General features: G+C 31.9%; 3 protein-coding genes across 4 annotated transcripts; 1 reads left to right on the top strand and 2 right to left on the bottom strand.

The window, feature by feature from the left end:
• Window positions 1-690: 690 nt before the first annotated feature.
• LOC117910508 (L-ascorbate oxidase-like) lies at window positions 691-4702 on the top strand (the record flags this gene model as incomplete). Its single annotated transcript, XM_034824580.1, has 3 exons — window positions 691-903; window positions 1121-1315; window positions 3502-4702. Coding segments are annotated over 3 exons (1371 nt in total), but the record flags the coding sequence as incomplete, so codon positions are not given.
• Window positions 4703-22742: 18040 nt separating this feature from the next.
• Window positions 22743-23224, bottom strand: LOC117910509. The gene is made up of 2 exons (XM_034824582.1): window positions 23171-23224; window positions 22743-23051 (listed from the first exon to the last, which is right to left on the bottom strand). Exons 1-2 carry the CDS (start codon window positions 23222-23224, stop codon window positions 22743-22745), a joined length of 363 nt encoding a protein of 120 aa, XP_034680473.1.
• Window positions 23225-48959: 25735 nt separating this feature from the next.
• Window positions 48960-54952, bottom strand: LOC117910511 (disease resistance protein RPM1-like). 2 transcript variants are annotated; one of them, XM_034824584.1, is made up of 2 exons: window positions 52147-54952; window positions 48960-48995 (listed from the first exon to the last, which is right to left on the bottom strand). In XM_034824584.1, the coding sequence occupies exon 1, from the start codon at window positions 54353-54355 to the stop codon at window positions 52175-52177; it is 2181 nt and encodes a 726-aa protein (XP_034680475.1). In that variant the 5' UTR covers window positions 54356-54952; the 3' UTR covers window positions 48960-48995; window positions 52147-52174. The 2 variants fall into 2 exon arrangements, with proteins under 2 accessions (XP_034680475.1, XP_034680474.1); XM_034824583.1 differs by lacking the exon at window positions 48960-48995 and adding an exon at window positions 51507-51566.
• Window positions 54953-57611: the final 2659 nt, after the last annotated feature.

The following is a 57611-nucleotide window of genomic DNA, read 5'->3' on the forward strand; positions in this document are numbered from 1 at the left end:
AAATAAAATCCTTTTTTTTAATGAGTAATATAACAAGATTAGAATTCTAAATAAAGCCTTCTCAATTTATTTATAAGAACTAATTTTTAATAAAAAGATTAATACAAACTAAATATTAGAATTATATTTGATTAAATGATTTTGATAAATGAATAAAAATGATGATGAAATAAATCAAAAGATACGTTTTTTTTATATATATTTATTAAGTATTTACTTGTATAAGATTTTTTTTTTCTTTTAGGTTACTCTATAACTTATATTTATTAATTTTGATTATATATTACTAAAAAATTCTATTAGATGGGTTGAAAAAAATAGAAAAAAATAAAAGGAAAGAAAATAGTAAATAAAACATTTAGGTAGTAGTCCAAAATAAATTTAAATTATTAACAAATACTGTTTTGGAAACTTTCCTTATTTCTTTTTAAGGAAAATATTTTATAATTTTTCATAACAATCTTTATTATTTGCTGTGCATCATTTTCATTATTTTCAAATAGAGCATAATTATTTTCCTTAACATTTTTTTTTTCTTTTTCCTAGAATTTTCTAAAACATAACAGAATAGTTTTTCATTAAAGAAAAAAAAAATTGTGATGAAGGACCCCAGCACTTCTTGATTGGTCAGTTTCTTGTAGTGGCCGCTAAAGCCATGCTCTTACAAAGTTGTGAAATGTTATGGTGCAGGCTGGCACATACTTTTACCATGGACACTACGGAATGCAAAGATCTGCTGGACTGTATGGATCTCTGATAGTAGAGGTTGGTGAAGGTCAAAAGGAACCTTTCCATTACGATGGAGAGTTCAGTCTGTTGTTGAGTGATTGGTGGCATAAGGGTAGTCAAGAGCAAGAAGTGGCCCTCTCGTCCAAACCATTTCGTTGGATTGGCGAACCCCAGGTAACCGCCAATCTCTTCTTGTCCCTATTTTCTACGCCTCTATGGTCAATTTCAAAACGGTCGTTTTCGGTATGGTGTAATTGGTATTTGGTGAAACCCTTGTCTTGTTGACTGCATTTTGAAATTATTAAGCACCAAAAAACTGGGGGAAAAGGTCAAAACAAGAGGAAGTCTTGGTTGTCCATTAATCATTAATTCTGTGGAATATTGCTTTCAGACTCTGCTCATCAACGGAAGAGGCCAGTACAATTGCTCTCTAGCCGCCCACGTTACCAACTCCTCCTCTCCCCAGTGCCAATTCCGTGGAAATGAACAATGTGCACCCCCAATCCTCCATGTGCAGCCCCATAAAACTTACAGGCTCAGGGTCTCCAGCACCACCGCACTCGCTTCACTGAACTTGCAAATTGGGGTACTAACCATATCACCCTATTTTCTCATGAATCTATGCCTCAAGTGATAAGATATTCTGATTGCAATTGGGTGGTCGACACGTAACAAATAAAAAATGAAAGAACCACCATATTGGCCCTTGGGGGGACTGCCTACACATATTATACTGTTTTAGGAAGATAGTGGTCACACTCAACCAAACCGACCAAGTCGTAAAGTATTAGAAAATATCACTCTTATCATGACAATTTGTCAATAAGATACTGACTTGAGGATGTGAAATAAAGTTCGGAAAGAAGAAAAAAGTTAGGATAAGATAATAGAAAATAAGCAAAAAGTATGAAGCTTTTCTCGATGCAATTATTTTTTTATTTTAAAAAATATAAAGTAATATTCCCAAAAAGCAAAAAATAAAATATTTAGTCAAAAAGGCTGGTTGAAAATTTTGCTTCATAGATTGGCGTGACGGCAATAGTTGTGAGTTAATTAAACGTGGGATAAAAATAAGAAAATGACACTTAAATTATTCACTTCACGACATAGCTACATTCTTTTCTATTGGTACTTCTTTTTCTCTCTCATGCATAAAAGGTGGGAATCGAGAATCGATTCCCTATGAAAATTTGATTTTAAAATTTGTGATGTTCATGCCTTATACATATATGTATTATTGATTGAGAAATTCAACCAGAAGTATTTATTAGTTCATGGAAGTGGTCTTTAAAAAATGTCCATGTCAAAGCTAAAGGGAATTGTTCTCTTCAGTATTATTTTGCTGACAGCGGTTCAACATGCCTACTGTCCTTTTCCCCCAACTTGGACGTTTTTGTCCCAAAAAGCATATGGTGCATGTGACTTGCCCGGTCCATTTTGTTTAAAAATATCTTCTTGTGGTCCTCTACAACTGTGAGAATTCTATTCTTCACATTAAACCATCCTACTTGATGGTGGCTTCATCTGACCGCTAAAGACTTTATTGATTGAATTTCACAAACCTCATTGTATATATAGGAATTATTAGAATATATAGGACCCATGATGATTTTGACATTTTCAGATTTTTTTTTTTCTACTTTTTTGACACTTAGAAATTTATCCTACAACTTTTTTCTCAGAAGAATTATTTTTCATTTTGATACTTTTTATTTCTATATGTAGAATTTGTCGCATCAAGAGATTACTGGTATCTATTTGGATAAATGCCTCTTTGTTTTTTTTGTTTTTTTTTCTAGGAATCCTTCATTTTGACACATTCTTCAACAGGAGAAGGGAAAATTTCTCGAATCCAAATAAAGTCATCATTGAAACATAAAGCTTAGAATATTTATACATACACGAAACATACCCCAAATTTCATAAAAGCTTATATTAGATACATCAGGAAAATGGGTTCAAAGTTGGATAGGGAAAGATTCAAAACCATAGGATCAGTCCTATGATTTAGCAGACAAAATATTCTGAATTTCAGAAAATTTACACTAAATATGAACACCTGCGTAAGTAAAACTTTCCATAAGAAGTTCTGTATTGCTCCTTTTATGTCACACACCATGTTTTTTGTCTTCTTTTGAATTGAAATAAACATCATGTCTTGTTGAACCGTCGGTTGAAAAGAGGAGACATAGCTGGTGAGTCTAGTACTACTACTTTTTACTGTTCCCACGTGACTGGGCAGTGCTAGATTTAGCTTTGTCGTTGCTCCATCCATGAGTGCACTGGATCTGGTGGAGCCAACTAGAGCTTACGGGGGCCATGTGCCCCTGAAAATATTAAAACAAAAAACACCTCCCGTACTTCTTGCAGTAGGAGGACTCCAACCCATAAAAAACTACCTCCACTTCTTGGCATTGAAGACTCGAAGTCTCGAACCCAAGACCGTTATTGCACCTAACAATGACAAGCTAGACCGTTGGACTAACAGATGCATGTGTTAAAAACTGCTCCTTTGAACTGAACTACCGGCTCCACCGTGAAAGGTAGATTTTTATTGTTTATTCTTCGCTAGGCATGCGGTGTGATTTGAAATTGAGGTTAATGTGTCATTCTTTATCCTTTTTAAATTTAATTTTCCTTTTTCAATGTCTTTGTTTATATATACTTATTAAGTTGTTTTAAGAAAAAGTAATTTTAAGGGAACGATTTTGTTTCCAACTTGTAAATGTAACTGAGATTGACGCATTCATTTGTTATTATGCTGTTACATAGAATCACAAGATGGTGATGGTGGAAGCAGATGGAAACTATATTCAGCCAGTGGCAGTGGATGACTTAGACATTTACTCTGGAGAGAGCTACTCTGTTTTGATCCACGCTGACCAAGACCCCTCCAAGAACTACTGGATTTCAGTTAGTGTAAGAGGAAGAGAGCCCAAGACTCCTCAAGGCCTCACCATTCTCAACTACCAAACAACTTCAGCTTCAAAGCTCCCAACATCTACACCTCCAGTGTCTCCTCTTTGGAATGACTACAACCACAGCAAATCTTTCTCCAACAAAATCCTGGCCCTCATGGGCTCCCCCAAGCCTCCAACCACCTACAACCGCAGAATCATCCTCCTCAACACTCAAAACACTATCAACGGATTCACCAAGTGGGCTATCAATAATATATCCCTAACATTGCCTCCAACTCCTTATTTAGGTGCCATTAAGCATCGTTTGAGCAACGCTTTCGATCAGAAGAGTCCACCAGAGAACTTTCCCAACGATTATGATGTGATGAAACCTCCAACAAACACTAACTCGACATATGGGAATGGGGTGTACATGCTAGAGCTTAGGACAACGGTCGACGTGATTCTTCAAAATGCCAATGCATTAGCAACAGGTGTCAGTGAAATACACCCTTGGCACCTGCATGGTCATGATTTTTGGGTGTTGGGATATGGAGAAGGAAAGTTTAGGAAAAAAGATGCGAAGAGGTTTAACTTAAAGAATCCACCATTGAGGAATACTGCAGTGATATTCCCTTTCGGATGGACAGCTCTTAGGTTTGTGGCGGATAATCCTGGGGTTTGGGCATTCCACTGCCACATTGAGCCTCATTTGCATATGGGAATGGGAGTGGTCTTTGCTGAAGGTGTTCATCTGGTCAAAGATGTACCAAACCATGCTCTTGCTTGTGGCTTGACCGGGAAAATGTTGATGAGTAACTACAGTCACCACTGAGAATAGCTAGCTGGCAACCTAGCTGAAGCTATCTTCAATTTTTGTGTGGTACATACATGCAATTAGAAGCCTATTTATTTAGTTGGAAGACTGGAAACCAAATTCTATTTGAAGAGAGATTTAGTCTTGTGTTTGGTTTCTTATGTTTTGGCAATGGTTGTGATATTTAATGTATGACAAGTATATTTTCCACAATTGCACTTTGAATTACTATAAAACTAGATTCCCATCTCGTTTATAGGGATTGAAGTAGGACTGATTTATGAGATCAACTTACATGCTCAACCAATTCAAATAGGGTGTTGTGGATCCGTATTTTTCGCGTGCGTCCCCACTCGATCGGCGAGACTCGCTTTTTATATTTGTGAAAAATTAATTTTTGGAAAAAGTTGGAGTCGCCACTTATTTTATTTTTATTTTAAAGGGAAAATAAAACAAGAAAGAAAAACCCTAAAATGTGACTCCATAACTTTTGGAAAAAAGGCATGTCTTTGAAAAACCCGAGTCTTGGTCCGGGGATCAGGTTACTTATTAGGAAGGTACCTCTAGGAGGTAGCACCCCTCTAAGCCCTAAAAAGGTCTCTACTGACTAAGTTGAGGGAAACGTGACAATTAAATGATTAATCATGAATACTTAAGTGAGCTAGGGTGATTTCGAAAAATAGCATGTTTAGCAGGAAAACTAATCACAATCATGAAAAAAAAAAAAAAAAAATTTAGGGTACGTACTTGGACTGCTTCTTAAGCGCTATCATAAGACATCAAAGGTTAATTTAAACAATATATCATCCAACATGTATTTTATTAGAAATAATCAAACAATGAAATATGTATATCAGAACACTCAAGCATTATTAGACATAAGCATTATTTCACAATGACAAACATATTCACATAATTCGGAAAGTAGGTGATAGAGGACATACCTGGATAGCATAGATAATTTGCAATGTGCTTCCTCAAGTTGTAAGGGGTTAGATAACAAATAATAAAATATAGAAATCCTAGCATGCTCGTTATCTAATTAGCATAGCAAAAGTGATCAAAGTATACAGAATCATCAATTATCACATACATCTTGTATATAATTCCTAAAAAAATAGATAGACATGATTTCAACAAGTGTCAAATGTGGCAACAAAAATAAATTTTGAAAGATTTTCTTATGTAGGGGTTTCACCAATTCCCCAATCGATATACACGAATTTAGCTTAGAATTATCCCATTTGTTTGGGACCACAAGCTTTGATTCGTGTTTTATTCAAAACTGTAATTTTATTTGAAAGATGTGAACCGATCAAAACATGGTTGCACATTATTTTAAAAAAAAATGAGATTTTGATTCTAAGAACTCTAAATGAATTTTTGAAATGGATTTTTAAGGAAAATGAGATTTTGAGAATAGTGTTATATTTTAAAAATAAAAGAAATTAATTTGAAAAACAATAAAGTGTATGAATCAAAATACCAAGCAAAACAAAAGAGAACAAAATCACAAAGTAGAATTTTGACAACCAAGAAAATTGAAGGTGAGAATGGAGGCTAATCTTCATGAGTTTCCAAAAGCCTCAGAAAGAAAATCAAATTAAATGAAGGATCACTAAAGCAACGGGCAAGGCATTCTAGATTAGACAAACTAACAAGGTATCGATTCATGAACTAACCGCTAGGATTTTAAAAGCATATAAATTTAGATAAGGGTGATCAGGATCTAACATTAATGATTTTGAAACAAAAACTAAAAATGGATCAATTCAGGTAAGGAACTAAAATTATAGAAGTACCTAAACTAATTAAAACGAGTTTGACTAAATTAAACTAAAAATGTGAACTTTCAAACATAGAATTAATTTTACTAATGAACTACAATTATAAAAGTGCTTAAGCTAATTAAAATGAGCCAAACTAAATCAAAGCAAACTAAAGATATGTACTTTCAAGCATAGAATTAATTTTATTGATGAACCAAAAATTATAAAAGTGTCTAAACTAAATAGATGAATTAAATTAAATCAAAGTACACTAAAAACATGAACTTTTAAATAAAGAATCAATTTTATCAATAAATAAATAAAACTATAAAAACACATAAACTAATTAAAGGGAACCAAATTAAATCAAAGAATACTAAAAATATGAACTTCCAAACATGAAATCAATTTTATCAATAAACTAAAACTATAAAAACACCTAAAATAATGAATATAAATTATTAAATCAAAGCAAACTAAAAAAAAACTGAAACTTTCAAACATGGGATCAATTTTATTAATGAACTAAACTATAACAAATATCTAAACTAAATATAATGAATTAAATTAAATTAAAAACGCAAACTTTCAAACATAAAATCAAATTTTTCAATGAATTAAAACTATAAAAGTACTTGAACTGAATAGATGAATCAAACTAAATCAGAGTAAACTAAAAAAATGAACTTTCTAACATGAAATCAATTTTATTAATGAACTAAACTATAACAAATATCTAAACTAAATATAATGAATTAAATTAAATTAAAGCAACCTAAAAACGCAAACTTTCGAATATAGAATCAATTTTTCAATGAATTAAAATTATAAATGTACTTGAACTAAATAGATGAATCAAACTAAATTAGAGTAAACTAAAAAAAATGAACTTTCTAGCATGAAATCAATTTTATCAACGAATAAATGAATGAATAATAAGTAATTAAAAGAGTAGCAAGTACATGAATAACTGAATGAATAAAATTCAAACGTTTTTAATCCGAAGCAATCAATCAAAATTAGATAGGAATCAAATCAAAATAATCGAAATCGGAAAAAAACAATATGCAATCTTTCTAAAGGTTTAATCAAACAATTGAATTAAGATTATGAATAGAATAAATTAATAAACCAAATTGAAACCTAAATTGTACCTAAAAAGATTAATTAATTAAACTAAGAAATCAAAATCAATAGCAAAACTAAACTAAGGAGTAAATTAAGACAAAACTAATTAAATTAAACTCACAAACACATTTTAACTATCATATGGATTAAAACAAAATTAGCATGGACCCATGAATTACGAACAAAAATAATCAAAACTATTTCAAAAAAAACTCACCTGTATTAAAAAAAAATCTGTCTTTGATGCGTTAAGGTGGCTCCCCTCTCCGCGTGGATCTCTATGCTCCCAGAAAAAAGAGCTTTGACCCAAAATAATGCTTTTTAAAAAAAAAAATCCAAAAAATAAAGTGGTTTTGAAAATAATGCCCGTTCTAATGTGTCTGTGCCACATAAGCAGCCAAGTCATAAAACCGTAGTTGGTGACTACGGTTTTATTTTTCTAAAGTGGTTAGAAACCGTAGTTACCAACTACGGCTTTAACTTTCCTTTTATCCCCCTCTCCCGATTAGGTTTATTCATTTTCCCAATTTCGTTTTCCCAATTAGCTTTCTTCCTTCCCAGTTAGCTTTCTTCCTTTTAGGGTTTCATCTCTTTAGGGTTTCATCCTTCCTTTGCATCCTTGGCTCGAATTCAAAGTTTGGAAGTCACTGATCAGGTAAGATTTTTGAGTTTTTCTGATTATCGTAAATTTTAATTTTTTTTGTAAATCCGTTTGGTTTTCAAGTTGTTGTTGTTGTTGTTGTTGTTATAGCTGTGTTTGGATTCTATTTGGTGAAGATATGTTTGATATTTTTTGTTTTTATTTTGACTGTGAGCTTATATGAAAGAAAAAAAGGGTTTTTTGGTAAGAAAACGGATATGGAATGGGGGCCGCATGGATTTTTTTTTGTTAAAGATCCAAAAATGGAGGGGACCACTGTAAAAAATTCAAAAAATGAACAAGAGGATCGGTGGTTTTTGTTATAGGAATAGAAAAAATAGGAATACTCCACTTTTCAAGGATTTCAGAGATTTATCTTAAGAGATTTCTTATTCCTATAGGGCATCTTCGTGAACAAAGGATTTCAGGCTTGAATTTTGGAAGAGTCCTCAGAACTTGACACCCCATAGGAGATTTAATCTTACCGTAAATTTAGCCTTTTCAAACCCTTCACGCCTAAACCCCGTTGAATGAGTTATGATTCCATCAACAACAAAAAATGCTACTTGCAAATTAATTCAACATGCTTGTCCTTCAACTTTTCTGGGTTTTAGAAGGTGGGTCCCATGTAACGTCTTTAAGATTGGAATTGACTCAGAAACGACTTTACATTTTTAGCTTGGCCATTGTAATTCAGGGGTTTTAAAAAGGGTCTCAAAATTTTGATTTTATTTATTTATTGGGGATTTGATTTAGTTTATCTAATGTAAGATTATCCACTTAAACTACTCCTACTGGGTTATTGGAATTAGTTCTTCTTGCACAAAGGTTCGAGAATTAGTTCAATGTTCTTTTAAATAAATTTCCGAAAAATAAAATTTCCATAGAAAATTTCATTCCTTTGTCTTTGACGACCTTTCTTTTCTCTGCAACCAAGCAGAGCAGAAAAGGTCTCATGAAAGGTCTTTTGGAAATATTAGAAAACTGAATGAAGTATTCAGGTCTTTTGGAAATATTAGAAAACTGAATGAAGTATTCTAATTGCGATTGCTCTTTTCCTTTTCTTCTTTCTTTCATTTATTTTTTAATTTTTTATATATATATTCTGTAAGATGATGTTGAACGGTTGGTTTTCTTTGTATTCAATTTTGACCCACAACAACTGTAATAGAGAGCTAGACCTTTCCATAATATTAAATACTCAAATTATATACAATATATTTTCCAATTAAAACACTTCCTAAACAAAGCTTCTATTTTTTTTCTTTTTTAATGAAAACCAATTCCTATTTCCACAATTTTATTCACTAATTTATAATAATTTTGTTCTTAAACTTGTCCTAACAATGCTTATGTCAATTAACAATAGCAGTGGATATTCCCAAAATTAAGACTTATTTATTTTATTTATTATACATTTGATTTTGTGCATAGATATATTGTAATGTTACTTAAACATAGTACATGCAAGTATAAATAATAGGGGTAAATAACCTTTTTCCCATTTACTTATGAGCTCTTATTAGACTGGGAGAATTTTTTGGGTTTACATTCAACAGGATTTTATGGAACTTTAACATTTAAAATATGGTACTTAAATAACCCTTCTTACCATTAAATAGTTTAGACAATGAGCGGCCTACAAATCTACAACTAGCCTATGCTTTTCTCTCAAGTCCTTTCTTAAGAATTTTATGAACTGTCAATTGCTTCTGTCTTACTCTTGTTCCTTTGATTAAGCTTAGGGGTCACAATCTCTCCAACCTCTCCTTCCATTAAGTTAATTAATTGTTACTTCTTTTTTATTCATTAAAGAAAGAGTCTTACCTGTTTTCCAACTATGAAATGATTAAATAAGAACCCAGCAATGTCTTTTTGTTTGTGCTCTTAAGTCCAAAAATTCATAATATATTGCCTGTTTGTGTTGGATTGGGTTTGGGTGCCAAGTGACTTGACCGACCAATAAATGTGAGAAATAAGAAAATATATATATATATATATATATATAATTTTTTTGAAAAAACTCTTATGATATGATAAAAAAATGGTTCTCGTGTTTATAATATCATTAATGATTTAAGATAAAAAAAAAATTGATTTATAAAACAATTAATTGAGATTTCTTTGATATTTAAGAAAGTAATCCAAAAATCTTATTTTATATATATATATATATATATATATATATATATATATATATATATATATATATATATTTTGTAGAGAGATATAGATTTATCTTATATTTTTTAAAAATTATTTTAATTTTTTTTTTTAAGAAAAAATATATATATAATTTTTTTGAAAAAAACTCTTATGATATGATAAAAAAATGGTTCTCGTGTTTATAATATCATTAATGATTTAAGATAAAAAAAAATTGATTTATAAAACAATTAATTGAGATTTCTTTGATATTTAAGAAAGTAATCCAAAAATCTTATTTTATATATATATATATATATATATATATAGATATATATATTTTTGTAGAGAGATATAGATTTATCTTATATTTTTTAAAAATTATTTTAATTTTTTTTTTTAAGAAAAAATATATATATAATTTTTTTTGAAAAAAACTCTTATGATATGATAAAAAAATGGTTCTCGTGTTTATAATATCATTAATGATTTAAGATAAAAAAAATTGATTTATAAAACAATTAATTGAGATTTCTTTGATATTTAAGAAAGTAATCCAAAATCTTATTTTATATATATATATATATATATATATATATATATATATATATATATATATATATTTTGTAGAGAGATATAGATTTATCTTATATTTTTAAAAATTATTTTAATTTTTTTTTTAAGAAAAATATATATATAATTTTTTTGAAAAAAACTCTTATGATATGATAAAAAATGGTTCTCGTGTTTATAATATCATTAATGATTTAAGATAAAAAAAATTGATTTATAAAACAATTAATTGAGATTTCTTTGATATTTAAGAAAGTAATCCAAAAATCTTATTTTATATATATATATATATATAGATATATATATATATTTTGTAGAGAGATATAGATTTATCTTATATTTTTTAAAAATTATTTAAATTTTTTTTTTTAAGAAAAAATATATATATAATTTTTTTGAAAAAAACTCTTATGATATGATAAAAAAATGGTTCTCGTGTTTATAATATCATTAATGATTTAAGATAAAAAAAAATTGATTTATAAAACAATTAATTGAGATTTCTTTGATATTTAAGAAAGTAATCCAAAAATCTTATTTTATATATATATATATATATATATATATATATTTGTAGAGAGATATAGATTTATCTTATATTTTTTAAAAATTATTTTAATTTTTTTTTAAGAAAAATATATATATAATTTTTTTGAAAAAAACTCTTATGATATGATAAAAAATGGTTCTCGTGTTTATAATATCATTAATGATTTAAGATAAAAAAAAAATTGATTTATAAAACAATTAATTGAGATTTCTTTGATATTTAAGAAAGTAATCCAAAATCTTATTATATATATATATATATATATATATATATATATATATATATATATTTTGTAGAGAGATATAGATTTATCTTATATTTTTAAAAATTATTTTAATTTTTTTTTAAGAAAAAAAATATATATAATTTTTTTGAAAAAAACTCTTATGATATGATAAAAAAATGGTTCTCGTGTTTATAATATCATTAATGATTTAAGATAAAAAAAATTGATTTATAAAACAATTAATTGAGATTTCTTTGATATTTAAGAAAGTAATCCAAAAATCTTATTTTATATATATATATATATATATATATATTGTAGAGAGATATAGATTTATCTTATATTTTTTAAAATTATTTTAATTTTTTTTTTAAGAAAAAAATATATATATGATTTTTTGAAAAAAACTCTTATGATATGATAAAAAAATGGTTCTCGTGTTTATAATATCATTAATGATTTAAGATAAAAAAATTGATTTATAAAACAATTAATTGAGATTTCTTTGATATTTAAGAAAGTAATCCAAAAATCTTATATATATATATATATATATATATATATATATATATATATATATATATATTTTGTAGAGAGATATAGATTTATCTTATATTTTTTAAAAATTATTTTAATTTTTTTTTAATTTAAGAGAGTATTTTTTTATATCTTAATTTTTTTCTTAAAATAATATTTATTATGATTTTCTATTTTAAAAACAAAAGAAGGAAAATGTCCAATGTGTACCTAAGTAATGCCTTTTCAACGACTAAGCTTTGATAAGTTTGACTACACGTGTTGAATTATTTCCATGATGGGGACTTTTGAGAAATTTCCAAAAACCCATCTGTAACAGGTCCCATGCAGTTTTAACCTTGTGAAAACTCCAAAAAGGATGCCCATATAAACAAAGGTATTTATATGGCAATGTTGCCAAGTGCTATGCATTTAGTAATTTGGACATTTCCCTATTAAGCTATGACATTATGCCTTTTGACGAATTGGGCCTACTTTGAGCATATTATTCTTTATTCATATAATTATTTTTATTCTGCTAATGGATATGTTTTGTATATCAGACCATTGAAAGCAGTCCTCATGGGTAACTCGAATATTGACTTTTATGTTGGCATCAATTTTATTAAAATTAAAATCAATTTTATTAAAATTAAAATTAATATTCAATAGATATAAATTAAAATTAAATTTAATATTAATTTATAAATGATTTTTTTCCTTATATTTAAAATTATATTAAATGGATTTATAAATGTTTATTTGTTTGCATTTTAATATTCAAATAATGTTTATATATATATATATATATATATATATATAAATGATTTTTTTTATAATTGTATATTTGATATTTTATTAATATATTTTTCTGTGGTGGGTTACTTTTATTTGATTTTGAGTTTTATTTTTTTTTAATTTTTTTTAATCAAATATCAAGTGATTCATGGATAATAACATAATTATTTAAATTATATATTATTTAATACTTGATAATATTCACTTTTATTTTAATATATGATATTTTATTAAAAAAAAATTGGTGGATTATTTTTTATTTATTTTAAGATTATTGTAATTGTTTAACTCAAAATTTATTGATTTATAACCCACTATCTAAGTTTTAAATTAAACTTCTATAAAACATTTATCTATGATTATATTTGTATCATAGATAGCTATTTAAATGAAAAATTTATTATTATTAAGTGATTTATATTTTTCCCCCTAATGCGTAAGAAGGTGTTTTATTATATACTTTTTGTATTCACATGTTAAAAGATTATATGCAATTTCTCTTGCTATTATTTTCATTAATTATTAAACCATTTGATATTGTATTTTTTGTAGGTAAATCATGTCTGAATGTATTGTTCCTGTGATTTGCTTTTATAAAGGAAAAATGTTGAGGACAGAAACAGATGTAAAGTATATTGGGGATGAAGCTGTAATTGTGCCTTTGGATGTGCCTGTTAGTGCAACCTACGAACACTTGTTATCTATGATATACTCGAGAACTGGCATTGACAAAAAACAATTTCAAGTAGTCCTCAACTGTCGGTATCCTTTAAAAAGGGAAAATAGGTTCCAACCTTGTCCAATATGGGATGATAATAGTTTATCTCAAATGTTGAAATTGGTTAACACATTTGGAATGGACGAAATTGAATTGTATATTGAACAAGTGCCAGTACAACCACGGGTGAGAGGGCAATTATTGGGTAACTTCACACAATTATTACTCGGACAAAATGATAATATTGAGGAATTTGAGTATGGTTGTGGACCTAGTAGTGCCCCTGTTGCAATGACTTATGAGTGTAGAGCAGATGAAGATGAAGATGAAGAAGAATGTGAATCCCAAGAAGGTGATGATCAAAGTGAGAGAGCAGAAGATATTCAACATGATGACGATAGGGTGTTTGATGTTATTGATGAGGAAAACAATAATGTTAATGTTGTTTCATCTTTCTTAGCTCTTCACGAAGCAATGGAAGGTGAACAAGGGAGATATGTCTCTGTGGATGGGGAAGGTTGTGATATGTCAAATAACCCAGATCCTGAGGACCCAATAGAGTTTTCCCCTGTTCAGTATCACTCCGGCACCATCAGTGCAGTTTGAAAATGTAGAAAACATTGGTAATGCCGTTTCAAGTGACTGGACGCCATGGGGGAACACTAATATTGGAAACTCGGGTGGAGAGTTCATGGTTGGCCAAGTTTTTAATTCAAAAGCAGATTTACAACATGCTGCGAAGTTGTACTCTATTAGTGCACATCAAGAGTACGTTGTTGTTGAGTCAACTACAAAGTTGTTAGTCTTAAGATGCAAGAAGGCTAAGCAATCTCAATGTCCATGGAAACTCCGTGCTATGGTTGTAAAAGGTACAACTTCATTTGCAATCAATAAATACAATGGTCCGCACAAATGTGTAAATCCTTGCTTGAATCGGGACCATCAACAATTAGATTCCAACTTGATTGCTGCTCATATCCAAGGAATGATTAAGGCACAATTCACATTGTCAGTGGCTGCTATTCAAGCAAGTATTGTGGAGAAATTTGGATACCAAATATCATACAAAAGGCATCTAAAGCGAAGCTTAAAGCTCTTACAAACTTATTTGGTGATTTTTATAAGTCATATGCAGAGCTGCCACATTTTTCATTGCCTTAGAGCAGGCAAATCCAGGATGTGTTGTTATTTCAAAAACATTTCCTGGTATTATGGAGAATACAGAGATATTTCAGCGAGTTTTTTGGACATTTCATCCATCTATTGAAGGTTTCAAGCATTGTCGGCCTGTACTCAGTATTGATGGTACACATTTGTATGGCAAGTATAAAGGCACTTTAATGATTGCTATGGGCTGTGATGGAAATAATCAGTTATTCCCATTGGCTTTTGCCCTAACAGAGGGTGAGAATTTGATAGTTGGGGCTGGTTTTTGACATGTATTAGAACCAGAGTAACTCATAGGAGGGACTTTGTGTTATATCAGATCGACATCCAGGCATTATGGCTGCAATGAGCGATGTTCATCTTGGTTGGTCTGAGCCATACGCATATCATAGGGTTTGTATGCGTCATCTTGCCAGTAATTTTATGACTCGATTCAAGGATAAAATATTGAAAAATCTGATGTGCAGAGCAGCCTTAGCAACCAAGATTGAAAAATTCAATAAACATATGAACACAATTGGGAGGATTAATGCAGCCGCACAACAATGGTTGGAAGCAATCCCTTTTGAGAAATGGGCGCTCTCTCATGACGGAGGTCGAAGGTATGGCATCATGACTACAAACATGTCGGAGGTGTTCAATAGTGTGCTTAAAGGGGCTCGTAGCTTACCCATAACTGTTTTGGTTCAATTGACATTTTTTCGGCTAAATAGTTACTTTGTTGTGAGAAGGGAACAAGGTGCTAATCGACTTGCTTCAAATGAGGAATACACTCCATATGTTGATGCTAAGCTTAAGGCAAATGTGGTTAAGGCGGGATCTCATGAGATTGTTTTATATGATCACATCCGAGGACAATTTCATGTGAAGACTAATAAGGGTACTAAGAGTAGTTCAACTCATGGTCGAACATATCGCATCAACTTACAGGAGTATGCATGCACATGTGGTAAAACACTCATATATGGATTCCCATGTAGCCATATTCTAGCAGCATGTCATTTTCGTTCAGTTGATTTTAGACCACTTGTTCAACACTACTACAGTACACAATCGTACTATAATTCTTGGGCACCCTTGTTCCATCCTATTTTCAATGTATATGAGTGGCCTCCTTATGATGGTCCAATTATCGTGCCTTCTGAGTCGATGAAACGTGCATCAAGTGGACGACCTAAATCGAGCCGTTTGCATAATGAAATGGATGTTAGAGAGGGCAAGACTTCTATTACATGTGGGTTATGCAAACAAAGTGGCCATAATCGTCGTTCTTGTCAAAACAGTAATAGAATTGATTAGACTATGTGATTTATGTATGTAAGTTTCTTGGATATTGTGATGTAAGCTACTTTGATACTACCTTTATGCAATTATTGGCTTTGGTTTGATTATAAATATTGATGTTATTTGCATAATCAGGTTATTTGTATTTGGAATAATGTCCATATTATAGGGGATACTTTGTCAAAATTTTGAAATTTTCTATTAAAAATGTTAACAAATGCTCAATTGTATTTGTATCTCTATTTTTAATTTAGGCTAGTATGACTTGTTTATTGGTCATAAATAAATTGATGTACTTAAATTTATAAAATTGATATATACTTAATATAGGGAAAACTCCATAAATTTTAAAAAATTTTCCATTAGAAATATATATAATATATATATATATATATATATATATTATATATATATATATATATATATATATATATTTTAAAGAATAAGTATTGTTTATTTATCTTCACAATTTTGTTACAGATATGGAGTATAGAGGACATAGTTCTGATCCAGATCCATTAGATACGTCTGTTTTGGTTCTACAGGATAGACACAGGTCTCATTTAGTTGATTCTGGCCAGGTATGTATATGCAAACACATAATATCTCATTAAATAATGGAAAAATTTGCAGTTTATTATCTAACTGATATATTTGTATTTTTACAGCTTGCTTCAGTCTTGACTTGTCGGAGCATATATCTAGGTTTATGCGGGAGTGGGAGATGGATTCTCGTCTTCGACCTTATATTATTCGATCTGGATTTTATGGTGTATACCGTATTGGACACATTACACTAGATTGGGGATTGATCACTAGTCTAGTTGAGAGATGGCGTCCTGAGACACACACATTTCACTTACCTGTTGGGGAGATGACCATTACTTTACAGGATGTTGCTGTCATATTAGGACTTCGTATTCATGGGCTTCCCATCACTGGCACATGTGACATAGATTGGTCACTGCTATGTTATGAACTTTTAGGAGTGACTCCCCCTATATCTGAGATTAGAGGATCAGCTATATCGACACGATGGCTATGTCAGCAGTTCTCTCAGCCACCAGTTGATTTAGATGATGCCACATTAGAGCGGTATGCACGAGCTTTCATATTAGGACTCATAGGTTCAGCGCTATTTACAGACAAGAAGGGTACCCACATCCAGTTGTGTTACCTCCCACTACTTAGAGACTTGACTCAGACATCTATGTATAGTTGGGGTAGTGCAGTATTAGCACACCTATATAGGGAGTTGTGTCGAGCGAGTTTGGACGGTGCCACCGATATTGCTGGATGTGTCACACTATTACAGGTATAATTAATTATTCACATTAGATTAAAATTTCTAGTTGCTTCAAGTTTATAATTTAAGTAAAATTTTAATGTTACATTTTTTTTCCAGTTGTGGTCTTGGGAGAGACTCCACGTGGGTCGCCCTGATTTTGGTCGACCACCAGCCCCTCCAGCAGCCCAGCATTTAGAGCATGATGCAGCCGATGATTTACCAGCTGAGTAGTTGGACCACGGATTACAGGATGAGGCATTGTTACACGAGGGTTTACCAGCTGATCCGTTAGGATGTAGGTGGAGAGTACCTTTATCATGGGCTCAAAACCCATCACGTGTGTTGACATTTTATCGAGACCAGTTAGATGCACAGACCCATGACCAGGTACATATAAGATGTAATGTGCTATTGTTAACCATTTAAACCTGTACTCAGTATTAATGTCAAATGTTGATTTTAACAGGTTTTATGGGAGCCTTACATGGGAGACTTAGTTGCCCATCTTCCGACGATATCTCTAGCAGACCAGGAGATTTGGCGGACGATGTCACCTCTTATTTGCTTTGACATTGTCGAGTGGCATCGACCAGAGCGAGTGCTGCGACAGTTTGGCCTTCAACAAGGGATACCTCCATCTTGTTCCATAGAGCTAGACCTCCATTCTGTGGATAGGCGAGGACGACATAAGTATGATTGGGGAGCATTCCATGCACAGTATATTACCTTATGGGGTAGTCGTGAGGAGCGTATTGCGACGGCACCACCTATGGTGGGTGTTATGCAGTTTCATGATCCATATATGGAGTGGTACCGACGTATTACACGACGTTTGATCACACCCCCTCTCCATAGAGATCAGATGAGGTATCATAGTACAGCAGCAGCTACTCAGTTATTGGTAAGATTTTTTAATTTATAAATGGTTTATTAAATTATAATTAATTAAAAATCATTTTTGTTTGTTTAACGTTTTTATTTTTTTATTTTAGATCACTGGTATGGTTGAGATTGCTAGTCGATCTGCTGGGCCTACTTCAGGTGCATTAGGCGACATTCATCGGATTGCTATTGATATTTTGCATGTTATTGGAGAGGAGCATCGCATACATTCACTCCGTCAGTCGCCTACATCATCATACCCATCCATGAGCCCACCTGTGTCAGCCACTACAGTTAGGATGCAGCCTATTCGAGGCCGAGGGAAAGGTAGTAGACGAGATGATGGGCGAGCTGGTCGACAGCCTCGACGATCTATGCATCCACCTGAGACCATGTTAGCACCATCCACATCATCTACACCATTTGCACCTGAGACTTCCACACTTCCCTCTTCACCCCTACCATCACCTTCACCTAGACCCTCTCCCTTAGGGCATGTCGTATCAGATACCACTCTACCATCACCTATATTTCCTACCACAGAGGCCACTATACCTGATGTCACTATACCAGAGACTACCCCAGTATCTACTAGTCTACCATCACCTCTACCTTCCCTCGAGGAGACCACTACACCACATGTCACCTCACCATCATCACTTATATCTCCTCTGCTCGAGTCCACTATACCAGATGTTATTGCACCAGCTACTATTACAGCAGATGTCATTATTCCATCTCCTATATCACCTCTTCTAGATGCTACCATATCAGATATCACTATACCTGAGATCACCCCACCATCTACCACTTTACCATCACCTACACGTCTTCCCATAGAGACTACCATGCATCATACTCTTACACATGTTACACAGCTAGATGTATGTCCACCTAGGAGACGTCGTGGTCCACGTAGACGTCGAGTCTTGCCTCCATCAGCTCCATCTCAACCTATACATACTGAGACATGGCAGATTGCACAGATAGATTCCACAGAGATGTCTCTTTATCATAGGCGTCCGCAGAGAAAGAGGAAGACCCCATCATGTGGCACTCATTGAGGATTGTTTTTTAGTTTTTGTGTTTATTTTCATTTGCATTATATTGTTAACTTTTTTATTATTATTATTATTATGAACAAATTATTATATATTTAAATGAAAATATGATAAATTTTACACTTAAATTGAACTTATATATATATATATATATATATACCACTTACATATAGCAATCTGACAATCTAAAATATTGGTTTTAGGTTTAAATTTAAACTAATTATATTTATAACTAATTAGTTACAACAACACTATATTGATATAGAAAAAATAATGTATTTAAAAAAATTTACAATCTAAACCTCCAATCAAAATAATTTTTAAAAATTGAACATTCACATGATTTAAAATTTGAACTTAAAAAATTGGTTTTAGGTTTAAATTTAAAGTTATGATCACCAACTATTATTTTGACTATTTTAAAAAAAAAAAAATCAAAAATCATGATTACCAATTACAGTTTTGTGATGTGAATACCTACATGAATACGACACACATCACATTGAAAATTATTTTGAGAATAAAATTATTTTATGAATTTTCTGTTTTAAAGAAATCATTTTTGCCCAAAACTCCCATTAGTACCCAATAAGAAACATTTTTCCTATTATCAATGAATTTACAAAAATATTCCAAAAGCATTTTAATCTATTTACCAAAACAATTAAACTAAATAGTGAATTGATTGGAAAAACAAAAGTATTTTCTTTCTACAATTCTATATTTTAAGAAGTGGAAAAACAAATTCTTTTAGGTTAGCATTTTAAGTTTAACATTTTAAGCCTTTCCATTCCATTTTGATCCCATTTTGAAAGGAGAAAAAATGGAAAAAAAAATTATTTTTGTTGTATTTAAGTAATTTTCCAATTATTTACCCACTTGAAGTCATATTATATTTTGTTCAAGTGCATAATTGCCTTTAATTTTTACACAAAGTTACAAAATAATATAATGTTCTTCATTATAAGGGTATAAAATAGTATATTTATAACTAATTATATTTATATTGCGTGTAGTGCCAAATATTTTAATAAATTATCAAAATATATTTTTATATCAAATTAAAGACCTCAATTATTTAATTTCATATATTACTATTCTTTAAATAATGAGATCAATTAAAGTTAAATATTTTTATTACACCACTTACATATTTTTAATCAATATAATATAATATTTTATTTAAAAAAATTAAAGTTAAATATATATATATAAATATATATTTATATATAAAAAAAGTTAAAGCCGTAGTTGGTGACTACAGCTTTGACTATTTACAAAAAGTCAAAGTCGTAGTCACCAACTGCGGTTTTAACTTTATATATATTTATATATAACTTTAATTTTTTTAATAAAAATATTATATTATTTTAATTTTAAATATAGTTATTTCATTATTTTAAAAATAATAATATACGAAATTAAATAATTGATATTTTTAATTTGATATAAAAATATATTTTTAAATTTTATTAAAACAATAGGCACTATATTTAATATAAATATAATTAATTAATTAAAATAAAATATAATAAATTATATTTATTTAAAATAAATAAATTATAAATGCCTATTTAGAAAAATAAAAAAGTAATATAAATTATTTTATTAATTAATAATTTTTTATATATTATATATAAGTAGTATATAATACCTCTCTCTCTCTCACACACACACACACACACACACACACACACACACACACACACACACACACACACACACACACACACACACACACACACACACACACACACACACACACACACACACACACACACACACACACACACACACACACACACACACACACACACACACACACACACATATATATATATATATATATATATATAGTTTAATTTAAGTTTAAAATTTATCACATTTTTATTTAAATATATAAATAAATTTTATTAAAACAATTGACACTATATTTAATATAAATATAATTATTTAATTAAAATTAAATATAAATATAATATAATAAATTATGTTTATTTAAAATAAATAAATTATAAATGCCTATTTGGAGAAAAAAATAATATAAATTATTATATTAATTAATAATTTTTTTATATATTATATGTAAGTAGTAGATAATATCACACACACACACACACACACATATATATATATATATAAAAGTTTAATTTAAGTTTAAAATTTAGCATATTTATTTAAATATATAAATAAATTATTATTATATCGATATAATATTATGAACTTAAATTAAAATATGATAAATTTTAAACTTAATTGAACTTATATACACGTGACATTATATACCACTTATATATAGTATATAAAAAATTATTAATTAATATAATAATTTATATTATTTGTTTTTTAATAGGCTTTCATAATTTATTATATTTTATTTATATTTAAATATAATTAACTAAATATATTTATATTAAATATAGAGTATATTATTTTAATAAAATTTAAAAATATATTTATATCAAATTAAAAATATCAATTATTTAATTTCATATATTATTATTTTTAAAATAATGAAATAAGTATATTTAAAATCAAAATAATATAATATTTTTATTAAAAAAATTAAAATTATATATAAATATATATATAAAGTTAAAACCGCAGTTGGTGACTACGGCTTTGACCATTTTAAAGAAAAGTCAAAGCCGTAGTCACCAACTACGGCTTTAAACTTAAAGTTAAAACCGTGGTTGGTAACTACGGTTTCTAACCACTTTAGAAAAATAAAACCGTAGTCACCAACTACGGTTTTATGACATGGCATCTTATGTGGCACAAACGCATTAGATCGGGCATTATTTTCAAAACCACTTTATTTTTTGGATTTTTTTTTTAAAAAGCATTATTTTGGGTGAAAGCTCCAGAAAAAAAGTCTATTCTCTCTGTCCTCTCCAGAATATCCTCCTTCCTCTCGCGTGGATCTCTCTTCTCTTATTTATGTGGCAGCCTCACCCTTATGGGAAATTTTTATTTCCTCTTTTAATGCGCGTGGATGGCCTCTTCAGTGTGGAAAGTATGACTGCTGATATGGAATGCACCACCATCCGTGTAAGAGGTTTCTGATTTTGTCCTCCCAAAGGATCTCTCATTCAGCCACGATATTTCCTTATACGCTGCATCTTTCCGGATTTGTAAATTATTTAATATGAGGTGGAAGATTCTTACTTTCTCAATTCTATAGTGCTGAAAGATGACTAGTTTATTGGCTGCCCCTTCTCTTCGATGTGATAGCTGCTCATTTTTTAAAGAAAGAAAAGGAAAGAAGCTACAGGCCGTGTTGTGGAGCCCTCCATTCCCCGGAACTGATCATGCGTGTTGTACGCTTTTCAGAAACCTCCTTTAGTATGCCGGTGGAGACCTCTTGTGTTGGCGGCTGTGGAGATCCCACTCTGGATGACAGCCCGTGTGTGGAAGATATCATGAAAGTCGAGTAAAATAAAAAAAACTGAATGGCGGTTGCTTTCCTCCTCCAAAGTGGACTGCTCCCCCTCCAAAATCTGTGCGCTAGAATCATTTCCTCATTGCTTGGAGAATCGTCTTTGCCTTGCTCATAATCTTCCCGAAGAAATCCCATGCAATTTTTCTCGGCGAAGCAAATATTCAATGTAAAGAAAATTCTTCCGATCAACAAGCTTAGAATTGCGGCGGAATTCAGCTGAAACAAATGATTCAATTCGTCGTCGATCTTCAGGAGATTTAGAACGTGCTGCCCGTAAGAATCCTCTGTATAGCCCCAGAACTTGCTTCTGCATTCCAGAAAACCTTGGCCCACTTTTCGACATGGTGCGTTGCCTTGGTGAATGACTGTGGCGGCGGTGAGCGGCGGTGATGATTGGCGGTGGATTTGGAATGGCCTCCTTTGTTGATTCTGTTCTCCAAAAAATATCTCATGCAACCTCCATGTTTCCTCATTAAAAATTCAGTTTTCCATAAATTCTCCAATACATACTTAGAAAGTATATTGTTCCAGAAATACCGATTTCTCCATCTGCTCGCCGACGACCTGGCTTTCACCATCGGATTTCACCATGACCAAGCTCAAAACGACACCGCCTCATGTATTTGAAAGCGACACAGTTTTAATAATAAAAAAAACGACGCTGTTAAGAGTGGATCAATCAGAAGGGGTATCCTTTGAGCAAGACAAGGCCGACGGCGATGACGGGATCCTTGGGCAAGATAGAGCCGATGGCGATGACGGGATCTTTAACCTCGAAAATTGTGAAGCCTATAATCATCATCACCACGACGGCAGCTAGCAGCACTATTCCCGTCGTTATAGTGCTGTCATTCGTCCTCAGGCATGGTGCGCATGTTCTCCTGTTCACGTGTCCTTCATGCCAAATCATCCTCTCCAGAGACTCCCAGAGAAACTCCAAAAATGCCTGACCTCCCCTGCCCTCCTCACGTGACAGCTGCATCAGCTTCATCCTCCTTTGAAATTCCTCTCCCCATGCAAAATAGAATAGAATAAGAGTATCAAAAAAATAAAAAAAAATAAATAAAAGAAACTTAAAGAAACTAATGAAATTAGTAATAAAATAGAAAATGATTTCAAAGAAAAAAACCAGGGAATAAGGAGAGATTAGATAATATCCTTTCTCGTTCAATAATAGGGTCACATGCATATTTAAAGTATAAACAATTCAAGCAATTTTTTTATTAAGTAAATAAATAAATAAAACAAAAATAAATAAAAATAAAAAATAAAGACAATTAAATACATGAATAAATAAATAATAAAAAGTAAAAAATAAAAATGAATAGATAAAATAAATGTAATTATCAAATACATGCCATAATAATAATAATATTATATAAAAATAATAATAATAATAAATAATAAATAAAAATAAAATAATAATAATAATAATAAAATGTTGAGCCTCAACAAAATGTTTAAATGGACCTATTATGAAAAAAGGTGTCTAAGTGACCCAAGTGACATGTGTGTAGGCTAAAAGGTGCCTAGGTGGGTTTAAGCGGGTCAAGGTGAATCTAAGCGTCCTAAAGTGATCGGGATATTGTCTAAGTGGCCTAAACATGCCTAAGAACTATCCTAAAAGAATAAAAAAAGCTTAAGTCTAAATCAAAACTGCCAAGGGTCACAATAAAGGGCTAGGCAATCCCTCAACCAGAGTCTCCAAGGTGACAGAAAAGGTAAGTAGTATGAGTAGCAATGGGCCACCAAGGAACTACTGTGGAGCACTGAAAACGAATTTAAAGACATGTGCTAAAGGGGCAAAATTGAGGGTCTACAGGTGTGTTAGCATGAATAGCCATGTGTTGAGCGGAAATTGAGATGGTCTGGATTTAAGAGTCCTTCGAGAGTGATATTCATAAAAGTGCTTTCAGTTTGTAGCATTTTTTGTAATGATATATATAGCAAAAAAAAAAAAAAAAAAGTGCTTTAGTATTTTAGAGGTACATAACAAGTGCTAATCCAAAAATTACTTAAAATTTTAAAAGTGATTTTAATAACATTGATAAATGTCTAATATTTAAAAGAAAAACCTTTTTGGCCGCGTTTAGTAGGTAGGATTTGTTGGTCTGAGATAAAATCATATATTTTTATTCTATATCAATTCATTAGCGTATAGGTGTATATATAGACAAAAGAAAAGGCTATACATGGACTACATGGATTACGGCTACAATTGCTGAGGGATTGCAGTGACTGATTGCAGTGATTGATTTTTCTCCTTTAATGGTTCAGAGAACAGCTCACGCCAACACTCCCCCTCAAGTTGGTACTTAAATATCAATAAGTCCCAACTTGTCTAGTGAGTGATGGAATATTTTACTGCTCACAGTTTTTGTAAGAATATCGGCCAGTTGGTCTTCGGATTTCACAAAAGGGAATTGGATAATCTTTGCATCAAGATTTTGTTTAATAAAGTGTCGATCTACTTCTACGTGCTTAGTTCGATCATGCTGAATGGGATTATGGAAGATGTCAATTGCTGCTTTATTATCACAAAACAACTTCATCTCGGAGTCAGGGGCAAAACCAATCTCTGTTAGAAGTCTTCTAAGCCACAATAACTCACATAGCCCTTTAGCCATTCCACGAAACTCAGCTTCCGCACTGGATAGAGCAACCACCTTCTGTTTTTTGCTTCTCCAAGTAACCAAGTTTCCTCCAACAAAAGTGAAGTAGCCTGAGGTGGATTTCCTATCCATGATGTTCCCTGCCCAATCTACGTCTGTATATCCTTATACTCTTAGGTGATCATTTTTGAGAACATAAGTCCCTTTCCAGGGGACGACTTCAAATATCTCAAAATCTGCATAACGTCACTCATATGATCTTCACTTGGACAATGCATAAACTGGCTTACCACACTTACTGCATAAGCAATATCCGGCCGTGTGTGAGAAAGATAAATAAGCTTGCCTACCAGTCTTTGATACCTTCCTTTGTTTGTTGGTACTTGATTGGGATATTCTCCAAGTTTGTGATTCATAATTATTGGAGTTTCTGTAGGCTTACAATCAAGTAATCCAACCTCTGTTAATAGGTCTAAAATATATTTTCTCTGAGACATGAATATACCTCGCTTTGATCTAGCAACTTCAATTCCCATAAAGTATTTTAGTCCTCCTAAGTTCTTTATTTCAAATTCAGATGCCAACTGCTCTTGAAGTCTTGCTATCTCCTCTGAATCATCTCCTGTGATGATCATATCGTCTACATAGACTATCAGAGCAGTCAGTTTGCCCTGTCTATGCTTTAGGAACAAAGTGTGATCAGAGTTACTTTGCTGGAATCCATACTTTTTCATTGCCGTACTGAATCTCCCAAACCAAGCTCGAGGTGATTGTTTCAACCCGTATAGAGTTCTTTGTAATTTGCAAACAATGTTGCCTTCTGTGTTGGCTACATATCCTGAGGGAATGTCCATATATATATATATATATATCTTTTTCTAGATCACCATGTAAAAACGCATTTTTTACATCGAACTGATGCAGGGGCCAATCCAGATTTGCTGCAAGTGACAACAATACTCTTACCGTATTTAGTTTGGCAACGGGTGAGAATGTTTCCTGATAGTCAACTCCGTATGTCTGCGTGAATCCCTTTGCTACAACTCTCGCCTTGTAACGCTCAATTGTTCCATTTACCTTGTATTTGATAGAAAACACCCACTTACACCCCATTGTTTTCTGTCCTTTAGGTAGATTGACAAGAATCCAAGTCTTATTTTTCAATAGTGCCTCCATCTCCTCCTTCATAGCCTGGACCCACCTCGGGTCTTTCATTGCTTCTTCAACGCTTGTAGGAACCTAACACGAGGAGAGTGCATCTGCGAAAGTCTTTAGAGGTTCAAGAAGCGTCTTTGTGGATACATAGTTGGCAATCGGGTATTTCAACCTCCGGTCTTCTATGTTATGAGAGTATCTATCTGGTGGCTTGCCTCAATTATGCCTGTATGGTAACTCATAGCCCACATGAGCATCATTAGTTAACACAGGTGTACTCAGAGTGTTCAGGGAACTTACCTCAGGAATATTCTCAGGAGATGGGTCTTTGGATACTGTGGGATGGGGGGTACTATCGACTGCTGTGGTTGTTGCTCTTCAATTACTAATGGTAGAGCACTAGGTTCTGTGTCAACATCAGGTTCTGTATTGGATACAAAAACAACAGGCTCAACATCAAGTTCTGTATTAGATACATAAACAACAGGCTCCCAATCAAACCTCAGCCAATTCAACTTTTTATTTTGAGGCGCCCCCTGAAGAGTAGAAGTGGATGTGGTCGGAGAGTAGAAAGTCTCTGATTCCAAGAAGGTGACATCCATTGTCACATAGGTGCGATGATTAGATGGATCATAATAGCGATATCCCTTTTGATGTAGGCCATACCTCAAAAAAAGACACCAGACTGCGCAGGGATCAAGTTTAGTGCGTTGATTCTTGTGTAAATGAACAAAGTCAACATAGCCAAATACTCGAGGCGGAAGCATTAAGGCAGTAGGTAGAAAGATGACAGTGGATAGAGTCTGGAGAGGAGTCTTGAACTTAAGAACCTTAGAAGGCATCCGATTAATAAGGTGAACTACTGTAGTGACAACATCGGTCCAAAAATGATTAGGTACATGAGCACCAAGAAGAATAGCCTGAGTAGTCTCTAAAATATGCCGATTTTTCCTTTCGGCAATTCCGTTTTGTTGTGGTGTTTGAGGACAGGTAGTTTCATGAATCAAGCCATGGTGACTGAAATAATTTTTGAAGTCACGATGCATATACTCTCCACCATTATCGGATCGAAGTATGCGAATTGTAGCAGAATACTGAGTTTTAACCATCTCATGAAATGAGAAAAAAAACAAAGAAAACTTCATCCTTATTCTTCATTAGATACAACCATGTCATACGAGTGCAATCATCCACAAAAATCACAAACCATCGAACCCCAGATATAGTGGATTTGGGAGATGGACCCCACACATAAGAGTGAATCAATTCAAAAGGCATCTAACTCTTATTAAAACTCAAAGGATAACTAACACGATGACTTTTAGCTAAGATGCATGTCTCGCATTTAAAATCCAAATTTGACAAACCCGAAAATGAAGCAGGAAATACAAGTTTCAAATATCCAAATGAAGGATGTCCTAACCGACGATGCCACAACAAAATGTTCGCCTTATTTGATCACTAGAGCTTCTCGTATGGTTAGCTTGACCGATGCTAAAATCTTCCATATAGTAGAGCCCCCCCTTTTTAGTACCACGCCCAATTATCTCCTTGGTGAGAATATCCTGAAGAAGACAAAAGGTTGGATAAATTAGAACAATACAATTTAACTCCTTCATGACTTGGCTCACTGACAATAATTTATGAGACAATGAGGGTACAAAAAGGGTATTGGTTAAGGAGAGAGCTGGTGATATCATCACTGTACCAACCCCTTTTACCAAAGAGATGTCCCCATTAGCATTAGCAATGCTAGTACGCCGAGGAGAGGATCGTTCAGAAAAATCACTTGCATCATACGTCATGTAGTCTATTGCCCCTGAATCAAGAATCCAACCATCATATGATTCAGTGGTATTGGTCCCGAGAAAACTCATACCTATATCCAAATCAACTGTTGTTGTCGAAATAAGTGACAATTGGGACTCAGCCGAGGCTATCGCGGCCTTGCCCGTGCCATTAGCTGCATTTTTGCTGGCTCCACCATCATTCCCATTCCCATCTCGTCGCCTCTTGGCTTGTAATTCATGCCACCAATCTGGGTAGCCATGTAGTTTGAAGCATGTGTCTCGAGTATGCTTCGAATTTCCACAATGAGAGCATTTCATGTCATTGGATGGGTCATTTGACTTAGAAACTGAGTTGAATTTTCCATTCAATGACAGAGAGTTGGCTGCAGTGGAGGGCCCTTGTTTGAGGCTTCGTGAAGCCATCACTGCTCTAGCCGCCTCTTCTCCATTATTGGCTGTCATCACCGCCTGACGCACAGCTTCTCTACGAACATGGGCATATGCCTGTTCCACTGTGGGAAATGGCTTAAGCTGCAACACATCACTTCTAATATTATCAAGTTTATCATCCAAACCATCAAGAAAAGTATATACCCGATCCTCCTGAAGCATATTGTTAAAATATTGGATATCTGCTGGACATTGCATTGGATTGGGACGACGGAAATCAATCTCCCGCCATAGACCTTGGAGATCATTGTAGTATTTTTCCAGAGAGCCACTACCCTGCCTGAGTCGCGCCACTCGCCGCTGGAGTTCATAAACTTGGGTTGCATCACTTCCATCGAAGTAAGTGGTTGCAATTGCATTCCAAACTTGCTTTGCCGTTGGAAACCGAATGAAGTTGCCAATAAGAGATAGATCCATCGAACCAATCAGCCATCCTTTCAAAGTTGCATTCTCAGTCCGCCTCCTACGGAAGGAAGGGTCGGTTGTTAATGGTTGAGGAAGGTCGCCGTTGATGTAGCCGAGTTTATCCTTGCCCGCGACATACATCTCTACGACTTGTGACCAGAGGGCGTAATGCAGTGACTGATTGCGGTGATTGATTTTTCTCCTTTAATGGTTCAGAGAACAGCTCACGCCAACAGGATTAAATGGTGGGCTAGGATTTTGAAAAATTATCAATTACTTTGGTATTGATGCAAGCAGGAAATAAAGGTAATGTGTGCAACAACAAAGAAATGAAGAATTTTCTTATTTTCTATGTCCAAAAATGTATAGGCGGGTGAGTATTTATATACAAAAAACTTAGCAAAATGATAGCTGAAAAATAACAAACTACAAACTAAAAAACTCATTGCTAACTAACTAAAATTAAGTTGCGACTTAACTACTAACTTTCTATACATCCTCCCCGCAAGTTGGAGCTTGGTGAAAATCAAACAAGCCTTACTTGGACAACAAAAATGAAATGTAGGAGCAGATAAAGCTTTTGTGAATATGTTTGCAATATGAAGCTTTGAAGAAATGTGATGAGGTAAAATAAATCCTTGCTTGAATTTATCTTGAACCAAGTGACAATCAATCTCCAAATGTTTGGTACGATTTGAAATACAAGATTAGTTGTAATGTGGAGAGTTGCATGGTTGTCACACTAAGGAGGAATAGAGAGAAGGAAGAGAACCAAAATCTTGTAAGAGATAAGATATCCATTGCAATTCACAAACAGTGGAAACCATGCTTCTATATTCTATTTTAGCATAAGAACGGGACACAATAGTTTGTTTCTTGGTTTTCCAAGAAATCAAAGTTGATCCAAAGAAAATACAATAACTAGTAAGAGACCTTCTAGTATCAATGCAAGAGGCCCAATCAACATCACAATAAGCTTGAAGCTTAAGAGAATTACTAGAAAGGAAAAATATTCCTTCAAAGGAACAACCCTTGAGATGGTGTAGAGCATGTAAGGCAGCATCCCAAGAGCTTGGCAAGGAGCCTGAACAAATTGACTTAGTTGTTGAACAACATAAGTAATATCAGGTCAAGTAAATCCCAAATAGAGAAGACCTTCAATTATTCTTCTATATTTGTCTAGATTGGAGAGTAAAGAGCCCATAGTTGTAGAAAAATTGTGGCCTAAAGGAAGTGGAGTAGTAGCAGGTTTGACGCCTAGTAAACTTGTGTCCTTAAGAATGTCCATAACACACTTTCTTTGATGGATATAAGTACTAGTAGTAGAACGAGCTATCTCAAGACTAAGAAAATACTTGGCATAACCAAGATCTTTAGCTGTAAATTGAGAATATAGAAATTGCTTAACAACAACAATATCATCCTCATTAGTTACTGTGACTAAAACATCATCCACATAGATAATCAAGGCTAGAAAAACATGGTTTGATTGTTTGACAAACAAACAATTATCATGAACTAACTTATGAAAACCAAATTGTTGCAATTTTACAGTAAATTCATAATTCCACTACCTAGATGCCAGTTTAAGATCATATAGAGATTGTTTAAGTTTACATACTTGACTTGGTATAGCATTAGTATAACCTTCTAGAGGCTGCATATAGACTTTTTTTCATCCAAATAATCATGCAAGAAAACATTGTTGATATATAATCGATGAATTGGGCAAGACTTTGTAGTAGCAATAGCTAGTAACAACTTGATGATAACAAGCTTAGCAACAGGTGAAAAACTGTCAAAATAATCGATTCTTTCTATTTGATTATAATCTTTTGCCTCTAGTCTTGCTTTAAACATATTAACACTACCATCAGGTTTAAGTTTAACCTTATAGATCCATTTGGAACCAATGGCTTTCTTACCTACAGGTAAATTTGTTAAATCCCAAGTATGATTATCCTCTAGAGCAGCAAGCTCTTTGTTCATTCCTACAACCCATTTTGCATGAATGCTAGCCTGTTTATAAGAAATTGGTTTGGGAAAAGCTATATGATTACTACCCAAAAAGTGTTATTTTACACCTTTAAGTCATTATGTTTTAAGCACTTTTGTGTAGTAATTCTCCATCTTTATTCCAATTGGCATGTTAAGGACCTAGTAATGACTTCTAATCATATTTGTGGCTAGTTTTAGTGTTTTGACAGCTTTTTGGATCATTAAGACAAGCCAACCAAAAGATAGAAGCAAAGAGAAGCAAAGAGGAAAACAGAGGACAGTAGTTGCAGTCTTCTTTAGCACTTTTGGAGCACTTTCCGAAGTCCATTTTCTACATGCTATATACCATTTCAAAGCTCAGGAAGTCAAGAATCCAACTCTTCAAACCGTGTACAATTTGGAGTTGAAATGAGGAAGATATGGCCTTCGGAAGACAACTACTCTAGGCTTGTGCGAAATTCGCACAACACCTTCAGCTTGTGCGAACGGTGTGCGAAATTCGCACACCACCTTCCAAATTCGCACAGCCCATGCGTGGTGCAAATTTTCCTCTGTTTCTGCCGACTCCACTTTAGATCTTTTCTTTTAGATATTTTTATATAAATTTCCATTCTTCTCCTTGTAATCCACCAATCATAAGATTTCTTAGCTAGGAAGGTTGGAAAAACTTCTCTATATATATTCCCTTGCATCCGTTGTAACATATATAGAAATATAGAATAATAATTATTGAATTATATAGAATCGACGCACAGAGCCTTGCTCTGTTTTTCCTTCTCTTTTCTTTCTCATTTTCTTAGTAGCCAAACATCCTTGGTGGATGAAATCCCCAAGGATGAGAGGCTAAAACCTTTTAAGTTTCTCAAAGTATGGATGTTATGTGATGGCTTGGATGCAATCCCATGGAAATTTCTCGCACCTGGAAGGTAAGGTAGTCATTTTTCATTAATGGTTCATTAATGCAAAGTTTGGTTTTCATTTCCTTTGGACAACTTCCAACGGCCAATACTTGATAAGCTTTTGGATTTCTATCCATTAGTTATCTCCTACGAGCTATTGGAAGGTGAGGTTTTCAATTCCAAGTTTTGCATTAATCCGTTAGAACCAATTTCAATGGCCATTGAAAGGTGAGTTTATTACCTGGAATGACTTTGAGTTGCCAATATTTGGTAAGCTTTTAGCTTTAGACTATTAGTTATCTCTTACGAGCCATTCAAAGGAAGTCTAAGGTGAATAACCATTGATGAAATTCACTACCATCTGTTTTGCCATTTTAAAGGATTAAAACTTGATTTGCTAAATCCATACCGGTTCGGGAAGCAAGCATCACCATAGTTGCAACCCCAACGTGAGGAGCCTATCCTGAGATTTCCAATTTGCATAAGAGCCAGAGCATAGCTATCCTATATTTGAGAAACTTGTTTTTACACCCTTTCATTTTAGTCTTTAATGTTAGCTTAAATTAGTTTAAATCTTTCTAAAACATTTACATCTTCTTTTAAAGCTAACATCCATAAGAAAATCACCTATTTTCCTAATTTGAATATCACTTGTGAAGTGAAAACCCATCTCTGTGGACGATCCTAGAACCACTATGCTATAGTAGCTTGGCTACTTTAGTAATAGTATTTAAGGTATAAATTTTGTTGATACGCCTTTAAAGCTAAGCTACCATGAGTCGAATCACCATAAGAAGTAATGAATGGAAAAATGTTGGGTTTTTAGGAGGAAGTAGGATCAAGAGTTGTGATTGAAGAAGCATTGTTAGTAGATGAAGTAATAGAATCTATAATATTTGAAACAAAGTCATTCAACCAAGTTGGTTTCCTTTTAACTTGAGTATTGTGCCTTGGAGATAAAACAAGAGGAGTAGATATAGAAGTAGAGAGCAAGACAGGTAGAGTAGATATAGATGAATCATAATGTGTAGAGGAAGGAGAAATAGAAAGAACATCAATGGTATCAACATCAATAGGAATAGATGACAATGATGGATTAGAAACAAAAGGAAAAATGTTATGATAAGGAAAAATATTCTCATAAAACACAATATCTCTAGAAATATAGATGTGATGGGAATGTAAATCATAAGCTTGTAAGCCTTTAGACTAGGGACATAGCCAATGAAAACACATTTAAAAGCTCGATAAGTAAATTTATCCTTAAAAGGTTGTGTATCAATAACATAAAAAAGACAACCAAAGCATTTTAAAATATTGTAATAAGGTAATTTGTCATACAAAAGCTCATAAGGAGTTTTCGAGGAAAAAATAACGTTAGGAAGTTTATTAATGATATAGGTAGTAGTTAAAATAGAATCTCCCCAAAATTTCTTTGGTAAATGTGACTGAAACATAAGAGAGCATGCAATTTGTAGCAAATTTTTATGTTTTCTTTCCATAATACCATTCTATTGTGGTGTGCACACAAAAGATTTTTTTATGTATGATGCCCAAAGTGGGAAATAATTTCCAACGTTCTACATTGACAAACTTTATTCCATCATCAATTTTAACTTGAATATGAAACTAAGTTTGAACCATTTTAAGAAAATTTTCCAAAGTGTGAACTACTTGATGTTTGTGGTATACTAGAAAAGTTCAGGTAGCATGATTATAGTCATCTACAATAGTTAGAACATAATGTGCTCTTGAAATGGAAGGCTATTTATAAGGTCCCCAAATATCTAGATGAATCAAATGAAAAAATATGACCTACATGACTTTGACTCTTAGGAAATGGTAGTTTGTGTTGCTTTGACAAAGGACAAATATCACAAGACACAAAAGGTTCCACAAAAGAGTTTCCAAGAAAATGTAAATACTATAAAACCATAGAAGAAGCATGTCCAAGCCTCTTGTGCTAAATAAACTCAAAAGATATTGAAGTTTTATTTATGTAGTATGTATTACTATATGAAGGAATAGAAAATTATTTAACAAAAGAAAAATATGACTGATCCAATATATATATATATATATATATATATATATATATATATATATATATATATATAAACTCCTTATCACTTTACCAATTGATAAAACTTCTTCAGTCTTCAAGTCCTGTAGAACATAATAGGTACGAGAAAAAATGAATATAATATGAGTTGTCTTTGCAAGCTTCTACACATACAATAAGTTGAATTTAAAACTGGACACATGTAAGGTTTCTGAAGGCACTATTTTAGGATGTAAAGTCACATTTCCAACATGATGTATAGTTCTGATTGATCTATCTAGTAAGTACATAGGTGCCAGTTTAATCAAAATGGTTGGATGATTGATTAAGTTCAAATCAATGCACATATGGTTTGATGCTCGTGTGTCAATAATCCAAGTTCTAGTTTCTAATAAATCAAGAGTATTTAGTGCATTCTTAAGAATGGTACCTGCATATTCTCCCAAATGTACAAGATTTGTGTAATTGACATTCACAATTGATTTGCCCTTCCTGTATTTAGCTATCTCTTGTTGTATAATCTTTGCTATAAAACTTGTTAATTCTACATCTTTATCAATCCTTTGATCACAGACAACATCCAAAGGCGTGTCAATCACATTGATGGTCAATTTACTTGGTACCTTTTCTTTTTGCTCTTGTGGTTGTTTAAACCAATCTGGATAACCATGTAGCTTAAAACAAGTCTCTTAGATGTCCATTGTATTGCAGCAATCATAATGTCTATCACTCTTCTTCCCAACATCTTTCTTCTTAAAATTGCCTCTACCAACTCTATTTTTCTTAAAATTTAGTGATATCACAAACATGGCACTATTTCCAGTATTATCTATAAAGGACATTTGCACCTATCTTTGTTTATCAACTCTTAAAACCATAGAATAGGCTTTGTTAACACTAGGCAAGGGATCCATCAACATAATTTGATTTTGAATATGATTAAAACCATCATTTAGTCCCATCAAGAATTATATTAGATGATTAAAAGTAGTAATTTCTCCTATTGATTTAGTTACTCCATAGGTGCATTGAGGAATAGGCATTAGACATGTAAGTTCATTCCACAATTTCTTTAGTTTTGTATAATATTATACCTCAAACATTAAACCTTGTGAAATAGAACTAATTTCTCTTTGTAATTGATACAATAAAGGCCCATTAGATTCACCAAATCTCTCTTTTAGTTCCTTCCTTAGTTCTCTTGCAGGAGTAGTATACAAAAAAGCCTCAACAAAATCCTCTGCAATAGAGTTCAAAATCCAAGAGGTTACCATATAATCTACTCTATTCTGTTGCTCAAAATCAAGAGAATCTTCATTTGGCATCTTATATTTTCCATTTATGAACCCTAGTTACACCTTGGCACCTAAAGCAATTTTCATAGAACGATTCCAAGAGATGTGGTTATTACCTGTTAATGGAGTTGATACCAGCACCATTCCTGGATGATCCGAGCTTTGTAGATAGAGAGGATTTCCATTGTTGTGATCTTATTTCAAAAACTTCATTTTTAGTTGAATCATTTCTAGATCTAGAAATTGAATTCCTTGAATCATCAACTGCTATATATAAATGATTTTTAGATCTAGAACTTCATTTTATATTTATATGTATATACATATATTATTTCTTTTATGTAAATATTTGTACTTTGTTGTCAATAATATAATTTTTCAATTAGATTCTAAACCGATAAATTGATTTGCCAAAAGACCTTTAACATCCCTTGTTGAGATGTTTTCAAAAGAGAAAATATATGCAATAAAAGTGCAAATACGATATATTAGAGTTTCTTTATACATTCAATATATATCCCACGAATATGCTTTTTCAATTTCAAGTAATGATAGTGGACTGTGGACCTCAATTTCAGACATGAGTGCATGATGCCCCATTACAACATATATCCCACAAATATGCTTTTTCTAAAAGTGGACATCCATTAGGAATGATGGTGCGTGTCTACTTCCATTGGAGTAAAGCTAAAGCTATCACCATTACGGTCATATCCCATTTGACCATAAAGGTGTTCGTAAAGTCGAGTGTGAAACCACAACTAATCACTAACTCATGTGACTATGACATTCTTTCATGTAAGGGGGGAAAGAAAAATAATAAAAAATCACAACGCAAAAATGTTTGGAAATAAATAATCTTTATATTCTTGATTTTCAAAATCTATCTTTTCAGATTTTTTTTTTTTTTTTTTGGTTTTAATTTTTCTACACATATATTATGCACGTGTGCCAAATAAATCGCGAGGAGGATAGTTTGATATTTTAAATTTAGAAATTTTGTAGAATGGGTAACACAAAATCCACCATTTCCATGTACAACTACAATAGAATCAAGGGCGGATACAATGCATGCTTAGGGGGATATGACCCCTGAATTTTATTTATTTTTTAATTATTAACTTAGAGGGATTAAACTCCCACTAAGTTATATATATATATTATTCACTTTTTTCCTCCTTAAAATTAATAACTAGATTTACCCCCTCAAACCATTTTCATTATGTTAATGACTAAAAATCATATTGTATTATGAATGTATGCATTGTATATAATTTCCTTCCTACTTTTTATGCCTGCTAGAACAAGTTGACAAATTGATGTCCTCAACACCTTAAATTCTTGTGATGCTCATGTGGTCTGAAACACCTTGGAATCTATTTGATAGTGATTCATGAAATCACTTTTAATGTTTTCAATACTTAAAAATTTGTATCAAAAAATTGTTTTCAGGTGTTATATAAACTAAAAACGCTCCTTAAAATCAGTATCAAACAAGTTGTTAATGTCTAATGATGCTTGATTAATAATTAATATAACATAACTTAAAGAAAATACTAAATCAAAATATAATTTTGTATACTAATATATCCAAATTTATTAATTGTTTGTTGTTGTTTTTTTATTCCCAACCTATTACACATTTTAACTAATTCATTATTATTTCTATTATTTCAATTTGTGAACTTTGGGTTCCAATTCATAATTTCAAAATGCAATTAGATCAAGCTTAATTATCCTTTTTGTAGAAGGTTTTATGGAATTTTTTTTTATCATGCTTTATATGTAAGATTTGTTTGCATTTGTAGTTCAAAAACTAAAAACATTCTCAATTATTTGTTAAATAAATTTTATAAATACGAGGATATATCTATAGGTTGTAAAATAAGAATCTATTTTATAGTGATTTTAGAAAGTATTTCTAACATTTTTACCATTTAAAAAAATTTATTTTTCAAGCATTAGAAATATTATAAACGTTTTCTAGAATCATTATAAGACATAATCTAAAAATATTTATATGATAAACACTTTCAAAAAACATCCCATGTAAAAAATTCATACTTTCTTATAGAAAGTACACATAGAAACAATTAATTCATACTTATCAATCAATGGAGCTTAGGTAACATCAAATCATCCGAACTCCTTTGATTTTACTTTCATTTTCTTGCAAGTTTTCTCACTTCTTTTCTTTTCCTTCATATCTTAATTTCTACTGGGATCGACAAGTCTATTTTTTTGGGATACATTTTCATTATAACATTATGTATCCTTCTCACACCTTACACCTTGCTGAAGTGGGAACGCGAAATATCTATAAATGTACATATGTTTCTCCTTATTTGGGATTCAGAATTGGATCAAGTTGCTCTTGGGGCTACTTTCGGTGTTGAATGGTGAAACCGCTTCCACTATCAGTAAAACAAACCATTAGAAACATGAATGTGACATTATACACTTTTTAGTTGATTGGACCTCACTTTGCAGCTGAGTAAGCTTAGAAATGGGTGGGAAATTGAGTTGATTGGTTGGTTCAAATATGAAAGCAAAATTAGTCAATTATCTTTCGAAAAATTAAATAATAAAATACTAATAAAGGATTTACTTTAATCAAATTAATGAGACACCAGTGAGATGGAATATGGAGCTAAGGTGGCATTAGTTGGGTAGATCATCGTGCTAGAAAAAAATGATTAAATAAATTGGAATAGATGAGTTAAAATTATTTAAGGGGAAGAGGAGTGAGCCATGTAGATAGTATTTATCAACTACCAATTATTCTAAAAGTTTAAATAGCAAGATTTGGATTCAAATAGTCAAATAAGATTCAAATTGTCAAGAGATGGTTCAAACCCACAACTTTCCATTAAATCAAGCTCTAATACTATCTTAAACTATTAATTTTCTTAAGGTTATGTGACAAATGATAAGGAAAAAAAAATAGGAAGAAAAATGGAAAAAAAAAAAAAAAGAAAAATATAAGGAAAGGAATATAAAATTTTTCTCTTGTTTGGTTATTCATGGAAAATTTAAAGGAAAAAAACAAAGAATTCATTTTCCTTTATTTGGTTAACTATGGAAAAGTCAAGGAAAAATGGAAGGAAAAAAAATCAATAAAAAATTTCAAAATTATAATTTGCATCATTCTAACACCTTGTTTGGTCTCAAAAATATATATATATATATGTAAGACCTGCAACAGCTATACCCAGAAAGAACTCCTTAATCACATACAAAGTTGTGATAGAGACAAAATGCAACTCCCATGAGACTATGTCATCTGGTAGTGTAGGCAATTGTGTAAGCCCAAGAATTGAGATGTTATTTCATGGTCATACCATCACTAAGAGGAGACTTCTTAACATGATACGAATTGCCAAAAAAATGATACCTAGACGCTTCCTTAACTACCCCGTTCTCACAAACCACGTTCACAAAAAAAAACCTATATCACCAAGCCCCTTCGCTTGTAAATTAAACTTTCTAAGAACCCCTCCTTTGATTCAAACAAGACTTGAAGCTTTTCTTGCTCATTCCCCTCCTTTTTTCTTTCACTGGTAACAGCACTTCCAAGACCTCTGTTTTCGCTATATGGGTTTTGGTTTTAGCAGCAAACTCCCCATAATTACAACACCTTTGGAGTTAGTTTAGAACCTCAGCATTCTAAGTTTGATTCTTCTTATTCTCAGCAATAAGGCTCAGGGGTTTGGTTGGCTCTACTTTAGAACTATGATTGACAAAGAATTGAGTGGCTTTATCATCAGTATTATAAACCATAGCTTGACTTCTCGAAAAAAGAACATTGGAGAAGAACTAGAGATAGTCCAACTTCTCTGTGAACCTTGAATCCTCCATGAAAAATAAAGCCAAATGGAGGCCACAAATTTGAACAAAGCAAAGTGTCAACAATTCATACATGATCTAAAGACATGGATGCAAACATATTCACTAGATTTGAAGAATACATTTCATCCATGAGAACTCAATTTGGAGAACGCATGTCATCCATGGGAACTCATGTGCTCGAAAGGGCTAACAATGGTGAGAAGCCATAGTGACCGATAAAGAGGTTATACAAACAAGAGACTCAGTAAAGAAGATATAGTGAGCCCGATAAAAAACTTTCCAACTTTTCCCTTCCATTTCTATCATATTTTCCTCATTATTTTTTTAAGGAAAGTAGTAGGAAAAATATTATAATATTTTCGTTAGCATTTTCCATGGTATTTTTCACGTCATCCAAACTAAGGAAAATGATTTTTCACAACATTTTTTTTCCTTTCCTTAGCATTTTTCGGGAACCAAACATAGCCTAAAAGTTTAAATTTGTAAAATTTGGGTTCAATATGCATGTCATGCTCCTTAATAGTATTAAGTGGATAATGAGGGTTATGAACTTACAAGTTCAAGATATGCTCCTAAAAAATACCACCATGGAAAAATTCATGGATAATTATATTAATTAAAGTTATTTGAATTTATAATTAATTTCATAACCAGTTATTATGTGGTGGATTGTTACAAATAAAAATTAAAAATTTGATCATGAAGTTAGTGAGACACATGGCTATAAGAGCAACCCCTATGTTGTTAGATGAGTGGCATAATATGATTGTTTCAGTCAGCAAAACCAAGGAAAGAGGGGTGAAATATAAAATAATAAAGAAAATTTTTATAGAATGATGGGAGATTTTTAAAGAAGGATCTTTTACTTTGAGAGCAAAAATATATATATATATATATATATATATATATATATATATATAATGAGAAAGTGGGATGAACAAATAGAGATTTTGAAGAGGGGCTTTTAAGAGAACTTCTAAAGAGACCTTGGTAGAGAGAAATTTTTCAAAGAGGAAGCTGGAACAACCTCGAACACAAAAAATATAAAGATTTGCATTAGCCTTAGCACCAATAACAATTCCACATCCAAAACCATGCACAACTTGTTGACATATGAGATCATACCAAGCGAAAATGAAATCAAATCAAGTTTGAAGCTCTAGGGTTTTAAAATCTTACCTTTATGTTTGGATGGTTCTAAATTTTTTATTTTCTAAGATTAGTGGAAATGAAAAGACCTTATGTGTCTTCCATTCGACTCTTTCAAAAAATCTAGGCACTAATAGAAGATAGATCTTTTCTATTAAGGAAAATGGAGGCTAGGGTTCATAAAAAAGATCCAAGTATGTCTAACCCTAAACCTTGATAACTTTATATATACAAGTGAGAGGTCTTAGTGCCTAGGACCCAAGACATGAACTTAAATAACTTATATCTAGCCCATTGGGTTCAATTTAATTAAATAACTCATAAGATAATTTTCAATTAATTAATAGTCCAAATGAAACCTAAGATCCAATTAATTATATTATTTAGTGTAACCTTGTGCAAATTAATGTACCCGAATCTACACAATAAATCACTAATGTCTAGCCCATTAGGTTATATTTAATTAAATAACTCATAAGGTGAGTTTCAATTAATTAATAGCCCAAATGAAACCTAAGATCCAGCTAATTATATTATTCAATGCAACCTTTTGCAAATTAATGTACCTATACATTATAATTAATTTAATTAAAATTTGCTCAACTTTAAGTGCCCTCAAGAAAATGAGTTTAAGTATGAAGCATTGGGACCCATAAGAAAATATTAGCTCCATTCAATTCATAAATTCTAAAATTGACTCACATTCCACTAAAAAGAGTCAATTGTGCTATAGTATCCTATAAAATTAAATACTTATGTCAATTATATTCAATCAAGAGTCTTCGTAGGTCATGTTCAATGTGTAACGAAATACATTAGTACACATACCCATAAAAAACCTATCCTAATGACCAAGACCTCTCATTCCACGACTTTGGAAGTAGTGTAGCACGACTTTTAATGGATCACCTAAGTCCATAAGCCAATTTTGAACAACTTATATTCTAAAAGGAACCCATGACATGAATATTCCATGTAACTCATAATGCACTTGAGTATATTCTTAGGATAAAGGTCCTAAGGGACCATAAGAATAAGAAGTTTGGGCTATCTCAAGCCACTTATATTGACAAGATTTTGGCTTAAGTATGCATTTCCTTTTTCTTAGGATTAGTGTCCTATGACGCCTAAGGAGAATGCATTGAGGCATTACCCTCAATTTTAGTAGTGGCTAGTCTCATGTATGTGATGCTATGTACTAAACCGGATATTTGCTTTGTTGTGGGATGGTGAGTAGATATCAGTATAATTCATGCCTAAAACATTGAATAATTGTCAAGCATATATTCAAGTGTCCTAGGAAATCGAGGGATTATATGTTTATGTTCCATAGTGACCAATTAGCACCCATTAGGTACACAAATTTAGACTTTCAATCTTATATGGATTCTCGTCGGTCTACCTCCAACTTTGTGTTCACTTTAAGTGGTGCAACTATTATTTAGAAGAGTGTGAAGCAATCTTGTATTGTCAACTCTACTATTGAAGCTAAATATATTGCAACCTTTGAAGTTGAAAAAGAAGTCATTTGGCTTAGAAAGTTCCTTATGGAACTTGGGGTAGTTCCTTAGAAAGTTCCTTAGAAAGTCCCTTGCCTATTCTGCCCATGACACTATTTTATGACAACAATGGGGCAATGACATAGTCTAAAGAATTAAGAAACCATCGAAAAGGTAAAAGCATTTAGGGGAACTATTATTTGATTTGTGAAATAGTATTGAGAGGTGATGTAGCAGTAGAAAAGATACCTTCTACGAAGAACCTGGTGGATACCTTTACCAAGACTTTGTCGAGTAAAGTCTTTGATGTATTCTTGATATGGTTTAAGGACTAGTAGGAGATTGTTATGATAAAGCTTTCAAAGTATGAGATGATATAATAATAATGGATTTATTATTTATTATTTATTAATAAGATTCATGTTTCCTAATTTATCTATCTTATCCAAACATTATATCTTTTGAGCATTTTGACCAAGCATCTTTTGCAAGTCATAGGTGCATTAAGAATTACACGGAAGATCCAAGTCATAGATTCATTGCAAGCAAATGATTAGTTCATAGCTGGTTCATGGATTTAAGCGATTTGAAGTTGTAGTACATTACCTTATAATTGGAGTGATGATTAGTCCTCGTTATCAAGATAGGGTTTTTATAGTGAGTGCACTAGTGTGTATGGTTACACATTCGACAAGACTTACACTGAGTCATGACATGAGCTATCAAGTAGTCATAATCTCACCAAGCTACTTGCTTTATGGTCTCTCAACTATGAGAGGATACCAAGCTTATGCTAAAGTCTGCAGTGACTTTAACTTATGAGTAAGACCTTAAGATGGTCTTATATTCCCTATGGATTAGGTTAACACTTTTGATATAGTTTGGTGGTAATAGGTATTATCAATAGAAGAACCGTAATATCTCATAGATTTTATATATTGTGTCCCCTTAGGTGATCATAAGGACGCATGATCAGAAAACCTATGGTTGTAGTAATTCCTTGATTAGAATTTGACATATGCTTTTTATGAGTTAAAGTATGTTAGATGATCATATAAAGGGAGGATTTGAGAATCAAGGATTATAAAGCTGATCTTAAGTAGTTAATAGTATTTACCTCATTAGATTATAGACACTAGTCGATGAGGAGCCTGCATATAGTGGTCACAGACCCGAGTTCTTGTATCTCGTTGTAATATCATAGGATTTTGGATTGCACTTAATATCTCATCATTAAATCTCTATAATGAGATATTAAGTCAACTTCAAAATTGGATTATGAAGAACCACTATTTTTTTATGGGTCTTAATGGTTCCTACTCAAGCTTGTGTTCCATAGTGACACGATTTATGAGGGTTAGTTGTGTTCTTTATTCACATGTGTGCATAAGGGCATTTTGGTAAATACATAATGTTGCACAAGAACTTATGAATGGACTCTCTAGACTAAGCTAATTGATTAATAAAAAATTAATACAAGCTTATTAATTAATTAATTAATTAATTAGGAGCGAAGTATGTTAGTTTAAGTGACTCAAGCCCACAATGGGCTTAAGTCACTTAACTCCCTTAAGAGGTTTCACTCTTGCCATTCGGTCTTCTATTCTCTAGAAAGTAGAGAACCCTAGCCACCAACCCCTCAAAGGACTCCTCCCCTCGCATGTAAGGATCCGAAAAAGCCATCAAGCGAAAGGCTCTTAGATTTGTGAGATCTATCATGCCTTCAACGCATCTTAATTAATAGAACCTGATTTAGAAACACCCAAATATATAAGGTAAAACCACTATTCTCTAAATCTAAAATTTTTTAATGTGTTCTTTGCTTCCATTGCTTAGATCTAGAGAGCATCGGTGATATTTTACATGCATCCAAATAGATCTAGGGTTGGGAATGGAGACATCCATATGTTCCTAACAACCTTAAGGTGGTTTTATATTCCTCATAGATTGTGTCACTATTGATCAAGGTTGAGGGGACCAAGCATTCTCAAGAGAGGCACCATGATATCTTAGTTTTGAGATAGTGTGTCCCCTTATGTAATCCTAGGAAAGTGTGATAAGGAAAGTTATGGTTGTAGCAATTCCTTAATTGGAATTTAACATACACTCTTTATGAGTTAAATTATGTTAGTGGATCACATAATAAGAAGATTTGAGACTCAAGGATTATAGAGGTGATCTTGAGAGGTTGATAACATTAACCCTATTATATTACTAACACTAGTTCATAGGGAGCCTACATACAGTAGATAGTAAGTCACAAACTCAAGTTCTTCTATCTCTTTGTAATGTGATAAGATACTAGAGTTCAGTTGTCTCTCTGTAGTGAGATGCTAAATCAACTTCAGAATTGGATTATGACGGAGCCAATATTTTTCTATAAGTCTTAATGGTCTCTACTTGAGCTTATGTTCCATGGTGACATGGTTTATGAAGGTTAGTTGTGTTTTTTATTCACATGTGCATAAGGGCCTTTTGGAAAATACATAAGGTTACACAAGAGCTTGTGAATAGTCTCTTTAGACTAAGCTAAATGATTAATTGGAGTCCCATAGGGCTAAGTAATCAATTAAGGACTTAAGTGGGCTAGTTTAAGTGACCCAAACCCAGAATGGGCTCAAGTCACTTAAGCTCACAAAAAGCATATATGGACCCCTTTTAAGAGTTTAAGGGCTTATTCTTGTTATTCAGCTTTCTATTCTCTAGAGAGAAGAAAACCTTAGCCCTTAACATTTTTAGAGGATTTTCCACCCCTCGCTTATCAAGATCTGAGAAAAGCCATCAGGTGGAAGGCTCTTAGGTTTGTGAGATCTACCACACATATGACGCATCTTCACCAATCAAATTTGATCTGAGAACATCCAAATCTAAGTTGAAACAAATATTCTCTAAATCTAAATATTTCAATATGTTATTTCCTTTCATTGCTTAGATTTAGAGAATCCTAAGATAGTTTGCATGCACCTTAATAGATCCAAGGTTGGGAATGGAGATATCCAGATATGCCTTACACAAGGAAGTTATAGGTGCTTCCTAAGTCAATCAATATGGTCATGGACTTTTTCTTAATGTTGCCCAAGATTCTCCTGGTCTGATGAAAAGTTGAACAAAATATTGCATTGATTGAAACCATAGGATATCCTCTTTGATATCATTTTCAGCTTCACCAATTGATTTCCCTTCACTTTCATCACCATCTAACATAAAAATTTGCTTCCTTTTACATTTACGGCCAAGCTTATACTTCTAATCGGAATAATAACAAAGCCTTTTTTTCATGCATCTCTTACATCATTGTATTTCAAATCCTCTTATTAGGAAGTAAAAAAATCCTTTTATTCTAATTCTTATAAAGTTCAATGTACTGCCCCCACTTCTATTAGAGCCTTTAAGTTCCTTGAGAATTGTCTCCATTGTTCTTTCTTGTAATAGGGCTAACCCGATGGCTTGGACTAGTTTGTTCTGTCAAAACATGTTGACTTAATTTTTGATAGCCTCTTTCAAGCCACTAATGAAACATTGAACAAAAAAATTCCTCTAGCAATCCATTAATTCTGGCCATCAATACTTCAAACTACTGTTGGTACACTCTAACTATAGGTTTATTCCAATTTGATTATTTTTCCAATAGGACTATCATAAGTACTAGGATCATACCTAGAAACAACATCTATAGAAAATTGTCCCCAATTGATTTCCTTGTTATTAGCCACGTACCCTTGAAACCATTCCAAAGTCTTTCCTTTTAAATATAAGGAAGCCAATTCTATTTTCTCATGATCCCCAATTCCATTAATTTTTAAAAATCTATCACATTTGCAAATCCACCCACTATGATTCCCACCTTTAAAATTTGAAAAATGAGTTTGGAAAGTTGTATTTGAAAGGAGTTTGTACTGTGTAAGTTATAGTCCGTCTCTCTTTCATTGATTGAAGTATTGTCCTTATTACTTAGCTCCTCCACTCTAGAAGTTATGTGTTCAAATTTCAGGTTCATAGTTGTGATCATCTTTAATAGTTTCGATAAGGTGGCTACTTGTTTATCCAATGAGTCCTTCAATTGGTTAAGAATCCCTTCAAGTCTACATTGTTCTTGCACTCTAGTCCCTTTTGCTATGATTGGTGCCAAGACCTTTCTCTAATACCAATTCTTATGACCCAAAGAAAAGAGGCAATTTGAGAGAACAAATCCTGTGTTTTCTTATTGAGAAATTTTCTAAGATTTTTTCCATTACAATCTCCCTATTTTATGTAAGGTACTTGCCTTACAAAGGATAGACTAGATGAGAACACTAAATCAAATATAGAAGAAAATTAAATTAAAGAAAACAAAGACACTAAATTAAATTAAAGAAAGTAAAAATATGAAGGGATTTTAGGGATCCTTCACTACGACTGTCATAAAATTTTGGTTTTCCATTCCCTCATTGCAAACAAAAAAATTCTGGTTTTTGATCCCTCATTGCTACAAGAAAATTTTGGTTTTTGATTCCCTTACTACAACCACAAAATTCTAGTTTTTGATCCCCTTGTCCAGAAAATTCAAGTTCTTTACCCCTTGTTACTACTAAAATTTTTTTAACTTTCCTTTTCCTCAAAAGTTAGAGAATCTGACCTCAAATATTACCCTTTTGGTTAGCCCCTAAATCATGGAAATCTCCTCTCCATTCACCTCCCAAAAATTCTCCATCATGATCACTCCATCTTTTCCCAAGACTCTACCCATTCCTTTTCCAACCTCCTTAAATCTCTTTGATTCACTGCAACTTTTTGTTTCTTTTTTCTTTTTTCCCTCTTCAAACTCTCCTCACAATCTTCCTAAAACTGTACCTTTCTTTTCTTTTTATTCTCCAAAAAAAATTGAGGGGTTTTAGAAAACAAACGCTTTTGAACCTTTCAAAATTATTTTTAAACCTATCATAAGGTATTAATTTACAATTGTTTTTTTTAAGTAACACTTTTAAAATTTAATTGAAGTTATCTTTTTAAAAGATAGCATTCAATTCGATTCCTCCTAACTGTCATAGATTGAAAAATATTTTTTGAATTATCATATTTTTTTAAATTATTATAATTTTTTTTGTAAATCCAAAAAAAAAAGTCTTGGCACTTTCAATTTTTTAATTCCAATTGATCCATTTCCAATTAGGCCCAATTACATGATACAATGACTTTTATATTGGACAATTGATGTTATAAACCCACCCTACATTTCCAACTAGGTTCAATTATCTAACGTATTTAGCTTAGATATCCATTGACATTATAAAACCAACCCACAATTCCAATTAGGCCCAATTACCTTATAAAATGACTTTGGACAACCCATTGACATTAAAGAACCAACCCACATTTCCAATTAGGCCCAACTATCTATTATATTAAGCTTGGGCAGCCCATTGACATACTAAAACCAGCTCATACCCTTAGTTGACTTTACTTTAACATGTTTTTTGATTTTCAAAAAATTGAGAAGCAACTTCTTCTTTTGTGTAATTGATGAATTGAGGTATTCAATAATCAAGTTGGTATTTCAAATGCAAATAGGCCTTGATTCTATGACAAATCATACAACAAATCTTTGATTTCAAAGGAGACATGTAAAGGAAAGAAAATAACAAGAAAATTAAAGATGAAAAAAAAAACTCCAAATTCATTTAACTTACGTTAATTTTCAATATAAAGATCAAATAATTTTGAAATGTATAAATTTCTAAGTAATTTTAATTACGTTGATTTTCTTTTATACACTACTAAACCATTCCAAAGCAAAACTCTTCCTTTCAGTATTCTAAACAAGAAAAAATGGCTCTAGGTGGCCCACAAAAGTTATACCACAGGCCAGTGGATCTATAAATGTGAAAAAGAGAAATTGTTTATAAAATCAAATCATTTTTCATTCAAGAATTGGTTAATTGTAAATGAAAGAACATTGCATGCTCAAAAAATGGGTATGTCAAATGTCTGTTTTTAATTTCTCACATCTCAATAATAGTTAATGCATCTGCAAATGACATAACTAACCCATATATGTTTTGGGTATCAACTATCTCTATGATTTCATGATTCATAATGCTTCAATGACTTTTCCATTTATTGGGAGATATAGTGAAAACATTGCACTTCTCAAAAGAGCAACAAAGAAATAGTCCGGACCCATCAACATGGAGACATGGTTTAGGTTAAAAACCTAACAACCATACAAATATAGTGAACACCAACACCAACAATTCCTATTGATTGATTCAAACCTTAAACAGTATTGCATATTCTAGAAGTTGGGATTTCCTCCATCCCTGAAGGGAAAGTAATAATAATACATGGAAAAGGAGAAAAACATCACATCAGCCTTATATGGGATTCTCAAAGAAGTGTCCTTACACGACTTGCACTACAAGAAAAAAGAGATATGGTGACATTTATAATGAGTCACTATAAACATAGGGTGTCACTACAACATAGCGTCACTTTATCCACTGACACCATAGAGGGTACCAATTGGTGACATATTTGGAAGCGACACCAAAGCAGATAAATGGTGATACATTCAAAAGCGACACCATATATTTTTAGTTATACTTAATTTGATATAGAGTTGCATGAGATATATAAGGTGTCATATTAAATGCATCACCTTTTAGTTATGGTGTCACGTTAAATGCATCACCTTTGAGTTATGGTGTCACATCATTGCAAATAATTATGGAAGATATGGTTGTTTTTTTATTAATTATCCTGTTGATTTTTGTAATGCTTATTAACAAATAAGATCAACTTGTGTATATTTTGTCCATAAATATAATAATCATATCACATTTAACTTATATTTTCATAATGCTTATGGATTAACCTGTAATACATTGCATCATCCAGTGATATTTGTATATCAAATGTTTACAAAATGATAGTACATCAAACCCACCGAAACTAAAAAAGAAAAGTGAATACATATTAAAATATGATTTAGAAATGTTAAGCATTCCAACATTCATGTATACCTGCATTTCATATGCATAAAATCGGCTAATCATAAAATGACACAAGAGTTGCATCCAAAAACCCAAAATTCTCAATACCAAATAAAGTAACATTGATGTCCTATAATGTATGACATAAGAGTCACATCTAAAAACCCAAAATGTTGTTGTTTCTTTCTCCTTTCTTTTTATTCTTCATAATGTCTTCCCAAGAGTGTATACCTGCATTTCATAGTTTAATGAGATTTAGAGTTTTATTGAAAATAAAAATTAATTGATGTTATAAAAAATAAACAAATCTAAGTACTAATGTTTTTTTTTTCTTTTTCCCATTTTGATATAAAAATAGTTTGTAAAGAATAAGTAATGTTATACAATACCAATGGAAAATTCATATAACAACTAAGGGACTCATCATGCATGATCATGATTTATCAATATGATTCATGATTAGTTATAACACAAAAGAAGTTAATTCTCCTCTAATTTCATCAAATTCTACCTGAGAATATGTTTTTTTTTTAATCATAAAACTGAAATCAAATGAGAATAACGTTAATATCATAATAATTGGAAGTATGAAACTAAGTACAATTCATTAAATGAGTAAAACCTTTAATACAATAATTGTAGAATCAACAATTATCTCTTTAATGAATTTCATAACAAAGCAGTCACATTTGAACTCAAATAAAAACAATTCAAGAAAATAAAAAATAAAGCAAAACTACAAAATCAAAAAATAAATCTAAAATTTTAGAAAATAGTAATCTTCCACTTAAAATCTACTCTTTTTAAATTTATTTTTTTATAATTCATTGTGCTTTTAAAAATCATTTTTAACATTTAATTCTTTTTATATATTTTTTTAAAATTAGTATGAGAAAGAATTAAAGAACCTTTCATAAAAATTATTATTTTTTTAGTCATAACTCCAATTAATATTTATTTTTTCTAATTAAAATAATTAATAAAAAATCTAGATATGAAAAATATGTTCAAATAAAAATAATAAAAGATTAAAACATCAAAGGAAAATATATTCAATATTTTAAATTTTACTTTTGATATTCTTTAGATTAATAAATTATCAAATATCTTTTTTAGAAAAAAGAAAAATGAAGAAAATTAAGAGTTTTATGGAAGGGATTGGAAAATTTTTTTGTAATAAAAGGATTTTATAGAAATTTCATAACCTTGAAAGGAAAATTTCATCATCAATCTCAAATTACTCCAAAATTTGGTCAATGATATAAAAACAATAAGAAAAGAATACAAAAATAAAACAAATTTTTAGAATCCTTTTGAGGGAGATGACAATATTGAGGGAGATGACAATATTGAGAATAATTTTCTCAAAAATTATTTTCCAAATATTACCAAACAATATCTTCATCACAACATATTATAATATTCTTAGAAAATAAACAAATTAAAGGAAATTTCATAGAAAATCAAAAGAAAATTATAAAATATCTTTTTCAAAAAAAAAAAAAGTTTTATGGAAGGAAAATTTATGTAATAAAAGGATTTTATAGAAATTTTTTAACCTTGAAAGGGAAATTTCATCACAATTTCAAATTACTCTAAATTTTGGTGAACGCATATAAAAACAATAAGAAAAGAAGGTAAAAAAAAAAAAAAAAAAAAAAACATATTTTAAGAATTAAAAAAAAATATGAATAGAACAAGATGAGATATTAACCATAATACCATGTAAAAGAATTAAAAAAAAAAAATCAAAATATGAGATTTGATCATTTTTATAATTATAAAAATTTTCATTCCTATTTAAATTTTAAAAAACAATTCATTTACATTAATAAATAGAAAATAAAATTAATTTCTCATTGTTAATTCCAACATTCTAAACCAACTCCAACATGGTATGGAAACTATTTCATTTTTCCTTTTGTGGGAGATGACAATATTGAGAATAATTTTCTAAAAAATTATTTTTCAAATATCACTGATACATATCCTCATCATAATATGCTATAATATTCCTAGAAAACAAACAAAAAATCTCATCAAAAGAAATTTCTTGTAAAATCAAAAGAAAATTTCATACTGTAAAATGTTTATCCCTCATTTTGAGTATGAAAGATATTAAAAAATCATTCATTTATCTTATTTTCATTCGTTTTGGGGTTTATGGATTTAACAATGAAACAAAAGATATGGTGGAATGTTAAACCTAATTTTTACTTTCCTGCAACTCAATAAATAAAAAAAAACACTATTTACACAATCTACATTACAAATATACCAAATCAATGAATTTAAATCAGTTGTGCTAATAAAGATTTTGACATTAATAAAAAAAAAAAATGATAGATCTAAAAGATTTTGGGTTACCTGAGAGTCTACGAAGTAGAGAAGAACAGTTGTGTGTGAACTATGGGTGTGAGAAGAGAGGTAGAAGAAAGTTATGGTTATGGGTTATGGAATGAGATTTTTTTGGATTGTGGGAATGTGGAAATAATGAGTTTTTTTTTATATACTATCATTATTCTCAAAGTGGGCCCATTTAGTTATAATATTTTAAAATGTTTATTTTATATGGTGTCACTTTTTTAAAACTGACACTAAACTTAAAATTAATATCATCTATCCTAATTAAAATTTTTTATATGATGTGTCACCTTTATGAATTTTAAGTCATATGGTGTCATTATTTTAAAAGTGACACCATAAATAGTGACACCATAAATTATTTTTGTTGTAGTGTTGATTTTCAGTAACAAGAACTTCAGACTTGATCAGAGCCCAACAGTTATCACCAATCACAACCTACAATCGTCACTGAAATTTCATTAGGTCACAACCAACAACCACAGCTATAACTCAAGTAGAACTGGACCAGGAGTAACTCAAGGCCATCCATCTGATCAGTCTTAAACTTGGGACTTTTTCAATCTGAATGAATTATTTTAAATGGACTAATTAAATTCTAAATTTAGATGTTTCAAATTTATTAATGGGTCAATTCCATTATAGACTATGTTTTTTTATTTATGCAACAACTGTATTGGAAGTGATGCAAATATAATACTTCTAATTTTCCAAAAATTTCAAATGGTAGAAGACCATTTTGCACAGTTCAAAACTTTTTGTATTATTTAAAGAAGATTATCCTCCACGTGTAAAGCTAAGTAATATTACTATACATGAAACTGATAATTAAGTGGATTTAATCAGGTGAATTGACCTTCAGTTTCCTGCTATCTCGAAAAAGAAAAAAAAAAGTGCAACCAGACATGGGACAATTCCCACACTGTGCCCAGGTCAAATTAGTTAAATTTTGATTCAACCTACTCAAGAGGTAATTTCATACCAACTAAAAGAGCATGAAAGTTCGCAATAAACTCACCCGGGATTTGGAATGACATTTTTGGTGGTCATCTTATTGCCATGGTGCTGTAGGCTCCATCATGGGAAAAGTGGGAAATGACATTGGGGACATGTCCAACTATCTGATAATTTTGGCCACCTAGTCGCATACTATTTGTGAATTCTCTTGACATATCCCAAAAATGAATACTTGTAAGGGTTTTGAGGAAGCGAATGCCAGAGGGCACCTCCTCCAGTTGTGGGCTAGGCCCAATTTCAAAACGTTCGAGTAGAGGCAATGCTCCATCGTGTATTTTCAGGGTTTTCAGTCCATTCATGTCACTGAGTTGTAACCGTTCTAGTTTCTGAAATCCTAATTCCGAAAAACACAAACATTCACCGTCGTATGCATTGCAGAGGTCAACCTCCAATAGATTAGGCAGAGCTTGGAGGACTTCCACTGGATCATAGCTTAACCTGGACCTTCTTAAACATACACGAACTAGACTTCGAAGTGTGGGAAGCCATTCTGGCAACTTGCTTAAGCATCCTTGGAGATAGAGCATTCTAAGGTATCTGGGTGGAACTGACATGGTTTCTAACTTGAGAATATCATCACCCTTTGAACATATGCATAAAGATTCAAGGTGCTTCATATTTGAAATGGAGGCACAAAGTCTTAGCCCGTCGTCTTCCACAAGGTTTGTAATGCCCAGCCTTCTCAACTGCCTCAACTTTCCCAGCTCTTCAATTAGGCCCATCCCGTGATTTGCCTCCACATGACAGAGCTTCTGCAAGTCTAGCATACTGCCAATCCCCTCCCCTATATGTATTCCTCTAGTACAATGAAAGTACCATTCAGGACAGAATTTATAAGCATAGGCTAGAATATGGCGCAGCTTTCGAAGCTTCTTGATCTCAACTGGAAGCGCATCCACAAGGGAATGTTTGAGATCCAAAGTTTGTAGGTTCTGTAACTTACCTATGGACTTTGGAAGCATCTTGACTTTTGTCCTCCTCAGACTTAAGTACCTCAAGTGGAACAGATTTCCCAAATCTTCTGGAACACTAGATAGAGGAGAATCTTCAAAATCCAATACTTTCAAAAGCTTAAAGTTGGTAAGGGATGTACCTGTAAAGAGCGTGGGCACTGCATCAATGTCAAAAAGCAAAATTGAGCGAATCTGTGGGTTCCAATTAATAGTCTCCACAACATTATCTGTGCTTTTTTGAACTGATCCACGCCGAAATTTTCCATCAAAGCTTGAGTCTTCTTCCCCAAAAGAACGACAAAAACTCAACTCCTCGGCCTTTCTGAGGATAATCTCACGCATCAAATCATGGACTCTGCAACTTCTAATTTTCCCTTTATAATCCACGCGGGACAGTTGAACCAAGCTTCTATGAATCAGTTCGGTCAAGTATTCTTCGGCAACCTGTTCCAATGTTATTCCTTTCTTTCCTTCGACAAATCCTTCAGCTATCCACAGTCGGATGAGTCTTCCACAATTAATGGAGTAGTCCTCTGGAAAAATGGCAAAGTACAAGAAACAAGACTTGAGGTAGTGAGGCAAGTCATCATAACTGAGGGAGAGAATTTGAGTGATACTTTCAAGATGGGGATTACTTTCTAATTGGGAACCAAGGCCATCATTAAATTTCTGCCATTCTAACTCATTCTTCTCTTTGGTTGATAAAGCACCGCCCATTGCCACAATTGCAAGCGGCAATCCTTCACATCTTTTAACAATATCAAGGGAAATTTTCTCTAATTCAGGAGGACAGCAACAACCCTGAAATGCCTTCTTACAGAAGAGTTCCCAGGAACTTTCGGGAGGTAGAGCTTGAAGATCGTGGATATAATGAAATGAAGATTCTTTAACAGCAGAACCTACTTTAACATTTCGTGTTGTAATTACTATCCTGCTGCCTCTTTTGTTTTCTGGTAAAACATATTTAATAAATCTCCAAAAGTCTAATTTCCAAACATCATCAAAAACAACGACATACCTTTTATCCTCCAAGTACTTCCTAAGTCGAGTAATAAGAGAAATCTCGTCCATTGCATCGGTACCATCAGGAATTGACCCTTTCCTTGCTTGACAGAATTGCTTTATTACGTTCCGAAGTACCTCCTCCATCTTGAATGACTGAGACACAGTGATCCAAGCATGGCAATCGAAGTGTTCCACCATCCTCTTGTTGTCATAAACCTTCTTGGCAAGAGTTGTCTTGCCAAGCCCGCCCATGCCCACCACCGAAATCACTGTTCGTTCTGGAGCTCCCTCTACCAGCCATTTTATCAATTCACCCTTGTGAGATTCAATACCCACAATTTCGGCGTCTTCGATGAAAAGAGATGTCACTCCCGGGTCATGCCATGGAACACTTGTACCACTGCAGCTGCCTGATCCTAGCTCAAATGAACTAACAAACCCATAAGTTGAACTTGCTTCCTTCAGTTTACCCACCTTTAGCTTGAGATCATGGACCTTGGAGGCTATCTCATGGCGTGGCTTCAGTTTCGGGAGTAGGTGAGAAATCTTACAGAGGAAACCAAGGACCCCACGCCGATGAGGGCGATTTGCAATGTGAAGTATGTATTCATCGACGAGATCTTCTATGCAATAAGCCGTCTCCCTTAGTTCTTGGACCCAAGTTTTAACGCCTTGGCTGGTGTCTCGTTTCTCGGCCTTTGCATCTGCATCCTTGAGGAAGGTTGGATGTAGAGCAGCTCTGTTTTGATACCTTCAACTTCGGTGTGGACACCTCTCAATAATCTGGCTTCATCAGCGAGCAAGGAGAGCAACCTATCGGTGACTAAAGTGACGGCGATCTCTGCCATCTCTTCCTCCTAACCGACTTCTGGAAGGCAGACTAATAATGAATGCTATGAGTTCTTGACCCAAATCCTCTTGGTCTTTTTTTAACTCACCCACTGGGAATCTAGTCCATCGCATAATGTTGTTTTATCAAATTATATATATATATATATATATTTGTATTTTATATAATTAAATCAAATATAAAAAGTACCGCATTTTCCTATAATTAAAAAAAAAAAATAGTAATAATCAACAACTACATGACTTTTCCTTTCACAGCCCCTTTTGGCTTTTTCTCTCCTTAACCATACATATCTGTTGGGGTTGTTCTCCTTCATCTTGGACACCACAAACAAACAATGAACTAGCCGCACTACTTGCAGCTCATGAAAGTGATGAAGCAACTCAGAATGGTGATTACATCGAGAGGATCTCTATGTTTTTATTTATTTATTTTTGTATATTTTCAAACTTTTAATTTTTAGTTTTGAATTTTAATTGAACCTAATTATTAACTTTGAAATTTAGTTTGATTAATTAAAACATATTTGGTTGTAATTAAAACTAAAAGAATTAAATTGTTGCACCAATAATTCTGTAATGTTGGTAGAGATTTAATTTTTATACATTTAATATTTTTAATTATATTTAATTAAATCAATTTATCTCAAGTTTAACTTTTGATCTGTATCTTGTTATCTTAATTATAAAAATATGTTTATTATAAATATAATTTCTCAGAGCAATCTTAAATGAAAAATATTTAAAGCTAATTATAATCTATAGATAATATTAATAAAATGAAATATTATTTGTTAACATTTTCAATTAATACAATTAAATGGTTCCTTTTTATGTAGTTGTATTATTTTATTAAAAATAAAAAAAAATGCTATATAAAACTTTATTAATTCTTTTTATTTAATTCTCTAAAATGAAAAATGACTCTAAATTAGATTTTTAACTTATTCAAAGGGATTTAAAAAAAAAAAAAAGAAAAAAGGAAAAAACTACTAGATCGAAATGATAAAATGTTAAATACATTTTAAAAAAAAAAAGGTCAATTAGCAATAGGTCTACAAATTGGGTGTATTTAGATCAAGCCAATTCGATTTTATGAGGTCCTAAACCATTTTACCACAACTTTTATAAAGCAAGGCATGCTTTTAATAGAGACCAAAAAAGACGCGGGTATTGATTTAGGTAGGCAAAAGATGATGCTTTAACATGGATTTTCCTCTTCTACAATTATAGAGACATGTGAAAATTTAAAATAATTAGATTCAATTGAAAACAAATTATTGCAATGCAATGAAAAATAATTAAATAAGAGAACACTTGTAAAATAACACCAATATGTATGGTTAGTGGAAGCTTTAGATTGTCGATATTGTTAGGCATTTTAAAACTTGGACCTAAAAAGGAAATTGCAAGTGACCAGTGAATCAGCCAATTTTATTAATAAACATATAACATTTGATTTGTTTATTTCCATAAATCCATGAAGAATACACATGAAGAAAATGTCGAAGTAATTTTAAAATTAGAAATTGAAATTTATTATGCACATATTCACATATGCATAACTATTGGATATGGAGGTATCCTAATAGCTTTTTAACTAAAAGTTAAGAATTAATATATTTTATATCTCTATTATTAATGTTTTTTTTATTGGTTTGCATTTTTCTTTTTTGTTTGTGTCAACTTTTTCAATAGTTTGTTGTCTTATTTGGTCATTTTCAATTTTGTTTCAAATGATGTTAATGTCTCTCCTACCCCTCCTGAGGTAAAAGAAAATAAAATTGAGAAAGTTTTATTTCATTTTATTAGAATTTATTTTCTCATTTAAAGTTTGAATTTTGTTGATTAAAATTTTATTATTTGGATTATTTGATGAATTTTTATTTCTTATTTGTGTTAAGGTTATGATTCTTACAAGAGGTTCCCAAATTTAAAAAATCAGTGGAAAAACGGAATTATTGTTTTGATTTGTTGTATAAAGTTTCTATATTGTTTACGTAAAATATTTATAACTTAAAGTTTAAGAGTTATGAAATAATTTCTTTTTGTATCATTGTAAGGGGAGAAAAAAATTGCATTTAATCCATAGAGTATCATGAACAAAATGAGGACATTATCTATAAATATAATGTTTTTTAATAGTATTTATGGAGAAAGTTTGATTATCAGAATGAGTAGAAGATATTGACAAAGACTCTTGTTTAAAATAAGAACTTTTGGAGTAAAGTTTGAAATATTTGACAAATTATATAATTGGTTTCAATTTGAATCATTCGAAGTGGAATTTTAGATTATAATATTTGTTTGATTAGATATGATCTAATTTTTTATAAACAAATTATGTTGATTAAATGACACAACTAATGAATCTATAGTATATGAAAAATTGTCTAGATTACATGCGTAATTGTTTAAATTATTTGTAGAAATATCTATCCTAAGAGACTTGGATGAATTAGCTCCATTTAATTACTTTATAATATTACTCATTGTGACAAAAAATAATCACAATCTAATCCTTTGAATATTTAATTTGTTTATTTCCATAAAAATTGAAATTTTTTATACACATATTCACATATGCATGAATATTGGGTATGGAGCTATCCTCATAGATTTTTTAATTGAAAGTTAAGTGTTAATGTATTTTTTATCT

The sequence above is a fragment of the Vitis riparia genome, unplaced genomic scaffold, assembly GCF_004353265.1.
Source record: "Vitis riparia cultivar Riparia Gloire de Montpellier isolate 1030 unplaced genomic scaffold, EGFV_Vit.rip_1.0 scaffold763_pilon_pilon, whole genome shotgun sequence".
In the NCBI taxonomy this organism is placed as follows: Eukaryota; Viridiplantae; Streptophyta; class Magnoliopsida; order Vitales; family Vitaceae; genus Vitis; species Vitis riparia.

What these genes read in the sequence shown, in the direction of transcription:
- LOC117910509 (XM_034824582.1), bottom strand. Translation starts at nt 23,224, where the DNA reads ATGGTGAAATCCGATGGTGAAAGCCAGGTCGTCGGCGAGCAGATGGAG. An exon ending in GCGAGCAGATGGAGAAATCG is followed by an intron (nt 23,052 to 23,170) that starts GTATTTCTGGAA and finishes GAATCAACAAAG; the next exon opens with GAGGCCATTCCAAATCCACC.
- LOC117910511 (XM_034824584.1), bottom strand. Translation starts at nt 54,355, where the DNA reads ATGGGCGGGCTTGGCAAGACAACTCTTGCCAAGAAGGTTTATGACAAC.